This window comes from Gossypium raimondii, chromosome 13, assembly GCF_025698545.1.
Source record: "Gossypium raimondii isolate GPD5lz chromosome 13, ASM2569854v1, whole genome shotgun sequence".
In the NCBI taxonomy this organism is placed as follows: domain Eukaryota; kingdom Viridiplantae; phylum Streptophyta; class Magnoliopsida; order Malvales; family Malvaceae; genus Gossypium; species Gossypium raimondii.
In genome coordinates this window covers 37,739,238-37,808,433 of record NC_068577.1, presented here as the reverse complement: position 1 = coordinate 37,808,433, position 69,196 = coordinate 37,739,238, and the positions used below count along the sequence as shown (strand labels likewise).

Genomic DNA, 69,196 nt, shown 5'->3' with positions numbered 1-69,196 from the left:
CACTTGCACTTGATATTCTTAGGCATCATTAATTATTCGTCAAGAGAAGTGCTTCTTTGGCTAGTTTAAGGTAGAGTATTTGGGATACATGATATGAATAGTAGCTATAGACCCTTCAAAAATTGAGGCTATGGTTAATTGTTGGAAGCTTCCAACCTCCCATAAGTCTTTGTTTTTCTTTTTATTGAAATCTATTACAAACTGAAATAAAGTAATAATGTTACAACTTAAATATGACTTAATTATAGATGATATGAAAATATATTATATTTTATGCTTTTTAGATACAATCAACTTGTGCATCGCATGATTATGCAAATTGATTTGTATTATATAAAATATATAATATGTTAGCTTTGATATACCAAACTTTTGATATAACAACATTTAAGATTTTTATTTTATTTCTCAAGTTGTTTAGTGATCAAAACATTTTCATAAACTTGTAAAATGCTAAAAAACACTAACTTCTAATCTCTCAAGTAAATCACATGTGATTTATTGGTTTGTAAGGCAAAGTTCAAGACTTGTCTAGCAAGTATTGATACATTGCTTAAAAGTCTCGAGACTTGCTAGTCAATAGTCTCAAAACTCTTCTGGAAGGCAAAGCATCGAGACTTGCTTAGCAAGTATCAATACTTGGCCTCCATGTCTCAAGATTTGACATATAAGTCTCAAGAATTACCCATGTAATGGATATAAATGACTATTTTTTAACTAGTTATTGATACCCCCTTGAAAAGTATCAAGACTTGGATTGCAATTTCACTTTTTCAGCTCGAAATTAATGCTTTCAATGACTTCAAATCATCCCCAACGATCATAAATGTCCACAAACTTATTCCTTGGTATAAATACAAGTCAAATACATTTCAAGACTCAAGAAAGATATATCCAAGCATTGAAAGCAAGATAATTTACTTCAAATATTATTTCTCATATTCTCCGGTACACAGTCTCTTAGGTGCTTATTGTAATATCTTTCTTCATTCACATTTAAATTTTTTTAGAGAGTTATCACTTGTAAACATAAACATTTGAGATGTCTTTATTGTTTACATATTTTCTCTTTGTAATTAATGAGTGAGCTTGAGGTTTTATAGTAGAAAACCTTAAGGGGATTTAAAGGGTTGCTAGTTGAGCCTTGTAAAACCTAAAGAGTTCTAGTTTAACCATAAAAACTAGGGAAAATGTTCTATCTTAACCTTTATAAAAAGTTAATGATTGTAAATTGTAACACCCCTTACCAGACCTGATTACTAGGTCCGAGTTATGGAATGCTACAGTTAGTATCAGAACAATTACAACATTTAATAATCGATTTATACCATAAATGTCACATCTCAAAAACTGGGATAGTAGAAATTGGGTTAATGAACTGAGAGAGTGGTCGCCCAAAATTTATTTATTATTTATTTATTTTAGATGATCTTTTGATATTAATAAATATTAAGTATAGTGGTTGAGTAGTGGTGGAGTTGTCCATAATGACTTGTGTTCAAATCCCTTCTCTTACACTATTTTCTATGTGGTGCAATTTTGCCTCAAATTGTAGCAAATGTCACACTATGTTTTTAAAATAAATGTGGTAGGAATTAAAATAAAAAAGTGAAGTGGTCAAGTGGTTAAGTGCTCTTAATCTTTCTTAGAGGTATTAAGTTCAAGATTTTTTGTTCTCATATTTTCATTTAATTTTTTAACACAATTTCCTTGTGCTTGCTGTCTACCCCATTGTTACCATGTTTAGGAGGACTTCTTTCCCTCTTTATGAGTCAAACTTACCATCTGTTGAGGTAACATAATCCCCTTTTTTACTTCATATCTCCTTCCCTTGCCAAAACTTCATATCTTGCTTTTTTTTTTGTGGTTCATTGAACCTAGTCATAGTTGACCAAGCTTTCACCACCCTTTGTCGTCCCTACCTCCCTATTGCTCCCATTGTTTCACTTTTTCATTTATTTTCTCTTCTATTTTCTCTCTTTTCGCAAAATAACCACCACTATTTTCTTTTAGTCTTTGCTTTTCCTCCACCACAACCGACCATATCACCACCAACGTCACACCTTTTAGCCACCTTAGCACTGCCTTTTCGCTCATCTTTCTTTTTCTACCACCACCATCGCCGTCGTGACCACCGCCACAAGCCACCGCGGATTCCTCTCCTCCTCAATTTCTTCTCTATCATTCTTATTTATTTTTCTTACTCATCCCCTCTTGCGCCAAAACCTCCTTTGGTATTGTTTTTCATTCATCGTCAAAGCACCCCATCGTAGCCAAACCATCGCCAGGCCACCGTCACCACCACTGCCAATGACCAAAATTCTTCTTTTCCCTGCCTCATCCATTTGTCGTTTCTTATATTGTTTAACTTACATATTCTCTTTGCTCTATCAATTCTTTTAGATCGCTCAACTCATTGATCTTGTTCCTTTCTCGATTCAATGTCCATTCTGGCTTAATTAAGTGGTAAGTGTGGGTTATTTGAATCGTAAAATATTTCTCTTGGTGATTTCATATCATGGCCGAATGGTATAGTGGCCATAGGGACAACATAATATTTTATTATTCATTTATTATCGTACTAATACGATTTCATATAGACTTTGAAGGGCCAAATGATGTAGGGGAGATCCCTAACTTCGCAATTGGAAATCCTCCTTTTGAGAGTCTTAAATCGTGTGGTAAGTGTTGATGAGATTCTTAATAATCAATTTTTTAAGTGATGAAAATAAGGATCCTAATTAATAAATGTTACTTATGTGTTAGGTTGTTTTGCGAGATAGATCGAGTGAAATCGTTAAAAAAGATTGTGGCAATCAGATCTACAATATAAGGTGTGGGATTTAAACATTTAATTTGTGCGTAATATGTTCACTTTCATTTTAATGATATGATATTAAATAATTAATTGAGAGTGCATTAAGTACTCAAAGACGAGTTGAAACACTCATCAAGAAGAAACCCAAATAAGTGATCCTAACCCATTAGTTTCATAAAAGGCATTTTTTGTGATGTGTTGATGTATGTGATGATGACATGTGTGCAAATCTCATCTTTACATTATGTGATACATGGCTTATCTAGTATGTTGATGATTTAAATGTGTGATATATGTGTATGTGATGAGATCCATGATTTAATATGAAAAAGTATATTAAAGTATGCTTAAGTGAATAAAAGCGAATATTATGTGATATATGAAAATGTGGATATGTTTACATACATATGTGTAAAATTGAGAAATATGTGTTATATGAGATTATGAGCATTATTCTGTGAAAATGTGAAAAGTGAATTATATGTGTTAAATTTGACAAGTGGTCATATCACATGCATGGGATGGGTTTTGTGAAAGGTAGAAGTTACGTGGAAATTTATCTACAATTATGTGGCCGTTTATTGACAACTATGTGGTGGCTTGTCCACAAATGGTGTGTTATTGGATGGACGAGTTCTGGGGAACTCGATATTGGTGTGTAGCAGAGATGGGTAGGAAATCGTTTTAAAATATGCATCGACATGTTCATGCATAAATATCAATGATAGAACTTGTGATTATTATGATGATTGATATGTTGAGATTGATATTTTGATATGTATGTGATTATATTTGTGTTGATCTCACACTAGGCTTTTTAAAGCTCACCCACATTACTTATGTGTTTCAGATAATTCTCGCGGTTAGGACTCGGATGCGGTCATCAGTGAGGCTCTCGTGAATGGTTTTATATAAATATGGATTTCTATTATGTTTCAGAATTTTGTGGATTGTATTAATATTTGGGAAATTATTTTATTTTAAACTATAGAACTCTGGCATGAGAATTTTTAACTTTGGACATCGTACAATTTGCATGGACTTTTATTATGGACTAAATAATTTGGTATTTTCTTAAGAAAACCGTTTTTCGCAAACTTAATTTATCGAATTTGAATTTAAAGATCATCAAGTTGTTTTACAAATATTAAACAAGGTTTATTTTAATATTTTATTAAAAATATCGTATTTAAGATAATACTAGCACGTGTTTTTCAAAGATTAAACCAGCGTACTTCAACTCAAGTTTTCACCATAACTATGGCTCATGTAATCGCTTAGATTAGGCCGTAACGTCTAGGTCTGGTTTAAGGGGTTACAATAAAACACGCATTCATAATTATAACATTTCATAAAAATGTCATACGATGTTTTTCGAAACTTGATCGAGCTTACAAAAGCTCATTTGCTAACATGAAATATGACCAAATTGTAAAGTTTTCAAAGTTTTCAAAGTTTCCAAACCAAGTATCAATACTTCTGTAAAGGTAACGATGCCATTTTTAACTTCGATGTTTTAGGAAAATAGATCAAAATCAATAGTACCGATACCTAAATTATGGTATCAATACTTCATTTAAAAAGTACCGATACCAATTTGCGATTTTGTTTCTTTTGTAAAAATAAAACAAAGATCAATTGTATCGATATCCTTGTAAAGTATCAATACTCTGATATAAGTATCGATACTTTAGTTCGGTATAGATACCATTTTAGAACTCGATGTTTGAAAAATTGATTGAAAAATACTAAGTACCAATACCTTCATCTATGGTATCGATATCTCTGTGCCAAATATGTCAAAACCTTCTATTTTGGTCTATTTTCATGCCTAAACTTTCACAACTCAAATGGTGTATAATACACCTCAAAACCTATATCAAAACCATACTAAAACATACCAATTCATATACCAAAACATAGAATCAACCAATTTCCAAACAACTAAACTAATGTACCTTAATTTGACACTCAAATTATTTTCAACTACTTAATCAATTCCTACCAAATAAACTATGCATATAAACATTGTATACCATCATGACCTCATACTATTTCAAGTTCAAATGTATCTTTAGGAAGCCATTCAAAATCACAACATTTTTCCAAGTTAAACAGATATACACGTGAGTATAATTCTTCCTAAAATCAAACATTAGGTAATATTTCAACTAAGTTAATATTTCAAACCACTATATGTAAATGCCTATGTACATGTCATATAACCAGACTAAAAAATGATTAAAAAACTACCAAATAGATAACTAGATAGTGTGAGCTTTAGGGTGATTCAACCGACATGTTTTACAACCCGGCAACTACAAAGAAAAGAAATAACAATAAGCATAATGAATGCTTAGTAAGTTCATATGAAGTTAACTTAACTTACCTTGACATTACAACTAGTTTAAATAATTGAAACACAAATGTACTTGACATGACATTCCTTTGGCATCCTTATACATACTTATACAACTTCACAGAATAACCAGTAAGTTAGTTCATTAACATAACAAGATCATAGTATTCAATTCATATACAAGTACTATCATATCACTTTATCATGCTATTCCATTTTGCTCATTTTGTAAACTCAACTATTAATTTCATAATCAATCTTTTCAACCTTTTCATTTTCATTTAATTACCATTTTCATATTTGGGATACTTAAATGAGCTTCAAATCAGGGTTACTATACAAGCTTTACCTGGTGCTGCTCACATATGCTTAAAAGAATTCACAACATGTGTCGAATCTCAAGCCATCGATAATGTATAAATCGATGATGCTCACACAATTTTCAAAGAATCTGCAACATGTGCTGGATATCAAGCCATCGATAATCAATGATTCGATGCTACTCATGCAAGCTTCAGAGAATCTGCAACTCATGTTGGATCTCAAGCCATCGATCATGAAATCCCTAATCAAACACCCGATTCTTTTTGGGGCCTTAAAATATTTACTGAGTTTCCATAATTATCGTTACCATTTCAAACTTTATAACATCATCATATATGTGTCATTAAATTAAACAACCATTCATATCCACTCGTTTCCATATACCTATTTGTATTTTTCATACATTTAATATTTTACGATTTAGTCCATTATATGCTAAAATTATCAAAATTACCATAAACCTAAACTACTAAACATTAAATATATTTCAAACATAGTATAAAATAACATAGTAAGTTCCATATGAACTTACCTGGCAAAAATAACAAAAAAATAAGGTGTCGGGGACTAATTTGCAATTTTTCCTTTTCTGTGATTATCATCCAATTGATTCAAATCTCGATCTACACAATAACTCATTTTAATTTATCAATTCCAAATACTTTGTAACCTCCTATCAAATGCATATGGCAATTCAATTTTCACTTTTATTTATTTTAGAAAAAAGGAACAAACTTAAATTATCCCAAGTTATTTATTTTAGAAAAAAGGAACAAACTTAATTTGTAAACACCTATCGATGAATTGAAAGAGCGCTTTACCGAATTCCTAAAGTAGAATTGGTATGGATACCAAATGGTTTATTATAACTAGGTTTGTCTAAATATTGGGTTACTTGCTCAGATTGAATTACTTTTTCAAATATTGTCAAATTTAGGCTAATTCAACATTACTCAAATTATTGGTTATTAATAAAAATACATTATTTTCCTTTTAAAAATAGAAATACATTATTTTATTTAAATTTAATAATAAAATTAAATTAACACTAATAAAATTATTAATTATTTCGTTTGAGACCTTTGATATCTAGTAGACACAAGAATCTTAACTAAATAAAAATTCAAGTCGGTGGGATTCCATTTCAAAACCAAGTTCATGCAATATTATCTTTTCTTCATAAAACTAAAATACGAGATTTTACTTAAAGGATATCCATGTTATTGTTATTCAATTTAACTTGGTTTGATATTATTATATAAATAATGAAATGGTGACTTAAAGCCTATCTAAATATTTACCGTCGTAACAAGCGATTTGAAAAATTTTTGAGATAGGAGAAATAAAAAGATTAATATCATAATTGACTTTTAAACTTTCATCTAATATGTAATGTGGTATTTATAGAAAGAAAATGTCTAATTTAGTAATTGTAACATTCTGCCATATATTAATATAAGCTCAAAGCTTTAACATGGTTCGATTTACACACTTATTTGACAACAACAAATAGATGAATGTATGTGTTGTTATATGTTTGTTTTTGGGTTTTGAATAGGTTGATTAAATTATTTGATATTTTCCTTTCATTTATATTTTTAAGAAGGGTAAGTTACACCAACAATCACTCAACTTTAAGGTAGTTGACAAAACAGTCACCTAGGTTTCATTTCAGTCACTCAACTTTGGAAAAGTTACAAAACAGTCACTAACGTTATAAAAAGTGACAAAATAATCATTGTTTAATAGTTTCCGTTACTGTGTTAACGGGACTGCAGATGTGGCAAGTTAACTAGATGATATGGAAAGTTAACTTATGACGTTGGTGAAGCATCTGATGGGTCTTGGTTTGGGGTGAGGTTAGGGAAAAAAATTGAAGGGTTATGTTGGTTTAGGGTAAAAAATTAGAAGTTGGTTCTGATTAAGGGGATTTGGGGAAAAAATCGATTTGGGAAAAAATAGTTGTGATTTGTATTGGTTTGGGTTCGAATTTGATTCGGGAATCGATTAAGAAGGTTGGTTTAGGGTTAGAAATTGATTTGATAATCGATTAATAGGGTTTAGGGTTAGAAAATGATTAATCTTTTTTATTTGGGGAGAAAAGAAGATGAAACCAGAAACCTATCAATGTTTTTGATTCTCAGCGACAATGGTCAATAGAAGAGAAACTGCCAATGTTGTTACATCCATTGTAACAGGTAAGTTTCTGCATTTAGTTTTGTATTTTTTAGATTTAGGGTTATTTTGATTTAGGGTTATTTAGGGTTATTTCAATTTTTATTTTGACTTCGATTTCGATTTAAGGTTATTTCAATTTTGGGTTTTATTTGTTATTAATGTGCATGACATATTAGGGTTTGGTTATTAAAGTGAATGACAGATAATGTGTATGGTATGCCATGTGTATGATGTTTATTGTTTGTATTAAACTGATGTTTATTATTTGTATCTGCCATTGTTTGTATCCTAGCTGCTATATTGTATATGGTAATATCAAATTTGTTATTTACCTTCTATATTGTACTGGTTATTATCTGTCATTGCCTAAGTGTAGGGTTAAAGTGTTTGGCTATTGTCTACAATGTGCATGACAGAAATGATTGTGTTTGTATTAAATTATTTTTGTATTGGTTATTGTCTGCCATGTGCATGACTTAAATTGTTGTGTTTGTATTAAATTATTTTTGTATTGGTTATTGACTGACAGAAATGATTAAAGTGTTTGCCTATGTTTTTTGCCTTTATTGAGGAGTAATTTGTTTGGCAGGTTTAATTGATGGCAATTTTAATGAGAATTAAGAAGAAATGTCTGGTAGTGAAGTGTGTGGTAGTGATGCATTTGAAAGTGATCTGTCTAATAGGATAAGAGCTAATTTAGATGGTTTAAACATGGATGGTATAGAAGTAGATGAACTATGTGATAGTGATGATTTTGGGAGGTTAGATAGTGCACATGAATCTGACTCAGATGGCCAAAATTGGCCTGAATTCAACCTAGAGAATGACATAAGTAATTTTAGACTTAAGGTTGGAATGTTATTTAAGTCTAAAGACAGTCTAAAAGAAGCTACCAAGCAGTATGGTAGGTTGAATAGTTATTTTATTAAGTTTCCCAAAAATGATCTAAAAAGGTTAAAGGCAATTTGCAGTGAAAAATGTTCTTGGTTCATATAGGACTCTAGACTAAACCCTAATGACCCTACTGACTAGACTTGGCAAATTAGGAGTTCAAACCCTAACTGTACTTATTCTAAAGTCCATAAAAATAAGAATGTAACCTCAGCTTGGATAGGTGAACATTATAAAGAAAAATTCATTGTTGATCCTGATTATTTTCTGAAATCATTACAACAAGATGTCAAAAGAGATTTATGTTGCATAGTCTCACTATCAAATGTAGGAGGGCTAAACTTAGGGCATTGGAATTAATTGAAGGAGCTCATAAGGCTTAATATGAGAAGATTTATGAGAATTTGTTGGAGGTAAGGACCCAAAATGAGGGAATAACAACGATATGTTATCTAGACAACAAGTTGTTTCAAAGGATGTATGTCTGTCTGCAGGCATGCAAAGATGGCTATAGGGCTGGTTGTAAGAAGACAATAGGTTTAGATGGATGCTTTTTGAAGGGCTACTATGGTGGCTACTTACTTGCAGCTGTTGGGATAGATGCAAATAATGTCATCTATCCTATTGCATATGTTGCTGCCAGAAGTGAAAACCAAGCATCATGGCTTTGGTTCTTGGAGTTGCTCGCAATAGACTTGGAAATTGTGAGCTCATACCAGATATCTTTCATGTCTGACAAACAAAAGGTAAAACTCCATTTATTTATTTTTTATGTTGTTTTCAATTTAGGGTTTAGAGTTTGTCAAATAATTAAATTGTATTTGTTTTAATTGCAGAGACTTTTAGAAGCAATATGTATGTTGTTTCCTAATGCAGAAACAAGACACTGTGTTAGACACCTACATGCCAATTTCAAGAAGGCTGGTTTTTGAACAAATGAATTGAAAGATTTGCTTTGGAAAGCTACCAAAGCAAGCACTACAAGGGATTTTGAGGATGCTATGGATGAACTGAAGAAAACCAATCAGCATGCTTATGATTGGTTGAAGGAAAAGAACCCTACTCACTGGTCAAGGTCTCACTTCTCAATTAGGAGCTATCCTGACATGTTGGTGAATAATCTTTCTGAATCCTTTAACAAGGTAAACCCCAATGGTTTATGTTTCTTACTAATAATTAGCAGTTCACTCATCCTTTATATTGTTTACTGGTAGATGATATTGGAAGCAAGAGGAAAACCTATTCTGACCATGATGGAAACAGTAAGGACCAAGATTATGTTGCTTATTGTTAATAAGAAAGAAGAAACTGAAAAATGGAAAGGAATGTTGTGTCCAAAGATCAGGAAAAAGCTAGATGTCAATATCAAATATTCATTAAGGTAAAGTTACCATTTTTAATCTTTTTGATGCATTTATCCTGACTTTATGTTGCTGGTCACATGCTGTTTTAGTGAGTTTTTTTAAATATGCATGCATTGTTTTTTAATTTGTTTGCTTATGATTGTTGGTGTGTATAACTATTTAATATGTATGCAGTGACTTTTTTTAGGTGTGTGTGTGACTTTTTTTTATTATGCATGTAATGATTGTTGGTGGGGATGGTCACATGCTGTGTGTGTGTGTGTGTGTGTGATATTGCCTCCTACACTAAGAAAGCCACCTGGCAGACCTACTAAGGTGAGAAAGAAAGAACCTGATGGTGGTCATGAGGTGCAGTAAATGCAAAAGAATAGGCCACAATAAGAGGAGTTGGAAAGGGGAAGTTGGCCAAAACATTCTAGTAAGTCATTTGCCTTAAGTTAAGTTATATTACTTCTATTTATGAATTTGTTTGATAGATTTCACTTGTTCTTGTAGGTCAAAAGACATAAAGTTGGTGTTCACAACCAAGTGGTTGCCCCCACTCAGCAACAGGCTACCCCAAATCAGCAAGAGAGTACCCCAACTCAACAGGCTGCCCTAACTCAGTTACAAGCTGCCCCAACTCATCAACAAGCTGCCCCAACTCACCAAAAAGATGTTGCTCAAAGAGAAAAGCTCCCATTCAAGAGGAAACCAACCACTGTTAGATGGACGCCTCCTACTCAAGAATCATCTATGACAGACCAATGATGACATTGAACAGACTTTATTTTGTTAACTTTTTTAAATTGTGTAAATTTGCCTACTACAGATTTATTAACTTAGGCAGATTAATTTTTGTAAATTTGCCTAAGATTGCTACTGTTGATAAACTTAGGCATATAGTCATTGAATTTTCTTTGTAAATTTGCCTACAATTCACATCTATTCAATTGTGTTGAATTGTAGGAAAATTTGGCAATAATTTGCCCCTCATTCCTTTTGTAAATAGTTTGACGTTTTGGCCTTAATATATGAGCATTGATCCATGCAATTTGTGTTATCTCTTCTAACATATGAGTATTGAGAAAACAAATGTGTGAGAATTGAGAAATACAAATGTTTCTTTTTTTTTTTCATCTGTGTTATCTTTTCTGATATATGAGCATTGAGAAATACAAATGAAATGACAATTAAACATTCTTTCAAGTCGTCAACTTTGAAATGAAATCAAATATTACAAAACAACTTTCTAACTGTTGTAAGCAATAACAATATTACAAAACAATTTGTAAGCAACAACCACATATTATCCCATTTCAAGTCTTTCAATTTTGTAAGCAACAACATAAGCTAGTTAGCCATGTATACTAACATCCATGTATAACAACATAAGCAACAATATACCAGCAACAATATTACAAAACATAAGCTAGCTTTCAGTGCTAACAACAACAACATAAGCTGACTTAGAGTTCAAAAAACAACAACACAGTTACAAATATAAGCACCAAAAACCATGTTTTTCTCTCCCTTCTCTTTGCATCCTCCAATGTCCTCACTTTTTTTGAAGACCCAACAACACAATTCGTGAATGGAACGTCAATGGTGGATCAAACCAAGTGAAAAATCGACATGGTTTTCGAAATCCACTGCCAATTTTCTTACACCCAAAAAACCTCCTACCTAGGTTCTCATTGGGCCAAGACGTGTTTAATTTGGCTGGGTTTCCACAATAGCACACCAGAATCACTTCAGGCATCTTTATTTTTCCTCTTCCTCTTCTTCCTCTTCTTCTCCTCATCATCATCTTCTCCTCCTCATCATCTTCTTCTTCTCTAACCCTAAATTAGTGCTGGTAGGGCTGTTAAATTGAGAGTAATTAGCCATCTAGAGGGTTTTTTGACACCAAGGACGCCGTCATCTGCCATGACAAAAAACGGCAAAATAGGACTGTTTTGTCACTTTTCCAAAGTTGAGTGAATGAAATGAAACTTAGGTGATTGTTTTGTCAGCTACCTCAAAATTGATTGACTGTTGGTTTGATTGACTGTTGGTGTAATTTACCATTTTAAGAAAATAAACAAAATTAAGCCCGAAAAAAAAAAACCATTTGCAGACCCGGTCGAAAAGGTGTGGACCGGCGACCCTTGCATAACAGCAGTGAGTGAGTTCAAAGCTACTACAGACGCGGTTGAAGAAGTACAATGTATATAGTATTGCCTCCACTCCTGTTTTGTAGTGTTTAGAAGTTAGAACCCGCCATGGAAATAGAACCCGCCGAAGAAGTTAAAGAGCCACCCAGGATCCACCGCCTGGACGAGTCTGTGGTCAACCGAATCGCTGCCGGAGAGGTAATCCAACGCCCTGTTTCCGCCGTCAAAGAGCTAGTCGAGAATAGTTTAGACGCTTCCTCCACTTCCATAAGCGTCCTCGTCAAGGACGGTGGTCTTAAACTCATTCAAGTCTCCGACGACGGCCATGGCATTCGAGTAATCAACTTCCCTTTTTCTATTTTACATTTCTTTTTGAAATGGAAATAAACATTTGTTGTTATTTTAATCTAAATATGTCCCGTTCGTAGTATGAGGACTTGCCTATATTGTGCGAGAGGCATACGACGTCGAAGTTGTCGAAATACGAGGATTTGCAGTCAATAAAGTCGATGGGGTTTAGAGGAGAGGCGTTGGCTAGCATGACATATGTTGGTCACGTTACCGTCACTACCATTACCCGGGGCCAATTGCATGGATACAGGTTCTTGGGCCTCACCTCTTCCACCAAACCTTCACATTCTTCTTCTTCATTGTATAAAACCCCTGCTTTGTTGTTGATTTTATGGTTTTGCAGGGTGTCTTATAGAGATGGTGTGATGGAGAATGAACCTAAGGCATGTGCTGCTGTGAAAGGAACCCAAATAGTGGTATCGACTACATTTTTTCTTTCTCTTATTAATTTAGTTTCTTTATGAAACTGAGAAAACTATGAATCGTTATTTTTTAACTAGATTATTTTCTGTTTTGCATAGAAACTTAAAAAAAATAAAAAATTCAAGTGTATGGTTCTTGGGAAATGCTAGTAGAGGAATACATGGCAATGGGAAACTTAAGTAGTCTCAACTGGTAGTGATTTTATTTATGTTCTTGTTCGGAGTGTTTGCTGCATGGTTTTTCAGCTTGAACTTAAATGGATTAAGGAACTTAGCCTTATTTGAGAACTTGAACAATTGGATTGGTGCTCTAGCCTAAGCATTTCATAAAGTTGATTTATTCACTGAAACTGCTTTTCACATAATATACACTGAAAACTTCTGATCTATAGTTTCTAACCTATTTCAAACAACTTATGCATAAACATCATCCACAAAAAAAGTTAAGGTAATTAAAACTACTCCAGCGGAAAAGGTGAAAAGATCTTCTATATAACATAGTGAGATTTGTTCATGAGTCATAACTTTATAATAAGCTTTCTTCACCAACAATTTGCATGCTCAATTGACAAGCTACTTCTGACTTTTGTTTGTGGACATAAATGTTTGAAGCACCTTTCCATCAAACTCCACTCATTTATTAGACATGCTTAGGTTTCTGTGTTTTGATAAAAGATTGGTTTGTCCTGAGTAGCTTGTGAGTGGGTCATGAGCTACTTTTTTCCTGTTAGCTCTTTTACCTATTTGACATCTTTTATCTTGGTTGTGTATTTCAGATTGAGAATTTGTTCTATAACATGATTGCTAGGAGGAAGACACTGCAAAATTCTGCTGATGATTATACTAAAATTGTAGACTTGCTAAGCCGCTTTGCCATTCATCATATAGATGTGAGCTTTTCTTGTAGAAAGGTAAGCCTCTCCGCCAGTATATCATATCTTTATAATTAACTGTCTCATTTACATGACTGATGCTTGTATAGTATGAGTTTGTAAAGCCTTAAATTGTATGTTATCAGCATGGAGCTGCTAGAGCAGATGTTCACTCGGTTGCAACACCATCAAGGCTTAATGCTATCAGATCTGTTTATGGGCTTTTGGTTGCTCAGAATCTGATAAAAATTGAAGCTTCAGATAATGATCCTTCTAGCTCGGTCTTTGAGATGGATGGCTTCATCTCCAACTCAAACTATGTTGCAAAGAAAACCACAATGGTGCTATTTATCAATGGTATCTTTTTACTCTTGTATTTTTGAATATCAATACTATTTGAAGATGGAACAATTCTTTTACATGAAAATCGAAATTCAGTCATAAAATACTCTAAAGAAAATGAAAGAGATTAAAATAAACAAGTTATAGGCTGATTTAAAGGCCCCTATCAACTTAATCTTCCTGCTGGACAAAATTGTCTGTGATGAGGACGAACTTCAAACGCTCAGTTTTTTCCTGCTGTATTTAACTCTTGCTGGTTGAGTAAAACTGACTCTGATGACATACACTGCACATAACTTGTGTAAATATTAGATCTAAACATTTTTTTTTTTGATATCGGAAATCCTTTTGATACCCGAAATGAGTACCTAGCTATCCTTTAGGGAAGGAGTAGAGGTTTCTAGAAGAGGTGAAGGGAGGGGAAGAGTGGCATTTGCACTCTTAATGTCTCCTCCTCTCCTGGAACATTCGAATTGAAGGAGGGCCATATAATCAATGTAATCTCTCGAATTAGCTGCCCTTTTCATTTAGGAATGACAATAATCCATCCATTTTTATTAAAAAATTCCTGCTGCCTCAATTTCGGATCATTCATACTTGGAACTTTTGATCAATATGTTGATCATCGATATTCATCTCTTTCAGTACCTTATAATCACCTCTTTATTTTCCCTTTTATCTCACTTTTTGTCCTCAAACCTTTCCTTGTTTATTTCAGAAATACTTTAGGTTTCCTTTTTGGTTGTTCATTACAGCATATGGTTTGGGAATTCATCCTGGTCCTGCCTTTGCTGCTGCAACTATTTTTCTAGCTGTTGGCTAACTATTCTAGAAAGGTCATTACCTATATTTAGTTAACCTAGAAAATTATATATATTTAAATCTATCAATATCCTCCATTGTGCTAATCTTATGGCCTTTTTACTTTAGCTTATTGTTAATGGTGTGCGTAAGTGGTATATGGGTTCTCATTTGATCTTTTATCTCACATTCTTTTGTTTTTCTTTTTTTGTCAATTACCTCAGATAGATTGGTTGAATGCACTGCTTTAAAGAGAGCTCTTGAAGTTGTTTATGTTGCAACCTTACCAAAAGCTTCAAAACCTTTCATTTATATGTCAATTACATTGCCACCTGAGCATGTTGATGTGAACGTGCACCCTACAAAGAGAGAGGTACACATATGGAAGATTTCTTTCTCCGTCTTCATGCAATAACTGCCCTTTTAACTCTGAACTTAGAGGTGAAGCATTACGAATAATATGGCAGCAGTGGAAGAAGTCATCCACTAATAAATCTCTTAATGATGTAACCAAAAAGCAGATGGACAATCCATTATGCATTTGGGACCAGTGTCCAAACAATTAACCAAACTGTAGAGAAAAATGAAGGGATCAAAATCTGTAGTACTTACCAAAGCAACAATAGCTGCTGCTTTTTTTCCCTCTTGATATATGAGTTTGCAAATATAAGGAAATAGTTGTGTTATGCATTTGAAAAGAACTCAAACAAATGCATGAATCTGTTTGCTTTAGCATAAGGAACATTATAACTTAAATTTTTTAAAATAAGACGGAAATGGTGGTTATAAAAGTAGGTGCTCCAAGTTTGACCCCCCTAAAGCACAACATTATTACATCCAAAAACTAGTTGAAAAGCTCTATCTGCTAAAAAGTTGTGAGAAACGAGACCTGAAGAACATGAGTAGTAATGGTTGCTCATTTTAGTCTTTACTTTGCGTGAGTTACTCTTATGGAAGGTTACTTCTTGTGCTTCTCACTCCTTTCGCTTTTTGGTTTTTTATACCTCACTTCCCCTCTTTTCACACACATTTTTGTGCAGGTAAGCCTTTTAAATCAGGAAGTTATTGTTGAGAAGATGCAGTCTGTGGTTGAATCGGTGTTGAGAAACTCGAATGAGTCAAGGACATTTCAAGAACAGGTAAATGTTGTTCTGTCTGTAATGTGGTGTCGTATCTAATGCTTTCCACACCGTGGAGATCTTAGATTGTATACCTGCCTTTAAAAGCGTAATGACAAATAAAGAATCTCGTTCTCTCTTTTTCTTATCCCATCATGAAAATTTTGAGAATGTTGTAACCAGTTACTATATTCAAGTTAATAGCTTGTTCACTTTACATGTCTTTATGCAGTGATAATATGTTACTGTATCATCTAGACATTTTGTACCGATTTTGAAGCATGATGAGGTGGATATTTCTGATGCTTTCTGTGACATTTTACTTCTACATCTAGAAGTTTTTATCTGTATTCTTATTTTCCACCTTTTTTTTTTATCCTTTTTCTTTTCTTTGAGAAGTGTAAAGATTGTTTTGGTAAACTTTTGAGCTAACGTTAGCAAATCATTTCTCTCCCATTTGGGGGCGAGGGGATGGTTAATTTCTTTTCATATAATCTCCCTTTTAATATCAAAGTCTATGACTATTAAAATTGTCATCTCTCTCTCTCTCTCTATATATATATATATATTTGTGGAGGTGATTGCTCTTGTCTACACATTGGTAAAGTGTTGATTTCCTTTATGGGAATATAATAACCAATTTAACTTTGGTAAATATTTTCTATCAATTGATGTTCAGTTCTCTCTTATTGCATCCATTTTTTCATCCTTAATTTAGTGGTATTACTATTGTTGAAAATCTTTATCATTAAACACTATGGTGTGCATGATGTCATGGTCCTAGAGAGGAGCTCTGAATTCCACATTGACTATGTACTAATGTTGGTTTTGGGATATAAGTGTGCCCAAACCATTTTCCAGCCTATGAAACTCCTTTTGTGGACAAAACCATGAGGCCCAATGGACGAAGCAAATAATACCTTGCAAGTTGGTACAACTTGTGACATTTTGTATTAGAGCTAGCTCTCGTGGTACTAGCAATTAGAGGTGCTCATGGGTCGGGTTCGGGCCAGGCCTAAGCATGATATTAACATACTTTATGCTTGCCTAAGCTCAGCCCGGCCCGAAATATGGGCCTAAAATTTTGTTCAAACTCGCTCATATTTGCAAAAGACTAACCCAATCCCATTTTAGGCCTACCCATATTAATTTTTAAAATTTTTTAAAGAAAAATAGTTATATTATATTATTTTAATATTCAATAATTTTATACATTTTTTATTTATTGAAAATTTTTATATAGTCTATCTTAACATTATTTTAATGTTTACATTAGAGTAGTATTATATATTTAGTATAGGTTTAATTTTTTAATGTGTTCTAAATTACATAATATATAAAAATAACATAATATAAAGTATTATAAACTTAAAAATGGATTGGGCTGGGCTTGGGCCTTGAATGTTCAAGCTCAATCCCGACCCATATTTTAAATGGGCCTAATTTTTTTGCCCAGACCCATTTTTTGGGACTAATATTTTTGCCCAAACCCTCAAATTTTGGGCGGGTCTTCGGGCCTGGGCGGGTAGCTTGGCCCATAAACAGGTCTACTAGCAATGTTCCACTAAGGTGAGTAGGCCTCTTTTTGGAGGGGGTTAGGATGTTATAGTCTTAGAAAAGAGCCATGAATCCAATATCGACTGTGTGCTGAAGTTGGTCTTTTGCGAGGGGTGTCTTTTGCAGACAAAACTGAGGTCCAATGTGCCGAAGCAGATAATTTTGTGTGGGTTAGTGTGAACCATAACGTGTGACATCTTACATGAAGAAAATATAGTTTCTAATGACTATATTTGGGAAAGGGAAAATGAAACAGAAAGAAAAAATGAAAAGGTCTAGGGAGTCATGCCTGCTTGGTACTACAACAAATTTTCAGTATAAATTAGATGAAATCAATGATTTATCAAAAAGATGAATATAACACTAGCGGTAACAGATGATTGAAAATAGATATAGGTATTGAATTTACTGGCACTAGTTGTAAAGCAAGAATTTTATGAGCATAGGTGATGCGCTTGTCTTTTTGCATTATTATTTTGTTACTCTACATGGCAGTGTGTTAGGATAGAAACAGGTACATAACTATAACGCAGATGCTTGCGCAATTGAAAACTTTTGTAGGTTATCTTTCTTTTGAAAGACTAAGCTAAATTATCCATACTCTTTCCTCTGTAAACTAGGAGTGGGGCTCAACAAGATAATCTTGGAATCTGATAGGAAAGTTTTCGAATAGTTGTAGAAACATTTGTGGCCTCTGGTCTGGGCAATTTACCATCTAGATTACAAAATGCTTAAAGAACTACTTACTGGCATATTTCTAGCTATTTCCTGTCTTAGAGTACAAGAAAACCGTTGGATTTGTATTTTGTGCTCCAGCTATTTTTTGGGTTCATGTAATTCTAAATGGATATTGCTGTCTCACTTATACACTTTTCTCTTGCCATCTATTGCTTATGACAGACGGTTGAAGCCACTCCATCTGTTCCCTCAGTTACAAACAATGATTTACACCTTAGTCCCTCACCCTCTGGTAATATTATGGAAAACCTTCTAACTATATCAAGCAGTTGGATTTCCCACACTGAACATGTTTGTTCAATAATATTTATGCATCGTCTAGTGTGTATTTTTTAACTCTCAGGATCGAAGTCACAGAGAGTTCCAGTGAACAAAATAGTGAGAACAGATTCATCAGATCCAGCTGGACGGATGCATGCCTACTTATATAAGAATCCCCAGAAATACCTTGGAAGAGATTCTAGCTTGACAACTGTGAGGTAGGACCTCTAGTTCATGCTTATAAAAGTGTAAACTGCTTTTTTTTTTTTTTTTTCTTTTTCTGGTTGCTGTACTGTTTAGACTTATCAGAAAGAGATGACAGGGCATGTTCTTACCTTGTACCTAGCCTCTGTGTTACAGTCCATTTCCTATTATGTTTTAGTAATATGTTTTCCAGCCACCGTAAAAAGAAGTTTTTCTCATTTTTAAAAAAAAAATTATTTCATTCACTAACCTTTGTAAAGGTTTTCTGTAAAACACAAATGTATAAGAATGCTAAGGCTTTACGAGTTCTCAATGCTCATTTTTTCTACATAAAATAAATTACTTCTGACAGATTTATCGATTTCTAATATCCACACAGGTCATCTGTTAGACAAAGAAGAAACCTGAAGGAAACAGCAGATCTTACTAGCATTCAGGAGCTTATTAATGATATTGATAGCAAATGTCACTCTGGTAATTTCATAATAATTATTATACTAGAGAACTTGATTGGGTGGACTTGTACAGTACTTCTTACCAAAATATGCTATGTAGATCTGCTGGACATTGTGAGACAAAGCACTTATGTTGGAATGGCTGATGATGTTTTTGCATTGCTTCAGCATAATACTCATCTCTATCTTGCTAATGTGGTGAACTTAAGGTAATATTTCCACATCCATGAAATCTTACATGCTTTTATGATTGCTCATGCCTGTATGTTCCCATGTGCAACAATAGGTAAACCTTATGCTTTTTTCCCCCTTTTAGTATTGTGAATAAAGATGGGGTAAATATCAGCTCATCGGATTACCAGACATTAAAGCAACCAAATTGGATTTAAATTAAGACTCATGAATGAACCCACCACCAAGACTGTAAAAATAAAAGCAATAGTTATATCACTGAACTGTAACCTTTTTACACAGTCAACAGAACTTCATCATCTTATTCATTTAGCTCATTAGACGTACTAAATCGCAATAATGAAGGAAAAAACTTGAGACTTAAGACAGAAACAATTTAAATCTTCATAACAAAATGATCTTGCAAATTGCAGCAATCCAGATGCAGAGCACAACTTAAATGAAAATCATAAACTAGCAGCTGCATGAACATGAACAGCACTTAAAATTAAAAGGAAAAGATTAATATACAGTTGGATTGTACGTTTTCTGTAATATGTAAATGGGTTGAGAAGAGTAGTAATGATTATTGAAACTGCATCTTTGGAACAGCATTGTAAAATGATGAATTTATTTGGATTATGTGGATTATGGTAGGGGACTAACTTTTTTCTTCAGAGTTTGCAATAGTTTGAAACAAAGATTACAAAATGTGAATTTACTTGGATTTTATGGAGTATTTGGTTGGAAACAAGAGTAAACTTTTGCCTTTGAGAGCTTGAAATCATTACAAAGATTACAGTTAAAATATTAGATTATGCAATAGTTTGGAAAAAAAACAATTACAAATCTAAGTGCAACAATATGCTTGCTAACACAACTTGTCTAGAAGTTAAAAGAAACACTGTTGGGAAACAAACTAAGCAACTGATGGTGCCAATTTAGATAATTGTGACCTACAATCTCAAACAAAATGAGAAAGGCAAATCTTTCAAATGATTCGTGTAATAACCTCATGGAAATTATAAGGGTAGTAACACCAACTGCTTAAAGTCGAACAAATTGCTCTAACTGTTTCACAGAACAAATCATAGAATTGAAAACTGTATTTTTGAAGAACCATTTTGGAGAAAAAAGAGAGAAATAAAGTGGAAAGAATAGTACACAATTACAACCAGGCAACTTACAATTTGCATGGAAGGCAAAATGAAACTTGACATATTATAATAATAAAATTTTTAGGGCAGGGTGACTTATTATAATAATGTGATTTTAGGGCAGGGGTGAAGAAGGCATCCGTTGAAACCCACTCCAAAATTCACCTCCTTGGTATCTTCTGCAGGTTCTACCACAATTAATTAAATAGGTTGATCAATCTAATATCACTTTGTTTGTCTCAAGTTGCAAAAGGGAATAGTGTTAAGTGGTTTAAAATATCAATAAACTAAACAAATAGGAGATCTAGATGTAACCTTTCGACATATACTATCACTTTAACTTGTGCACACCATTCATGCACGCTCATATAAAAGCTGCAGGTATGGAGTTCTTTTATCAGTCTGTTAGCCTGTGCCATGAAGTCCTGTAACCTTATAAAAAAAGAACTAGTGGAATTTATCATGTATGTACAAAGATCCTAGGGTGTGTTTTCTTTTTCATCAAAATGCTTTCTCTACGTTTGATGCACCCTTTTTCCCTTAAAAAAATGGAAGAAATAACCATAAATAAACATAATGCCTTGCATCTGGCCCAATAATAATAATAAAAAAAACATAATGCCTTGCAAAAAAATAGTTACTTTTTTTGGTTTTGTTTTGGCTGACTGTGTGAACATTTTTATTCATTGTGATAGCAAAGACCAATGTCTTTACAAGGTTGGCTTTTCTATTAAAAGTTTTCGTCAGAATTGGACTGATAGTGGAATCAGTGTATTCATAAAGAACCAAGTACAAGTTTGGGATAAAATAGACATTGAAATCTTGTATACTTGAGTCTGACTTATGCCTTGCTTCCGTTTAGAATGTTCTCCCTAAAAGTAGTAGATATTTATTATTTAAAATTTCCTTTTTTCTGCATTTGCAGCAAAGAACTTATGTATCAGCAAGTTCTTTGTCGGTTTGCTCATTTTAATGCTATACAACTAAGTGAGCCAGCTCCTTTGCAAGAGTTAATCATGTTGGCCCTGAAGGAGGAGGACTTGGACCTAGAAAGCAATGAAAATGATGAGCTCAAAAAGAAGATTGCAGAAGTAATGTTCTTTCTGTGGGCATAATTTATTGAAATTTATGTCTGTATAATTTCTATCATGATTGAGATTGCCATAAATATTAGCTAATAATAGATATACACGTATTAGGGTCTTATTGTGTGTTTTAATATTGAATGCTTTTCCTGAACATGATGGTATATCTTTTGTCTAAGTAGAGGTAGCAATTGAGTTGTTCGGTCTGGGTTAGGATTGGGTTCTTTTGGGTTAATGCATGATGTTTCTGGTTTGAGCTTTCCTTTTTCTTTTGGGTGGAGGAGGGGGGAGGGGGGGTTCAAGCCTCTATGGCAGTGGACCAAACTCGGGTTTTGGCAAGTTAGGTTGTGTTTAGATTTTATGAAAGATGTATCCGTTTTAACATCTTTTGTAGTCAGATTTTGTGTTTTGTTCATTTCAGGTTTGGTTTTTCCTGGATTTGGGTCATTTAGGGTTCAAATCCTTGACCTTTTTTTGTCAAATATAGTTTGAACACTTAGGTTTGATCTATTTTGAGTGGGTTTTGGGTTTTGATCATTTTGCTGCCTCTAGTTTAAAGGGCTGTACACCATATAAATTGCTGAGCAGGTACAGTTCCCCTTATGTCACTTGTTTGTTTTATCATTTTATAAACCATACCATGTCAAGCCTGGTTTGGTTCGTTAGTGTCATGCACATTTCAGTCAGGTGGACCATCCCAAGGGGAAACCAGTTCAATCTGAGGCCCATCTTATGCAGTTTGGTGAACCACTTGAACTTGTCTGATTTATAGAGTTAAGAAGCAAACAAATTTCACATTACTATTTTGAAAATTCTTGCAAAATGCCTCTTCTTTCTCCACCTTTAGCAGAGAAGAGAAAGGTCCTAGCAAAAAGAAAAGAAAAAGGAAAAAGGGAGAAAAATGCTGTAGGACATAATCTCTTTCCTTTGTTGTTGCTTTTCTTTGCCTTCACTCTTTTAATAAATTGGTGCAACTGGTTCTCATTCTTCATATATGTATTAGTTGCTTTCATAAAAGTTTAGAATTTACTTCTGAGTACGTAATAAGTTTCTTTTACTGCTGCTACATGTGTGCCTTTCTACCAACTATCTTCCACTTATGCAGATGTTTGTTCTTCTGCAGATGAATACACAGCTGCTTAAGCAAAAGTCTGAAATGTTGGAGGAGTATTTCTGCATTTTTATTGATTCAGATGGGAATTTATCTAGACTGCCAATTCTACTTGACCAGTACACTCCAGACATGGATCGTGTTCCTGAATTTGTGCTATGTTTGGGCAATGATGTAGGTAGCATTGTTTGATTATGGTATTATTGATTTTAGTGCTATGGTTTCAGGTAGCTGTTAGAAATAGTGTGTTACGGGCTTAAAAATGTTTAAGTTAGCTTCCCTTAGGTGAAATCTCACTCTATGTTCAAGGTTCTGCAAATGGAGTGGCATGGCCCATAATTCAAAGAGTAAGACTAATGGGGTGAGCATTTGTTCATATATTCTTTTAACACATAAAAATCTTTCATATGACAACATTAGCAACGGGAAATTTTGCGTGCAAATTGATCTTTGTTCTTTCTACTCTCTTCTTCTTTGTCTATGTCTTTTTTCGTAACATACCTTTCTATGTTTTTTCTCTCTTAGACGTCCATGTGAACAGATCAAGTCCCTTATTGTTGCTTTCATCTTCAGTTAATTTCAGTCATTGGTCCCCAACATCTGTTTGTAAGTTTTTGGTGACATTGGGAGCTCTACTCTCCTTTTCTCCTCCCCTTCCTTCACTCCTTTCTAAACTTCTCCTCTTCTCTAGTGTATTCGCTGCCTCCCTTCAGTCCCCTTCTCACCTTTCTTTTTCCGGGTTTGTCTTATATCTGTTATTTGTGGGGGTGATAACGGTTAGGTGTGAGTGGTTTCGGACAAAAAACTGCAGCTAAACTATAAAAGAAGGTAACTTTTTACATTTCTTTTTTCTTTTTAAATGTAATTAAGCATTATTAAAAATAGCTTGGTTCATATAATTGTGTTTTCAACTTGTGATCTGAAAACCAAACTAAATAGCCTTGCTAGCTGAACCAAAAAGCAAAACAAATTCAATAGAACACATTTGAAACAAACTGAACACTATTTTTTGATTTAGTTTTTAGTTTATTTTTGGGCTCAGCCCTACTTATTTCCTCAAGTAAAAATTTTCTTCATCTTTATTACATTTCTTTCTTTCATGGTAAAGGTACCAAGTCGTGGTTATAATTATGTGATCTTGAATGGTAGTTTCCTCTTATTTGGCAGTGGTTGGGGGCCTTTTATTTGGACATTTTGAGTCAACTACTCAGATTTAAAAAGTTATACTAGGAGAGGGAAGGTTCAAATGTGTGATCTCATATTATCTTCTATTAGGCTTTGGACAAGTGCTGCAACTAAAGCAATTCCTCAAGCTCAGTTAAAAGTGCTTTTTATTTGCAGTCCTTGTGATAGCCTAAGCTGTTCTACTTTTATTCCCTTTTTCTTTTTGGCTATTGTTTATGGAGTTGTCTGCCATGTATCATATTGGTAGAGTAGCATATCATGTGTGAAGTGCTTGAGGAATCACTATATGCATGGATTAAGAAAATAAGTGGGAAATATATTTTTTGGTAGTTTCCATTGTTCTAGAATGTGTTCCTTCTACTGTACTAAGACTTACCTTGCTTACGTTACATTAGTGGTGATAGCTGATACTACTTGCATAGTAGTGTCAAAACTTTGCAAATATATTGTTGTATCCCTTGATACCTGTTTCTCTAATTGTAATTTCTCCTATTTATTGTAGGTTGAGTGGGAAGAAGAAAAAAATTGCTTCCAATCACTTGCAGCTGCTCTTGGGAATTTTTATGCTATGCATCCGCCTATGTTGCCAAATCCATCAGGCAAAGGATTGGAATTTTACAGAAAGAGGAAACATGGGAAGCATACTCAAGACAAAGGAAATTATTCTTGTCATGTGGGTAAGTGTGAATCTCATTGTGTATGTTTCTCTTGAAAACAGGGCCCTTGTCTTCTAGTCTAGTAGGAAGCATGAGAATGGGGATATTGGTTGCAGTAATTACTAAATCACAGTTTTACTAATGCAGTACAAACCTTTGTCACTTGGAGTTTGGTGTGAGTCTCAGTATGTGTCCCATATGGGCATGGTTAGGTTTTTTTAGAAGTCTTTCAATGTATTTGGAGGATCTTTGGAGGCACATCTCCATACTCATGTCGGATATGAGTGTTGGACATGGGTGCTTCAAGAAAAGTGAAGAATCAAAGTAACATAGTAGCTGCTCTCCTAAAGGCCTGTTTTTAAGTTGCAACAAAGATAGAAAATCACTACATTGAAGATGGACTATCTCTAAATATTAGACTTGTCGATTGTCCTTGGTCTACTAATTTGGAAAACTCGTACTTATTGACAATGGGGATGTGGAGTGGTCATACTATTTAAGAAGATTCATAATGCAGAAATCAATACTATCTTTTGTTGATTACTCTTTTATCTTATTGTTTTCTAGTTTTGTTGTGTGTTTTTGCTTCAAAGTCTGCTGAAAGAGGTAGAGGGAGGGGTAATGAAACATTTTCTGCTTTTGCTCAAATTAATCACCATTCATTTGCATAGAAATAGGTTTTCCAGCTTGTGGTTTTCCGTCATATATGCACTATTTTACATGAACTTTTCACTTTCCTTGAATGTACCAGTCTCTGCTATTTCTTTGACACACTAATTTTGTGTCATCCGATGCTTGTATCCTTAAAATTAGTGTAAAACATTAACAAAATGACATAACCCGGTCTATGTTTTGACTTCTGATCCTAGTCCGTATAACATAGCATATTAACAGCCTATCAGGCATTATGCTATGTTGTTGTAAATGCTGCTTAATAATCAGCCATGGCAGACTTTATTTATATGTTCGACTATAATCAGCCTTGTTGCTCTTTGGTGTTTACAGGAGATGGTACAGCAGAAAAGGATGAATTCGAGCATGAACTACTGTCAGAGGCTGAGACTGCATGGGCCCAGCGTGAATGGTCAATCCAACATGTCTTGTTTCCATCCATGAGGCTATTTCTAAAACCTCCAAATTCAATGGCCTCTAATGGAACATTTGTCAGGGTAGGCAGATTTTCCTCCTAACAAAGTTTTATTAGTGGCAGATTTGTTCTTAATGGCTCTCCAGCCATGGGGTTCTTAATTTCTAACTGTCAACAATGTCCGTCTGGGACCTGTATGTATTTGTGTCTGACCCAACAAAGTTTCTCACGTCTTTTTATCCCAGTATGGAGGCCCATTGGTTTACACAATGAAGGGTCGGGACATTCACTTAGGCTCGACTTAGACCAGGATTGGACATAAGATTTTAGGCCTAAGACCAACTTGAGAAAATTACTATTAATACATATATTTAATTTTAAAGTACTTTTTATATGTTTTAGCCCTGGCCCATGGATATATATTCTCCCATCCTATAGACATGAGAGTTCAAACTTGAAGGTTGGAGGTTTAAATAGTGGAACATCTGTTGGAGATAATGATAGACTTCATTCTCAATGCAATATTCGACTGTAACATGGTATTACCTTTTGAATTTGGATTACATGCATGGTAGACCCGAAAGACGGTGAATATTTATGGATTAGTAGCACAGTTATTGAACTTTGGTTTAGAAACTTGTTTTCATTTTATTGTCATAGTTCAAGGGACAACTCTTCTCTGTAAATAGTTAAAAGTACACTAATGAGTAATCCGTGCCTCTCCTTTTTTTGACCTTATTTTCAGGTGGCTTCACTGGAGAAGCTCTACAAGACTTTCGAGCGATGCTAGTCAAAGGGGCTGCCTTTGGATTTTTTAAGATGTTGAGAAAACTCAAAGATGACTACCATTAGCTGAAGGTCGCAAACATGCAGTAAGTGTGATGTATAGTGCTCAAGGACCAGAACAGGTATGACTACTATTTGCATGAAGGGTAATCTGTATAGCGTAGATGTCATCTATACAATTTTCTTCTCCAATCCAAAACTTGAAGTTTGGGTTGTTCTTCCCTTTTTTCTTTTCGCTTCTGTTATTTGAACATGGAAATGATGAATCCGGATTTACAAAGGTCTGAAGACAAAACTGTTTGTTGGCGATTAAGGTTTAATACATTCCAGAAGCTGTTGTGTTTGAAGAATAGTTATCTTTTTGGGTAAAATATACAATTTAGTCAACCAATTATTAGCGTGTTTTTGTTTTGATGACCAAACTATAGAAATTTTCATTTTCGTCACTAATGCTATCATTTGTTTCTGTTTTGGTCACTCTGACCTTTTCTAAATTGGTTTAATTACATATTTATTCGTTAAACACCAACATATTCTATCAATTTAATCTTAATTCTAAATAATTTAACAAATTTAACCCCCCACATTTATAATTTAAATTAGTTTGGTCATATTCTCTCTCACCATACCTTGTGCTATTAGTCAATTTCAGTTATTATCTCTTATCTTTTTTTGTTGTGTAATTAGACTAGTTTAGAAAGAAGATTGTGTTGATGATGATAAATCCAAGGCTTGTCTCTTAAAAAACATTCGCAGTAGCTGCCTGAGAGCTTTTGCCCAAGTATTCTAATTATTGTAGAAGCTTACAAATTAGAAAATATAGTTCATAATATTAATTTCAAGTTCTTATGAGAAAAACAAAGACCGTAAAGCAAAACCAAATCATAAAATTATAATAGTTTGAAAAATTTAAGTTATTTTGGCATAATATAAATTGAGGAATCACAAAATTGATATGATAAGATCATAACATAATAACAAAGTATATTTTGTTAAATATTAAGTTTTTATTTACGTTTGAAATCATTTTAACTGATCCCACAATTTTTAATCAATCTAATTCTTTTTTAATTTTGAAATAATAGATATCAGTCTAATCTGATTAATTATTGTATTTAAAAAATAATAATTTAAAACCATCCATCCGGCTTGGACATGTCAGGTGAAGGAAGAGGGGAACATCAAGAATTAGGATTTGAACAAGCCTTTGGATTTATCAGCATCGATACAATCTTCTTTCCAAACTAGCTCAATTACAAAGACCCAACAGAAATAGAGAGAATAAAAGAAATTGACTAATAGTAAAAGGTGTGGAGAGAAAAGGACCAAACTGATAAAAATGTAAATGTGGAGGGTTAAATTACTCATAATTAGAATTAAAATTGATAGAATGTGTAAGCATTGAGAACTAAACGTGTAATTAAATCAATTAAAAATGGTCATGTCATTGAGAAAAATGAAAATTTCTATAGTTGGATGATCAAACTAGAAATACACTAATAGTTGGATGACAAATTATGTAGTTTATCTTATTGTTTTTTCCTAAGCAATTATTATTATTATATAAAAAGGAATTGTTGATCCTATGGTGTCAATTAGGATTTAATTTTAACAAAAGAATGAAATTGATTATGTAGGTAATTTGTGTTTTGAGGGAGTCCGAGATGGTTGTATTTATATATTTAAAGAAAAGGAGAAGGTATGGATTGTGGAAAGTTGAGTTGTTGACTTTGGAGTTGAAGCTTGAATAATAGGTTATGGAGGTTGTGGTTCAAACTCTAAGAATCATTTACCCCAAAGTTCTTTCTTCAACAAAATGCTTGCCTTTTTTCTACATCAATTAAATTTGAATTAATGGGACTCTTCGAGTTTCATGTTTAAATTTCATTTCGTCTGTATTTAGGTTTACTTAATCTTTTTTATAAATGTAATGATTCATGTTTAAAATATTGTTAGTATATAAATTTATTATTATCATATGTAATTCTTGCAATTTAATTTCATCACATAATATATCATTAACATTTTTCATTGATAGATCAACTTTGGGGTTGATATATATATATATATATATATGCATAGTAGGAAAAATATTTGGTACATTATTACAAGAGTTTTAGATTTTATAAGTAGCGTAAAGGTGTTATAAATGTCCTATAGAAGTATACTAAAATATTAAAGAAAAGAGAGACATATGAGAATTTTTTAAAGCTACTTGTAGAATAAAAAAAATATAATTCACCAAATACTAACCCCTATATATTATAAAAAATGCAAACCCTTCAAAACTTAAAAACTAAATTAGTTAACATAAAATTCAATTTTGACAAATAGGAGAAGCAACATTCTTTTTTCTCTTAGGGTGAATTTGGATAGACAGTGCGTTTACTTGCAGTTAGTGTAAAAATAGTGGTGGCGGTAAAATTAGATACTATAACGATACTGTAACGTGAGACAAAAAATAAGCTAAACGCATCACACCGTATCCAATCTCCCATCCAAACTCACCGTTACTAAACTCAATTTTCTCTCTCACCTTTAAGCGCCGCTCAAAACTTCCTTTACCTGTGTTCGCCTTTAGATGACCAACCACTTGTCGTCAATGGTTGGTCGTCCCTCACCTAATTCTTTTTTTTTCTTTTTTTCCGTTTTGATGTCCTCCTCTCGGTTTAATAACCCCTTTGGAGGCCTCGTTTGAGTTTTTGTGGCTCATCTCTATCTCCTGAGCGGTGTTAAAAAGAGATAGGTGTGGTCTTCTGACGCCTGTGATGTTCCCTGCTTCTGGTGAAAGCTTTTGCTGTAACTATGGATGGTAGATGGTTGGCGGCACCAAAAGCCTCAAGATGTTGCTTTGTTGTTTTGTTTCGACAGATTCCAAGATCTCTATCGCTTCAATCGTTGTATGGTTACAAATCCAGGTTTGGTGTCGCTGGTGGTTGATTTCAGTTTGTCTGAGGTGGCTCCATGCCTTCGTTCTTTCCGGTGTCTTTGGCTTTTCGATTGTTGATGTTTGGCTCTATCTTGTGCTTCACTGTTTTTCTCCCTCTCTTGTTAGCAAGGTCTTCAATGGAAAAGGAGGCAGCTCGATAATGAGGATTATACGCACTAATGTTCTACATTAGTGGCTGACGCCCAAGTGATTGGTGATGATTCCTCCTCCTTTTCTACTTTTGGAGGGGTTGACCACTTATGTTTGAAATCTTGATTGCTGGGAACCATTTTCTTTGGCTAAATGCCATTGTTGCTCTGTCTGTAATGACTATTGTTCTATGAAATGAAAATCTTTTTGTCCAAAAAAACAAAACTTTACTTTTCACTTTTCCTTACACTCTAAATTTGATTAAGAAAAAGAAGGGTTAAAAATATTTTAAATAACTTGAAACTTATTATTTTATTTATTATGCTTAAGCTTTTAACGATGTGAGTCTCGGGCCAAAGATGTGATGGACTTTCTTTAACTCAATGCCCCAATAATAATGTCAAAAATGCTAAGCAAATCAAACTCTAAGATTTTGTTACAAAGGCTTCAGAAGCGCATACAAAAGAAAGAAAATCAAGAGTCACCTTCTTGTTTTCAAAAAAATCAAGAAATTAAATTTTAGTCTAATTTTTTTATTTCAAGTGATTTCAAGAATCAAGAAAATCAAGATTTTAACTCTTGAAATGCTTGGTCCAAGAAACCGAATCCTAGTTTATTTTCAATTACATCCTTCTACAGCCCTCTAAATTATATAATTATAGAAATTTCAAGTCGAATCCAACTATTTTTATTTTAGTCCCTAAACTCAAAACTAACAAACCTCACTTTACAATTTATTCCTTAATCATTTCTAAGCCTACAACCAAGCCATTTAACATAAAAAAAAAAAACATAAAAAACCATCAATGACAACATTTCAAAATTTTAACAGTTTTGTGATTTAGTACCCGAGTTAACTAGATCAAATTATAACGATCTCAAAAATATAAAATTTATGAAAAAGAGCTTTGAAAACACTTACATGCAAGGGCCGAATGTTTAAGAATGCTTGAAACTTTTCTTTCTACAATGGTGGTATTTCGGTGGTGGAGAAGAAAAATGGATGAAGATCACCTTAGTTTATGTTTTAATGTTTTTATTATTATTAAATTTTACTTAATTAACACAAACTACGTCAAGAACATGTGCAATAACTGCCCTACCTATTAAAAAGTAGCTAATTGCTACATAAAACCTCAAACAATCACCTTTTAAACTTTTTTAACTAATAAAAATCAATAGAAATTAACTTCTACGGTTTTTATGATTTAGTCAATGTATCCTAATTAACCATTCAATCAACAAAATTACCGGATCAAAATTCAATATAACCTTATAATAGACTCGTAAATATTAATAAATAATATTTATTGACTTGATCATTAGAAAACGGGGTTCCAAAATCATCATTTTCGATACCACTAAAAAATGGGCTATTGCAACTCTCCCCCATAAGAAAATTTTGTCTTCAAAATTTATTACTTGAAAATAGGTTCGGGTATTGAGATTTCATCGGTTCTTTCGTTTCACACATAGCTTCTTCTATAACATGTCAGTGCCACTATACTTTCACTACAATACTCGTTTATTTCGTAGCTCTTTAACTTTCCTAGCCAAGATTTTCACCGATTCCTCATTGTACGAAAAATCAGGTTGAAATTTAATTTCATCGGGAGTAATCACGTGGGAAGGATCTGATCTACACCGACGTTGCATCAAAACATGAAAAATTGTGAATTTCTCAAGTTCTGGGGGTAATGTCTGACCAATTCTCTCTCGATAATTTCATACGGCCCAAGAAATCTAATAATAAATTTCTCCAATATGCAATCCCTTGGGTATGATCTTCGGAATACTTATCGATGTTTTATTATAACACAAATTTATATTACAATTTGACCTGTTCACTTGCAGATACTGCACTAATTTTAAATATAGTTATTTGTATGATTTCAACTCCAAATGTTTGCACATTTAGAGGCAGTCAAGTTGTTAAGTTTGATCTGCCACGGTTCGTTATGGCAAATTAGACTATTTTCGGCACGTAATAAGCTTGATTTCAATTCATTTTATGGTAGTTTGTTTCGTTTTCTGTTTTAGTAGCTTAGAAGTAATTATTAGCAAAAGAAGCATTTTTACGCATTTTTTAGTGTTTCGATAACCTGTTAGGCCAACTCGGGCCTCGGGAATGACTAACGGGTTATTTGAGTGTGTAGGGTGCCATTTTAGGCCCCAAAACATAAAGGACGAAAACCATATCGAGACACTGAAGATCGAAGCAAAAAAAAAAAACAAAATCTTGGAACAAAATAGGCATCGATGTTGCAACATCGGAACCTAGTGTCGCGACACTGCCTCTTGTGTTGTAACACCGAATCCCAGTGTTTCAACACAACCTAGACGACATCATGACATAGTGCTAACGTTAACAACCATATTTTGGGTAGATTTTCTTAGATTTTATTTCTTACTTGCACTCAAAGTATCAAGGGTATTTTAGGCACCTAAAACCATAATATTTGCCTATATAAACGCCCTTATAACTCCATTAGAGGGGGAGTCGACTTGTAGAGACAATTTTACTTAGTTTTTCAGTTTTAGTTTATTTTTATGTTCGTGTAATCAGAATTCTTCCTGTTCCGCTGTGAAGATGATTGCGAGCGGAGATTGCTCCAGAACCACACTTATATTTATTCATGAGCTTTTTCCTATCTCTTATTCTTTTACTTATATTTTTCTTAACTTGATCAATTAGAGTTTTTATGAATAATTGAATAAACTATTATGCTTTACTTATATCTAGCATGTTTCGGTTATGGAACTGTTTAATTAATTAAGTAGTTTAATGCGTGGATGTGTGAGTAGTTAGGAAATTAACGAGGGTTTCTCATGAATTTATTGGTATAAATTCATGTGTGCTTAAACCCTAGGATTGACGACCCTAAGAAATAATATAGGCAAGTGGATCGAGAGATAAGCTTACCGAGTATATCGTGGATTTATCCCGGTCAGGAAAGTGAGGCTAAGAGGTAAGCGTGTACCGGTCGATTAGTTAGGCAGTAAAGGCCGAGAGGTAATACCGTCTAGTTAATAATTGATTCGTCATTGGGAATTCTACTTGGAGTTTGGAAACTTTTTGTTGGAGGAGACCAATGTCTTTCTACAAATGGGTGGTAATCCTATCACTGGTCATTGAGGATCGCAAGGCTTTGATACCTTTGTTACGGATTGTTTCGGAAAGAGGAAAGAGATCTAAAAAGGAATGAGAGAAAAAGAAGAAAAGAACACTAAAGAGGAAGAGAATTTCAATCAAACTATTCCCTAATTGCCTACCGTCTCCAACAATTCTAAAATGGAAAGAATTGATAGTTACAAGGAAATCAGTTAGGAAGTTGTTACATGACAGTGGTTAATCCCTAGCCCAAAACTCATTGTTTTATTAAAAGGTGAAGTGCACCATTTAACAAAACGCAACACCCATTAACCCTTCTCTGAAACGCACCGTTTCACTAACAATTTTCTTTTTGCTTAAAACGCATATCTGAATTAACTACCTTTAACGACCCATTTACTGTTAATTTTTTACCATAACATCCAAGCATCTGGGTTTCCATTGTTCTTGTTTGGGCGAATTTTATTTTTACCTTTTCTTTTGATTTCATTTGATTTTAATCGTTGTTCTTTCAAATATGTTTTAACCGATTGCTTTCCCTTAATTGCTAGCTTGGAATTGTTCCAAATCCATCAAGAACAGGTCTTTGCATTTTTTAAATCAAGGCCTAATAACAAGATCAAAAGCAAAGCATGTCAAGGAAAGATTGAATGGGACTATCCAAGACTTTGCTACAAAGGCCTTAGGAGCACATACGAGGAGAAAAGAAAATCAAGATTCACTTTCTTATTTTCAAGAAAATCAAGAAATCAAATCTTAGTCCAATTTTGATATTTTAGGTGATTTCAAGAACCAAGAAAACGAAGATTTCAATATTGGAATTCTTGGCCCAAGAAACCAAAACTTGAAGCTAATGCTAGGGGTGAGTATTCGATCGAATCGAATCGAATCGAAAATTTTTGAGTTAATCGAGTTTTGAATCTCATTTTATCATCCTAACTTTATTTGAAGTTTTCTCGAATCGAGTCGAGTATTCAGATATAAGGCAGTGAACAGAGCGCCTGACCGGCGATTCATATAAACTACCTGCTTGGCAAAGAGGTATGCTCCGATACAGAGCTCCTTGGTTAGGTTAGACCATCAGTGACTACAAAAATCAACTTATATTGACTTTAGTAGCCGAAGATCTTCTAAGATCTTCCACCATTTGATGAGTCTAACTATAGATATCCTATCAAAAAGGTATTCCAGATGGAAGCCATTTATCTAAATAAGCTTCCTACGCAGGTTTGGTTACCTGCATGAGGCCGCTTGATATCATATCTTACCAGCCCCACCCGGGTGGCTTCCGCGTCACCCCCAGTTGCTCCATTCTGGATCCCTGAGTGATAGAATAGCTATAAGCTAGCCCACCAAACCTCACCTTGATGAGTTTCACTAAGAAACCCATTGGGGGTTGCCTATGTGACTAACATAGGGCTCTGCCTTACCAAGCAGAGTGAGGTTAGAAACTCAAATTTTGTGAGAGGACTGACCCTGGTGAGAACCAGCCTATCACGCCACCGAGGTTCCGCCTCGTTGGCCTTAGTCTTGCGATCTAAGGGTGAAGGAGTCATCCAGCCACCGGGATTGGTTACCCGGTTGACCCCTATCCGTATCTACATCTACGTCCTGATTGAGTTACATAGAAACTAAGAGAACTTGAAAGCAAGAGATCCAACAGGAATGAAATGAATATATATTTTAAAATCTAGTTAAAAATCCCCCGAACCTCTGATCCGATAGCAGCTAGAATATGCATCTACGACTAGCTACAGGAACTATATGAAAACTTCTACAACAGGGAAGAATGCATTCTGACATCGAGTCCTCAATCAATGTAGATGATTCAACAAGGTAGACCGAAGCAACTCGTCGATCAGCTATCACCACATCGTTGCCGAGAATGGCATAGCGATCAAACTAGTGACTGTCTACGGCTTATGCCTTCACTCGGGGGAGAGCACCCATCCAAAAAAAAAGCAGAAAAGTGAAGAAGTGACGTCCAAACCCTCGGATGGACCTAAACTAGACTCAGTCCGAGCTCCTGCAAGAGGGTCCAAAGTAGAGTGGCATGGAATCGGCCGGAAAAGACAGATCTGAGAATTGCGTATATTGAGTGAGATGCCGCTTCAAAGATGCTGCTTACCTAGGATGGTGTGCTTTTCGCTCCTTTGGCTTTCTTTCTCCCGGAGACCATGCCATTCCTCGACACCGACCTTCAAAGTCAGATGAGGAGCTGGCTTCCCTCAAAGTAGCTCTGGCTGACTTGCCCGTTCCGCTTCTCTCCCGCTTTTGGGCGGTTCTTCCTCCAGCAGCCTATTCTTTCACAGCTTCTATGCCAAGGGCTTCTTTATTATATAATTATCTTATGCATGCAAGATGTATTGGGGTCACATAAAATTTATTATTATTATGTTTTTATTATGAAAATAAAAAGCGCTCTTAGTTCAGTTCGGTAGAACGCGGGTCTCCAAAACCCGATGTCGTAGGTTCAAATCCTACAGAGCGTGATTCCATTCTTGTTAGATCGAGAATGACAATGAAATAATTGAACAGCAGTCTAAAGTCTGAATTTGACCTCCAGTTTGTTTTTTAGGGTTAATACAAAGAAATAGGAGGTCAATAAACAAAAGAGATGTTAATTAATCAAAGGTCCAAAAGCGGAGGCAGTTCCAGTCCTTGTCGCAGCGCAGTAGTGAGTAGGTGATCCAACACCAGAGATAAAAGACGCAGCAGATTCATATACTGACCTTAGTTATATAGATCGTTTACCTAGGTACAGAATGAGACCCGCTAGTGAGGTCCATATCGGTAATAGAAAGACCTGCCACCAAAAGCATTCCGATGGAGCAGAAGTAGACCCTTCCCCCGCCATAATAGCACCACCTAGCTTCGCTGCATCGGGATAGTAGTAGCACATATCTTTTTCTAGTGATCGAAATAGGGATAATTAAACCAATGATAGAGTTGACCTAGCCTAGCGACATCCATCCCTTGTCTCCGACCGGGAGATAGAGACTACTTCATGCGCAACTTCAACATCTCCTGCCAAGGGGTAGGCCTTTTTTTTTCAAGACCCCCTTTCGGAAAACGCATTGGCTTTCACTCAAGTTCGAGATCCATTAAATAAAGCAAAAAATGCACGTTACAGACGAAAGGTAGATGTTCATTGGCGAATAAAGAGAATGCAAGCTATGCAAAAACGGATTTCACTCATTTTCTTAGCCGGAATGTGCCCTCAATCTCTTTCTGACACAGGGCTGAGCGCTCTAGAAGCGAAATAATTACCCTCGCGGGGTTGATGAACCTGCCTTTTTGGTTGGCGTGGGGTGAAAGACCTCGCAGCGGAAACGAAAGAAGGACCTGTACTGCTTAGAGGGAGTTCACTTGCTTTCTTAATGCGTTCGTGTCCCTCATCCTAGCAGCTGAATTGCCGACTAGACCTAGCAGCGGAAAGGCCGCTATTCCTGCTGACTAGCTTATCGCGAACTATGCTACGCTCCGTTCGCTTGCTTGCTACTCACTGTAATTCACATTCACTGGCTTAAGAGCTAATGAATGCGGAGTTACAGTTGGTCCTTACTATAACAAGTAAGTAAACCACCTTTGAATGCTCGTGCATTCAAAGAAGAGAAGAGAAATCAGTAAATCAGGACAGGAACAGTATCCGGCAGTCAGGTACAAGCAAGTAAGAGAAGAAGGAATGGCGGGGCGAAAGAGCTACCTGGAAGCTAGTTACGGTTGTGCAAAGAATATGAAGGAAAGTGGTACCCTATTAGTTCAGTCAGTCAGTTACAAGTGAGAAGAAGGATATCAGGTTCCAAAGACTCATCACAAATATCGTAGGTGATATCCGAAAGCGCTGATGTTAGGATTAAGGAAGTAGACTAGAATCTCGGAACCAAGCTCAACGCGGCATGTTCCGGTACTGCCAATACAATCTTGTCCAGAAATTATGAATTAGGACTGTAAGTAAGTGATCAGTAAGGAGAAGCTATCCTAAAGAAAGAAAAAGAAAAAAAGCTTTCTGTTGCTTGTAGTTTTATTTTCCTTTTTATTGGGTTGGTGTTCAGTGTACCGTGGGTACAAGATCGAAAAGAATGCATTGGATGGATGCCCGGGCATTGAGAAGGAAGGACGCTTTCAGAGGCGAAAGGCCATGGACTGAGACCGTCCTACTAGGAAAAAGATTCTATATCCCATACGTGTTAACAAGCGTACTACTGGCTTTGAACCGGATTGCTACTCCTTCGCTTGGAAGACCTAATGAATTCCTACTGGCTGAATGGCATTCCTACTATCACTAACGGACTAAAAGCATAACTTCTTAGCTGGCTTACTACTTTATGGCGTACTTCCGGGACTATCGCACATGACAGGAGCTGGTTTGCTAGCTTATTATTGGACTTATTTCCGGGTAAACAAGTCCGGGCTTGCAATAGAGCTGGCTATACTTGTTATGAAATGGGAAGGAGGGAACTAGGCCTACTTACTAAACTCTACCTCCACTACGGTATAGCTTCAACTGGATTCCCCACTATACACTACAAGAAGGGTATTGGCCTTTCCCGAAACAAAGGCACTTGCTGGCATGAAAACTTCCGCTCGTACATACTTTTATTCTCGTTTCAACTTCAACCGCTATCTATAACATCTAAAAAAGCTGCTAAAGCCCTACTCGCATAAGCAATCTTCCTAGCTTTACGGGTCAAAAAAAAAAACCATTAATTAAGGGCTATGGAAAGAGACGCTTCCTTGCTTCAGGGACTCTCGAAAACGAATTGGGACTGAGACTTTTTTCGAACATCAATAGCGCTCGTGGGCTGGCTTGGTTGGTCTTCTCTCGTTCGCGACCATACTATCGCTGGGACAGACGTTGAAGGATACACAAGGACGGGCTTTGAAGCGAGAGGCTTGATTGATTAGAAATGTTAAGCAATGAATAGGATAAAACTCTATTTTGATCGAGCCCACTTCTTTCAATTCCCTACTTTTGCTTACTTGAGATGAGAGCTTGAATCAACAATAACTAGAACTGGGAAAGGATGAATCTAAGAAGATTTCATCGAACCTTACAAATGGAATAAGCTACTAGAACTTTGTCTGTCAAAGGAAAATAAAATAGAATCATACCTTAGTTCAGAATATCCCTACTCGTATGTAGGAGGAGCTACTGCCTTCCTTCCAATCGGTTCTAAGAGCAAAGGAAACGATAAAGGTGAACTTTCATTGGTGCTTCCCCTACACGTATACTGGAGCGAGAGCGGGCGCTAGATTTCGAACAGGATTGACTGACTCACTCGCTGGGACTGAAACTGGTCTAGAATAGTTTGGAGGGGGGGGGGAGGTTACTTTTCTTTTCAGGCTAAAGCTTTAAGGGGCTTTTTATAGGGATTCAAGCTTGCGAAATGCCTTATCATTCTTACTCTTGAGTAAAACTGGCTTTGGACACAGGTGCGAAGCAAGTCTATGCAGAAAGGATAGGAAAAAGCTCTATACGATACACGAGTAGTTGGTGGAATACGAGTAAGGACTTTGTTTGCCCAAGTCCCTTGCTTGAAGGACTATCGCACTTTTAGTGGTACTGAGACTGTCCCTACCACTACCTTTTATCAAGCGGGTTTACAAGAGTTCTGGCTTTCCCAACTGGACAACTTCTGGGGAATCTAATTTCTTTCGCACCCCCTATTATATGCGGTCCTAACTTTGCTACTCTTACTTCCACTAGAAAGAGAACTTCTGCTCGTAACATACCTTCCCTTATGATATGATCTTACTTCTTGAAGCGAGCTACTTTAACTGCCAAAGGGGCGGAGCAACTCGAGTTAGACGAGAGGCGGGGATGTTTATTTCAAGCTGGATGAAAGTGGACCACTGATAGAAAGGTCTTATAAAACGTCTGAACCGCCTTATTAAATTAATTATTAATTAGTAGGGTTTTAGTATCCGCCCTTACTCTATCTTTGAAGTGGCTATCGAACCTTTCCGTAGGGAACAGGGGCTTTCTGCCTGGCCGCTGATGCTTGTAAATACTTTCTTCCGACTTTGGGAAGAGGCTATCGGCACTGGCGTTACACGCGTACAAAGAACTCGTTGAAACCTCGCTACTGGATTGAGGAAGAGGCAAGAAACTTGAGCTATACCTCCTTTCTTGTCCTTCCTTCCGACTGGTTTTTCTTCCTTTTTCCATACTTCAGGAGGAAGAGATCGCCGGGTTCAACTTCCACTGGTGATGGCGATTCCTTCTTGAAAACAGTATATTCAGTTGAATCTTCATATTATAATAATAACATCGAATCAATTCCTATTCGAAAAGAAGATTTCATCATACCTGGCTTTCCTAACCTTACAACTGGCACTGAGACTAAACTTTATCAAGCTGGAAATAGGGAACTCCTTTTTGGAACTGCCTTTGATCTTAGGCTCGCAGCTAGTAGGTGCGTACCCTTGAACCTAGCATTCTTTTGGGGCACAGGCATTGAAAGACGGCTTTCGGAATAGGCTTTTTGGTACTAGCTTGAGGAAGAGAAGGTATTTACTATAAAAGTAATTTAGTTAAGTAATGGCTTGTGCTAAAGGAACTGAGGGATGCCACGATCTTTAGTATTTCTGCTATCCCAAAGAGCGGGGAAGCCTAGAAGGAAGGGATTGAGCTTGAAGGCTTTCACGGATTGATGCCGAGACTAGATTCGAAACTAGACTTGGGCTTGGGTAAGGCCAGGTATTCAGTGTCTGGTTCGATAGGACCAGGAAGAAGAAGGTTTGGCAAGTGAAGGGGAATTCCGCTATAAGAGAAAGAGTGCCTCGAGAATAGGCTTTGAGCGAGAATCCGATTCAACTCGTTCTTTTTGGGTTTGGTACTTCGGCCACAGGATCTCATCTCGTCTTTTTTTAAGAAATATAGGCCTTGTAAGTAGTAAACTCCTTAAGCCGAAGAGTCGTTAAGCCGAGAAAGCTAACAAATTTCTTGCCTTTTCATCTCAGATCAGGAAGGTAGTTTGATTAAAACCTTCAAGGAGGAATCGATTGAATCATCCCTGTACTTCTACTCGATAGAGTGATCGAATCGGACGCTGTGCCATTGATTTCATTTCGCTAATCGACCGCTATTAGATAGATAGATTCGCCTCGAGGGTTGTGCGATAACGCTTGTTCTCTCTTTCTTTTCCCACTCCGCGCTAACTCGAAATTTCATAGAATAGACAGATCGGATCGTAACCAGGCGAAAGAAAGTTCTACTTCTTCACCCGTTGAAGAAGCCGTGATTGCTTGAGGTGAATCAGTTGAGTTTGGTCCTAACGTATATAAGAGAGAGGCTGCTTTTAGGTATGAAAAAGGTAGATGATCTTAACTATCAATTTCATAAGAGAAGCAAGAGAGGTAGATGAAAGGTATGCCAGTTTCATTCTTGCTTTTGCTTATCGGGGGTTTTGGCAGAATTGGGTTCGACTCCCATAGCCCTTTTGTGGTGAAGCCCCAATGGGGCAATCAAAATGGAAAATTTTTTGAGGATTACGTTTATATTTCAAGGACTTCGAGTGTCTAATTATTGGGTCAGAATTTCGATAGTTTTGTTCTTGCTGGCTGTGTGCTACTGTCTCATTCAACTCAACTTTGATTTGAATATCCTGTTAGTGAGGGTGAAAGCATTCCTATTGGGAAAATCTTTCCACTTCCTCTTTAGTCGGCTCGGGTGGTGGACCGGAGGTCTCTTTTTGGCCACGCTTTTTTTTCTTTTTGATAGCGAGACCGGAAGCTGGGGTACCACAATGGCTCCGTCAGGCGCTTCGGGCGCGTCAAGCTCGTCCGCGCGGGACGAGGATTCTTTCGGGATTCGGGTCCTATTGGAGCCCTTTTCCGAAACCGAACCCGAGAGCACATCGGTGAATCAGCCAGAAGAAAGGCCTGCGCCCCCCGCTAATCCAGTCGCTTCCCCGGGGGAGGAAGCTGGTCCATCTAATCGGACCCCCCAGTAGTCCCCTATCCGTATCAAGAAGATGAAATTATAGGGGGGATTGCGTTCTATCCATCCAACGTCGCCTTTTGGCGAACAACTCTTCTCCCTCTGCCGAGGTCATACAAATGGCTCGTATTCAAGCCGAAGATCTTTTCGAGGTCAAGGTTGAGATTATCCAACAAATGGCAGACCTTGATCCAACGGGAGATTGGATGGGGCGGGGAGCTCGGGCCCTCGAAAATCCGCATACCGCCACGGGGGAAGAGTCCTTGGAAAAGCTCTATGCTTAGACGATCTAAGAGGGGGCGGAGTACGATCCCAGGCCTTTTTGTCCTTGCAAAGCAAGGTCTCAAGGTAAGGTTTAGGACCGATATAGATACTGACTCTATAGCTTAGCGCTTACCGAGGTGCGGAGCCGGCCACCCAACCCCGCAGGTCAGGGTCGGGCCGGCCATAGGTTCGAATCCTGCCACCTTTCTTGTGGATCATCCTGTGGTTACCGGATGATGGGAATAACAAAGCAGAATTTTAGAAATAAGCACGAAATGCCAATATATGAATTGTTTCATTATTCGTTATTTCCGGGTCTTTTCGTTGCATTCACTTACAACAAGAAACAACCACCAGCGTTTGGTGCAGCACCTGCATTTTGGTGCATTCTTCTTTCTTTCCTTGGTCTTTCGTTCCGTCATATTCCTAATAACTTATCCAATTACAACGTATTAACCGCTAATGCACCTTTCTTTTATCAAATCTCAGGGACATGGTCTAATCATGAGGGTAGTATTTTATCATGGTGTCGGATCCCAAATTTTTATGGATTCCTTCTTTGTTACCGGGGTCGACCCCAAAGGCATAATGTCTCAAAACGAGGAGGCCATAGAGAAACTATTTTTTCTTTTTTTGTCTCGAACTTCGTGAAGAACTCCATTCTATCTCTCCCTCGTTACGAACAAAAAAGTGGGGCTGCACAAAAATTGTACACTCCCTTCGTTCTACGAACCTTTGTTGATTCTGAACTTTGTTCGCGAAGGAACCGGACTTTTGACGGACCAGCCCTTTTTTATGCGCCGCTTTACCCTGAAAGGAAAATGAGCTTTTCTCCTCTGGGCGCTAGGCGCTCCCGTGGTTCGCGAGAAGGAAAAAGGACTCATCCTTTGTTACATCTGGCACGAGATGATAAAGAGAGAGCTTCGTCTATTGATGAACAGCGGATTGACGGAGCTCTTGGCATTGCTTTGTTTTTCTCTCCTTTCCTATCAGTGAGTTCCGATCCTTTTGTTCGAAATTTCTTCGTTCGTACCGAACCGCTTGCGGAATCAAATCCTGTTCCACAAGATCCTATATCAGCTATACATCCTCCTTGCATTTATGCCGGAGACGTCGCCAGTGCTATGGGCTTTGGCTTATGTAGATCAAAAATGATGAATGGGATTGTGGCACTCCACTCGCCGCCAATGCGGAAGGATGCCGCCGAAAAGAATGGAACGCTGCTTTGCTCTGCTGGATGCGTCGGATCCCGTATAACAAGCGAGCTTTTTACCCTCAAATTCAAACATGTGGGCGCAAAATGCTATCCTGCTCTATTGTTACGTAGCAATAGAAGCCCGCTCATGCTGCTTCGGCGGCGCTTTTTCGCCTTCTCTTCGCTCTGCTGGACAGGAGCGCTAGTGGACACGTGGAGGGAGCAGGCGAAGCGTGTCGTTCGTAATGGAAAGAAAGATACCACTACTTCGCCTCTTTGTTGGACCGCCGCCGCGAACACAGTGGTATCTGACCAAGACCAGGAACCAATTCGAATTTGGATCTTGACATGTTGGTGGTTTTTAACCGTAGGCATCTTGCCAGGAAGTTGGTGGGCTTATCATGAATTAGGTCGGGGTGGCTGGTGGTTTCGGGATCCCGTAGAAAATGCTTCTTTTATGCCTCGGGTATTAGCCACAGCTCGTATTCATTCAGTAATTCTACCCCTTCTTCATTCTTGGACCTCGTTTCTTAATATTGTGACTTTTCCATGCTGTGTCTTAGGAACCTTTTCAATACGGTCCGGATTGCTAGCTCCCGTTCATAGTTTTGCTACAGATGATACACGAGGAATCTTTTTATGGCGGTTCTTCCTTCTAATGACCGGCATATCTATGATTCTTTTCTCCCAGATGAAGCAGCAGGCATCGGTCCGTATAACCTATAAAAAAGAGATGGTTGTGGCGCGAAGTACTCTTGTGCACCTACGTCACTCGGCTCGCGCGCAACCCCGCCCCGTTATGTTATGGAAGAATTGAACTTATTGCTGGGCTGGTTATTCAGAGCCAGCAATTGGCTGCCGGATTTCGTCCCGCAAATAGAAGAAGATCGCTTCGGGGGTCACTGTGGCGTGGCTGAATGTAGAGCAGTCCGCCCTACAAAATTGTATAAAAATAATTATGGTTTAGAATTTATATGTTTAAAATTATTAATGAGTATATAGAAACAAATGGGAACATCTTCCAAATCCCGCATTTAAGAGATAATTGATTTTAGTGAAGAAAGGTCAAAACTGCATGACAATGTAATGTGGATGACTTTAAGGAATAAATCAGACTTATTGGCTAAACCATAAATTCTGAAAATTTTATGGTAAGAATATATGTGAGTATAGTTTCAGAGAAATTTAGCGGATCTTAATTCGGAGTTTCGTATCTCAATATATAAATAATTTATTGACTATGACTCGCGTGGACAGCTTTGATATGAACATAAGTAAATAGTAGAATTATAGATAATATTACACATAAGCATGCTATATACATTAAGGGTGTGGAATGGAGAGGAGGAAAATATATGAATATTTTGCTAGCATGGGTTTGCATTAAAAATGGTTAATTTGCATGATTTGGACTCAGGGACTAAATTGAATAAAAGTAAAATTTTAGGGGCAATTTTGTAAAAATGACCAAATTGCATGAAATGAATTGTTTTATTATTTAAATTAGTAAATTGAATAAAATATTAATTTAGATCAAGATCGGGTGGAAAATCGAGGAAAATGAAAAATTACCAAAATACCCCTGTATCTTGGTATTCCTGCAATTTAGCCTGGTAAGTTTGTATGAACTATATTTTGTATAATTTTGATTAAATTGAATGCTATTTGGCGATGAATATTATATAAATATGTTTTTTATTGTTAGAATTGAATTATTATTGGAAATATATTATCGAATTTAATACTCAGTTTGGATTGAACGCAGGATTGAGTACAATCGTTTTGTGGCAAAGGATGAATTGACGAATAAGACCATAACTGGGTTATGGCACTTTGAACGTAAGACCATGGTTGAACCATGGCAGTGTTTATATGTAAGACCATAGCTGGGCTATGGCATTCTGATGATAAGACCATAACTGGGTTATGGCACTATGAACGTAAGACCATGGTTGGACCATGGCAGTGTTTATATGTAAGACCATAGCTGGGCTATGGTATTCTGATGATAAGACCATAACTGGGTTATGGCACTACGAATGTAAAGGACGAATTGACAGTAAATTACCCGAGTAAACCAAGGTTCAGCATTTGTTGCGAACTTTCGTGTTTACTACCTGTTTAGCTCTCATGAGCTTCTGTTCAGCCTTTGGGCTTCTGAAAATGATGTACTCATATCCGTAAGTCGTTCTTCGGAAGGTAAAATATCGGGAGTTGATTTGAATGATATATATATGAATATGAAGAAATGGTAAGAGAATGATATGCATTACGATATGTATTTAAATCAATATCTTGATATGTTGATATATGGAAAGTATGTAAGTGGAGACAAGTAAATAACTCAAGTGTGACATGTCAAGAAAATAAGTTTATCAAAGTTGAAATTATATGTAATATGTGCAAGTATGCTAACTAGTGTTGTTGTTTGATGCTTAGGCAAGTGTCAAGCTATTGGTTGAATGGTAATATGATTATTTATATGATGATATGAATTGGTAAGTATTTAAGTGAAAATATGCTAGTGCTCATGAAAAAGTGGTAAGGTTTAAATTAAGCAATTTCTTATGAAATGACTTATCATGTGATCAGTTTGGGAAAGGCTTTGGTTAAATGCACTAGCTTGTGACCATGGTTGAATGATATGTTTATGACTTGTGTGACATGCATATGGAATAAGCGTGGAAAGTAAAGAAATGCAAATGAAAATAAAGAAATTATGAAGAGTTAAAGTTATATAAAATCCTACTAAGCTTGGGATAATATGTTTAAGTGATATTGTGGATTTATTCACCTTGTGAGTTGATGAATATAGCTTCATGAGTATTGTGGTATCAATGTTGAGTTATCCTAGATATGTATAGATTTCATATTTTAAATGAACTAATATGATTAAAGACTACACGATCTTACTAAGCATTCATTGCTTACGTATTTGTTTTTATTTACCCTATAGATTATTGGAAGCTCGATTGGGTTGGAAGCTTGTCGGAGATATCTCACACTATCCATTGGTTCTATCGGAAATTTTGGATGATTTGATTCTGGTTATAATGGCATGTATAAGTTAATTTGGTCAACATTGGCTCATTAATGTTTTAATTTTGATTGGTTTCAAATATGAATGCTAGATGAAATGAAATGTCTGATAATTAATTTGTAAACTCTGGTAATGCTCCGTAACCTTACTCCGGCAACGGATTCGGGTTAAGAGTGTTACAGTAAAAGTGTTATAATATATATTTACCTATAAAAAATTAGGGCCAAGTATGGCCATACTTCATTTATGTGTATATATTATATATTATAAATATAATATACTTATTCATAAAAATAATGTTATAAATATTTTATCATAACTTATTTATAAAATTAACTTTCTAAAGTTATGACAAAAAATTATATTATTTATAAGAAGTGTTATGAAAGTTTTGGACAATTTATAAAATATTTTTATTGTAAAGGTTTTATGTTAAAAATTTTATTTATTTTTACTTAATTTATGTATTATAAAAGGGATATAACCTAGCATATGTTTTTCTCCAAATTAAGTTTATATAAGTTTTATAATTAAAGCTATAGACTATTTGGCTGCAAATTCAAATATATAATGTCGATGCTAGTTATGCAAATATAAAAGATTTTCTTGCAGCATATCATGGGGTATGATATTATTTGAGAGAAAAATGCTAGACATAAGAACCATAGACAAATCACAAACTTTTTAATGTGAAACATTTAAGGTTTTGAAATGTGTTTGAGAATACACTTATTGTTCTAAAATGATATTTCTCATACTAACAACATCACATTAATATAATATAGGCTTAATGATAAATTTGGCCACTAACATTTGCATGTTTTGTCAAAATGGTCCTAATTGTATTTTTGAGCTTTTTTTTGTCATCAACCTTTGTTCTTTTTTTCAATCTGCTTTTCTAATAGATTTAATGAATAAATTCAAGGTTTCAAATTTATTTTCTTTTAAAAGGTTTCAATCTTTCATACGTTTATTTATTGAGAAATTTTTCTACTTAGTTACTTTTTTTCGATAATTATGCTTATTTTCTTTAAATTAAGAGTTGTTTTTAATTTAATTTATTATTTTCACATGCTATTGTCTTATTGGGTTATTTAAGTAATAAATTATATCTCATTAAAATATTCCACATATGAAATTCCACATCATCCCCATTAACTTTTGTAACGGTATTTTCATTAAACGTGTTAGAAAAAAGTAAATTGAAAAAAAGAACAGAAGTTGATGGCAAAAAAAGGCTCAAAAAATACAATTAAGACTATTTTGACAAAACATGCAAACTTTAGTGGCCAAATTTGTCATTAAGCCTATAATATAAAAAAAAAGTTGGATTGAACTAGCATGTTGTATATTTTATAACTTTAATTATAGGTTGAATTGAGATGCACCATACTCTAAAGAGTGTATGAACAAAGAAGATCTTAATGACCTTAATGATGCGTAATCAAATTTAAATGATGATAAGGAGTATATATTAAACTTTAAAAGAGAATAACCCAACAAATATGAACTAGAACAATTAGATAAAATTGCATATATGATGTTTATTTTTCTTGTTATTTCTATTAGCAATCGTATTGTCAACTAATTTTTCAAACTAACATAATACATGTGATGATTTAATATTAATTTTTGTTACTTGTTTATAAATTATTTTTATCGACTAATATTTTTATAGTAATTAATATTTTTAAAATATAAATTATGTAAATGTGTAGTTATAATTTATACTACCAAACATGACACAGAGAATTATGATGTAATTATATTCATCACCAAACGTGTCTAAAAATTACAATTCTTTATAATTACAAAATAGTATAATTATTACCATAATAAGTATACTTTCATTATTATTTGCTCTCCAAATATACCCTTAGTGTTAAAATGCAATTTGCAATATAGTATAATGACTTCCATGATAATTTTATTTTTTACCACGTCAATTGTTGTAATTTTCTTTTATTTTAAAAAGGTTTGTTCTCTTAATAATACATAGTTTTGAGTGGGTAAAAAAACAAAAAAGAAAAAAATAATGCATGTCTGAAATCAATAAATAAGCATAGACAAATGTAGAATCTTTGGTGGCCTAACCAAACCTGCTACCAAATCAAGTTCCGAGTTCCCATTTTCCGAGTGTGCGCTGAGCATGAACCATTCATAAGTCATCAAATTTTGGCCACCACACAAGCATGAAGCAAGAGAGAGGCATGGAGTTTCCAAAGGTATACAGTAATAGCAGAGCTGTAGAATCATCAGAAAAAGGAGAGGCGTTTGGGGTAATACTGAGCAGAAGCCGTTCGGTTTCGAATGCGTCGACCGTAGCCCTCAGAACTGAGAAACAGAGCTCGGCACTTGAGACGGCGGTGAGAAGGGCATTCTCCATGAGGAGATCCAGATCCACCTCCTCCTCTTCTTGTGTTTCCAAGGGCAGGAGAGGATATTACAAAATATTCCATTATTTCGATGATCCTCACCCTTTTGCTCTCACTGAATTTCATAATGTTGCAATCCAACCCAGAAAAAGCAAGAAGTCTTCTTCCAGAATATTTGAAGCCTGCAAGCGACTAATCGGCTTTTAACTGAATCTCATCCATATTTCAGCCCACAGACCCGACCTGACTCTCAACTCTCGGACCCTGTAACTGTATCTGTAAGCCTTCCACTTCCTTCCTTGCCTGGCCGGATAGGCTAAGTCTTCTTTGGAACACACAACACGACCGAAATCTTTCTTTGCATTTTAATAATTACATCTGTTTACGAATGTATGTGATGCTTTTATGTTTTAAGTGCTAATTTATCTATTAAAATGCAAATAAAAACCTCCTATTATTAACAATACTAAATGTAGAGAAAGTATTGTAAGAAATTGTGATTTTATGTCGTCTCTATTTCTTTTTAATAGAAGAATGACAAATCAGATTTTTTTCATAATTTCTAACATTTTAAAACAGGAAATCAGGGGGAAAAATTTGACGTGAAATCCAAGTTACATACAATCTTTTCTCATTAATTGTAATCTTATAGCAACACAAACTAAGGAAGTGCGTAGTTGAAACACACCTTAGAATTTAAGGTTTAGTGAGGAGTTTATCTAATGGATTTTGTCAGCTGTCACATACAAAATCAATAAGGGGATTAGATAGAACGGGGTGAGACCAGGGCTTGATTTATCTACTTGCAGGGATTTCTACATTATTTTTTTAATTTAATGTTTTAGAATATATATTAAATATATATAATTCCATTATATATGATAAACTAATATACATTGGTAAGCATCAACTGAAATTTTAATATTTTAATAATTTAATTTTATTAAAAATAGTTTTGGTAATTTATAATAAAAACTATTTGATAGTACACATTATACTTGAGTAATTATACACATGAGACTTGAATAGTGGGTCATATGTATACATGAAACTTTAATTTCGATATAATTGTACAGATTAAAGAAATGAATACACATATTGGATTAATATAATGGTTTGTATAGGTAATATATCAACGTAAAATGACGTTAATTTGCTAATACTAGTGATTAGTGAAAATTGAATCAAATCAAATAAAAAATCAAAGTTCATGAATGACATTGCCCATTATATATACAATTTCAATGTTTATCCCTAAACAATAAACCGTATGGAATGTGATAGGATTAAAAATTAAATAGGTAAAAGATGGAAATATCCCAATCCATTCAAAAAGGGGCATGGAAGGCGAAGGGGGATGGTCTCACATGGGAGTGGGGTAGAACTGTAGGAGGCTTAATACATGATGCATGGGATGGAATTGAAGTGGAGTGGCCCAATTAAAGATGGATCAGTCGGTTCGAAGGAGACAACAATGTTTGGCACCCTATGCTCACTTGCTCATTCCATTCTTCCTTTTTGCCACACTATGAAACTACATTTAACCTCATACACTTTGATATTTGATATCAATATACGATAATGTTATCATTTCCAATACTACCTAAACCCTATGTAAATTACTAATTAATTTATCTAAATCTATTGGTAACGCTTTTATTTACAGTGATTAGAATCAAATAAGAAAAATAATTTTTATTTCTCTTGACGGAGAAAGCGTATTACCAAATGCGTTGCTGTGAAACAATGTTTGGGGTTAAAATCATTGTTCGCACTTCTACCCATCACTTTTTTTTTTTAAATTAGTGAAAATAAAATAAAAGAATTGGGCCCAGATAACTGCCGATGGTTTGATTCCCATAACCATGCAACCCCAATCACTAACATGAGGTGATGAGTACCTTAACACCCAATAATGTCACATATGCCTAATCATGCTACCCATGTTATTAGAATTAAAATTTCTAAATTTATTACCTTTGAATTTAACAAAGAAAAGGGAAGTAAGAGAATATATATATATATATATATATATTTGAATATATCTAATAACTATTCATCCACGCTTAAGTTTTAAAGTCGCTTCATATTTAAAGTAAAGATTAAATTCTAACCACTAGTTAATGTAGGAGAGAGCCTTCCAAATAATACTCTTTCTTTCTTTCTTTTTTTGCTTGAATAAGGTTATTATTATTATTATTATTATTATTACTATTATTATTATTATTATTATTATTATTATTATTTAAGAGAAAACAATAGGAGTTGAATATTCACCACTTCTCTTAAATTATTTAGTTTTTATTTACACCAATTTGAGGGAAAAGATAAATTAAAATAAATTTCTATTAAGATATGGAATATCGTTTTTATTATGCTAACCTTTTACCTAAAATATTTTATAAGAAGTATATAAATATTAGAAAAAGAATTTTATAAACAATAATTTCCTTTTAACTTTTCACAATTTAACTAAACAAAGTTTTTTATCTCCTTTACTAATTTTAACTATCCAAACAAAACAAAATATATCATTTCTTTTCCTTAACCTTTCTTTTTCTACTTTCCTTTCCTTTCCTTTCTTTTATAATTATTTACCCAAACGTAATGTAAAGTTATAAAATATTACAGATTTAAAAACATAATATTAAAAGTTTAATATATATTGAATTTTTAAAAAATTATATAGGAATTCAAAAAAGAAATTTAATTGTTTTGCTAAAAAAATATTAAGATTTTTTTTAGATTTTAAACTATAAAATAAATAGTAAAAGAAAGGAGGAGAGGTTGTGCTCAATTAAAGGTGCTCCTGGGTTAAGTCAAGTCAAATTTATGCATGTTAATAATATCATAAATATTTGGACAAGTTTGACTCGGTTCGAAATATGAACTTAAAATTTTGTCCAAACTTACTTATATTTATAAATAGTTAATTCAAGCTTGTTTAGACCTATTCTTTTTTATTTTTCTTTTAAAAATATATTACTTTAGTTAGTAATTTAATACTTTTTATTTTAATAGAATTTTTTAATAAAATACAACTTAACATTTTTTAATATATTCATTATAGTATTACATATTTAATTCTTATTACGTAGTATATAACAATAAAATAAAGTTAATATATTATATTATAAAGTTAGAAAATGGGTTGTGCTTGGGTATTGAATGTTGAAATCCAAGTTCAAACCATTTTCTAAATGGACATACTCTCTCTCTCTCCCTAAACTCGTTTTTCCAAATATTACCAAAAGTGTTTTTTTTCCTCTTCCTTTAAGTAGCCTAGTCATTAGACAAGTCTATAATCAACCATAGCCCAATTAGATAAGACAAACAAGTGGCAGTTCTGCTTTAGGACAACTAGATAGTAGATGGCTAAGCTCTTCCTCATCTTTTCTCCCTCTTCATCCCGTTTTTATTCTCTCTTTCTCTCATCTCCTCCCCTCTCTCCTGAATGCCCTCCTTTCTAATAATGGATTATCATGCTAGATAAAAGCCTACCAACATTCAGTCAGCTATTTCCTCAACCCTCGTCGCTCTTTTTCGTTTTTCCTTTCTTTTTTTTATTCACTTTCTCTCCTTTTCTTTTTTGTTATAAAAGGAGAGTTTTATTTAGTTATAAAAAGTATGGTATAAAGGTGTACCAACTAAGTTGGCATTCACAAGAGTACGCATAAAGTCTGGGATTTCAAAATACACAACATAAAAGTCATTAGAGGTATTAACATGAGACAAAAATGTTAGGATTAACATGAATTCCAGCTTTAGCCAAAGCATTAGTGCAACAAGTACCCTCCTTGTAGGTATGTTGAAGCTGACTACTTAGGAATATGCTTAACAGAGTCTTGCAACTATAAATAAGAGATCTAAGAAAAACATTATCATTTGAATGATGGATTATGAGATCAATAACAACTATGGCATCAAGTTTGATAATAACATTGTTAATATTCATTTTATGTGTAACACCTCTAACCTGTATCTGTCATCAGATTAGGGTTACAGAGCATTACCATACAATCTGAACAATAATTTCATTTAATGATAATTACATAAAACTCATTATAAACTTAGCAAAAATATACCTTTAGGCCTTAAACGAGCCTTCAAGGCCCTAAAAATAGTTCGGAAACAATTCGAGACTAATTTGAAACAAGTCAAAAAATTTGGGAAAAAGTTGAAAACTTTAAAAACAGGGGTTACACGGCCGTGTGGCCAAGCTGTGTGACATACCCCAAACCGTGTGGTGTTTGAACAAAGAGACACACGGTCGTGCCCCAGCTCATGTCTTAAATCGTGTAACTCCCTGATTTAGGTCACACAGTCGTATCGCAGGCCATGTGCCAGACCGTGTAACTTTCTAATTTGTGACACACAGTCGTGTCGCAGGCCGTGTGCTAGACTGTGTAACTCACTGAATTGAAATAATAAGTGACACACGATCGCGTAGCCAGGCTGTGTGACAACTCGTGTCCCAGGTAGTGTGCTCCATAATTTAACCCTAAACAAGCCATTTTAAGACCAAAATTTACCCAATCACCCACTCCATTTATGCATACATTCAATAGACCAAAACATCTTTCAAATACACATAAACATACCAATTCAATCAAACTATTTCACCTAACCAATATGCCATTCAAAAGCACCACATTTGTACAAAAACAACTTCAATCAAAACAAAGTTAATGCCACATCTCAAACACAAAAACATAGTCAAATAAGATACCTAATGACATCAATTGTCAAACCATTCACCTTTCATTAAAACATGCTAAAATGACCATAATCATATGGCTTTAATATATAAAAAACCAACCACACCATATCTTACAAAATACCTAAAACCTAACTCAAGGGTATAAACTTTGCTAAAACATTATAAGTCCACACAAACAAAGTAAATACATAAAAGATATACTCATACCAAAATTTTCATTAACATACTCAAAAACATTCATTATAAAAAGGTCCTATACATGCCATTTATAACCTTGTCCAAAATAACTTAAAAACTACCAAAGTGATTGTTAGATAGTGTGATAAATCTCTGAGAAGCTTCCAACCGATCGAGCTTCTGATAATCTATGAAACAAAGGAAAATAACTATGTAAACAACTAGTCCTTAGTAAGCTCGTATAAACTCAAACATAACTTACCATTCTTAAGCTCAATTTGTAAATTATACATAACATCATTACCATGTTCATAAGCTTAGTAAAATCCTATATAAGCACCACCAAATTCACAAGTTAGTAAGTTCATACATGATACATATAAGTTCAACCATATCATAAGTAGATTTTCATGTACACATCATTTATTACATTAACCTTTTCATAAGATTATGAACCATTATCCAATTGTATACATACCTTGCCATTATCCTTTGCTTACCCATTGAACCATCTAGAATTACATTGGATACTTGGGAATGCTCACACAGTGTGCCTTTCCATATAACCGTAACATTTCCTTTTCAATAGTACTCACACGAGCTGTGAAATGGGCCTGCTTACACGAGTTGTGGGTTAGAATGTTAGCTACACGATGCTGCTCACACGAGCTGTGGAGAATCCGCAACAAATGCAGGTCCTCAGCCATCAGTAGGACATTTAAGACCAGCACCTGAAACATGAAATCCCTAATGACATGTCATTCGTATCCTAAGAATTCTTAAGGTTCAAACGGTATTATTTATCCATCAATTACTCAAAACGTCAATCTATTTATATATTCAAGTCAATTTATAACCATCATAATATAGCATATAATCAATCAACTATCATTAATAAGATTATAGTTCATACGAACTTACCTCGATAACTATAGTCGCAAAAGTAGAGTTGGAGATTAATCTAAAGCTTTCGCCTTTCTTCAATTTAGGTCTGATTGTTGTTTATCCGAATCTAAATAGATAATTTAATTCAACTAAGTACTTCAATTAACCTCAAGTATTCAATTCAACCTATAAATCATATTAATCTAAAATTACAAAATTACCCCTAATATTTTAACTTTTATACAAATTAGTCCTTAAGCCCATAACTTGAAAATTCACCATTTTCCTAACCCAAAACATGTTATCTGATTCTTCCCTAAACTTATATCAACCCACATTTTTACTCATTTCACTCAAAATTCATAGAATTTACCATTTATGCTATTTAATCCCTAAATCCTAAATTCACTTAACAAATCATGTTAATTTAACAATAAAAATTAATAATCTATCAACTAACATAAAAAAATCAAATTCATTCATTGCAAGTTCCTCAACCTTTAACAGCTTTGCAAATTAACCCCTGGGCTAGGTAGATTAAGTTAAAACAAGCTTAAAAATATAAAAATTACTAAAAATGAATCACAAAATCTTACCATGAAATACTCCTATGTTAGCCGAACCTTAAAGCCTTAAAAATGGTGTTTTATTTCTTCAATTTCAGTGAAAGAGAAGAATTTTAGGAAGATGACACTATTTGCTTAATTTAGTTTAAGATTTGTTTATTAATTACTAATTTATCCTTAGTTTATTAGTTTACAAATTGACAAAAATAAACCCATAATCGTCCATTAACTTTTCATATGGTATAAATACCATCTAAGTCCTTTAATTTGAATTTCAAAAGCCATTTAATCCATTTACCTATTAAAGACCAACTTTTGCATCTTTCACAATTTGGTCCTTTTTACTTAATTAACCATTTAATCTTCAAAATTTCTTAACAAAAATTTAATAATACCTTAAACTAACCCTATAAACATTAAATATATATCAAAATAACAACTCACTTTTCGAAGTCGTGGTCTCGAAACCACCATTTTTGACACTACTGAAATTGAGCTGTTACATTATGAGCAAGCACAAGACCATCATCACTAAAAGCCCAAAGCTAAGCCATAATATTAGTAGTTATGGTCGGATAACAATGACAATCGACAATCCAATTACCATTATGATCACAAATAATGGCTCCTAGACCAACAGTTTCAGGATTTCCTAATGAGGAACCATCATAATTAACTTTAAACCATCCATTTAAAGGAAGGTTCCATTTGACGTGAAGTGAGGTAAAATATCTTCGAAATTTGCTTTTATGCAAAATAACAAAGTACTCCATAGCAAGAGTGATAACTTTAGATCGAATATCATTTTCACTTATGGGTTTGTCAAAGCTGATTGCATTTCTAGCAATCCAAAATCCATGAAGGAAGAAAGAAAACATGGTTGGCCAATGAATGCGATGATGGGGAAAGGAGGATTTAGATGTTAAATTAGCATTGAGCCAATCCATTAAAGGGAGGGAGACCATACCTATAGTTGAAGGGGATAAAGCAAAGGCTTTAGAGATGATAAGTGAATGAACAATCTCAAAGTACATGTTCAATTGTCCCGGGGTGAGAGTTGCAGAAAGCGTATTTAACAGAGATGTCAAGACCTTTGAAACAAAGGAAAGATAAAATTTGGAGAAGAAGGCCAACAATTTCCAAAATGAGAAAAGGAGAGTGTAATTGGAAGTTTGAGGTTCCAAACCTACAACTAGGGGTGAAGCCAGAAATATAGATAAGGGGGGAGGCGAAGTATTTATATAAAATAGACATGTTGAAAGTAAGCTTGGCCTATAAAACAATGTATTTTTAAATTCTAGATAATCTTGATCACCAAAATTAACATTTAGAAAAAAACAAATTAAGTTAATACTCAATTTGTATGAAATATTGTAATTATTTAAGTTTATTTTTTACCTAATTAATATTTAGATACTATTTTATGATTAGATATTGAAATTATCTGATTATTTTAGCAAATAAATATTTAGACACTATTTTGTATTAATTTATCAAATTAAACTAAAAGTGTTACTAAATTTATCATAAAAATTTATAGATTATATAAAATAAATCAAATTCAAAGAAACACTGAAAAACTTTGGGGGCCAAAATAATTTATATTATTTTAATTACTAATTATAAGGTCAAAATAAAAATTTTTAAAATTCAAAAGGACTCAATTTGTAGCGCCCCAAATCTTTAAGAATTTAATTGTGAGAAACTGTAGTAATTAAATTTTCGTATCTGTGGTTCAGTGCTTTGGTTCTGTGTTTAAGGTATGAAGTTCAAGTGGCATCGTCAAAAGTTTTGTTATAGTTTTTAAAACAACCTTCGTCCATGTGTTTCATAGTTAAGTCCAATTCTGGGTAAATCAGTATTAAGAATAAGCTTGCTGGTTCACTGGTTAAGCATCTGCCTATATTCTGTTTGCTTCCAAGTTTGGATCCTATCGTATGAGTTAGGAAATATTTTTTTGCAAATGCCAGAAGGTGGGATGGTGGTTAACTTAAAGTAGTCTGAAGAAATCCTTTCGTACCATCTTCTTTGTTTTTCAAAAGTTATTTTCTTTTCCGGTTCTCCTTCTATTCTTTTATTTTTCCTTTTCTGGTATTCAATTCTGCGTTAATTGAAAGTTCTTTGTTACTTGTAAGGTCGATTGTGCGAGTATTAAGTAAGTTTCATCGTTACTTTTCTTTCGTTTTGCGAGTTTCGTAATGTTAACAATATTCTATCGAAACGAGATTTTGCTCGATTACTTGAACGTTCTGTTTAATCATTCAACTGGTTACCTTTTTAAGCGAGGATATTGCAAGAGATATTATTCTACTGTGTTAGTCCGATTTCCTTTATTTCGTGCGAGGTGAGTATGTGAATTAAGTTGGGATTACGTCGAAACTTTCGACATAATCTTAGCGATATGTTGATTTTGATAAAATATTGAAATCGATGGTGTAATTGATTGTTGAGTGATTAATTAGGTTCCGGGTAGCCTCTATGTTGTTTCTCTGTCAAAGCGAAATCATTTGCGTATCGGAAACCTTAATTTTGCAAGTTTCAGGTCACAAAAAATGGTAGTTGTCGACGCCACACGGCCAGGCACAGGGGCGTATGCCTAGGCCGTGTGGCTGGTCGTGTAACTCACTGTTTATTCAATTTAGGGCCACACTGGTAAGGCACACCGTCATGTGTCTAGGCCGTGTGTGTGGACATATTAGTGCAAAGTTTACACATCCAAGGACACGTGCGTGTGCCTAGGCCGTGTAGCTCACTATTTGTGGTACAAGACCATACGGCTAGGGACACAAGCGTGTGCCCAGGCTGTGTAACTCACTGTTTGTGGTACAAGACAACAGGCCAGGGACACGAGCGTGTGCCCAAGCCATGTAACTTACTATTTAGGGTACAAAGCCACACAGGCGTATACCCAACCCGTATAAGTCACACGGGTAGGGACACAGGCGTGTGTCTAGAACGTGTAACTCACTGTTTATGCTACGGAACCATACGGGCAAGGCACATGGGCGTGTGACCTGGCCGTGTGGTATGTTATTGGGGCCCAAAATCTGTTTTTAAGGCCGAAAATGTTACTTAACACTTATAGTGGCCTCTTCGATGTACGAATGATTAAAATTGATTATATTAGAACTGTTTGGTACTCTGATATTGATTTGTGAGCAACTTAGTTATAAGTTCACTATAATGCTTATTCTGATGTTGAACTATCTTATTTGATTGTAAAATGAATTGGAATGACTGAATACATGGTATGGGTATTTGTGTTCTGCATTGGCATGGGTTGGGATATTGTAAGGGAGGAAGAAATCTGTTCTAAAATCATGGCTACACCACAATGAGTATAAATCTGATTCTGGCGCTTGTCCCTTACTGAATTAGCAGCTAAGCTGCGTTTCTGTAAAAGTGTGAATGAACAGTTTAAAGTGTCTAGGGTTGGCTGGGCATTGAATGTCCTTAATGGTGAGTTGAGATGCTTGAAGACGATGTGTAACGGGCGAGGATAAGAATATTGCATCTGAATCTGATATGTATCGTGTATGAACTAAAATTGTATATATGTACACTTGTAGCTGATCTGCACTGAACCTAAACTAAAATTACTTCTATATCGAAACGAATCTCTGAATTTGGAACTACTTTATAAATGAGCATTAATTGAATAAATTTCTTTTATGCACTGAATTCACAACTCATTTTGTTATTACTTTGATTTCAGGTGGTTCGCAGACTTGAATGGGCTGATACCGTGAGAGCTTGGTCGAACTATTAGCTTTCTTTAAAATATTTCGATAGCAGTTTTGTTAAACTATAATAGTATGGCTTCAGAAGATTATATATTTAACTAATCTTTGTGTTGAATTTTTTATGTGAATCATGGTTTGGTATTATTGTGGCTTGCATAGTATTTGAGTATTCATAATGTAACTCTCTAAACTTGGACTGGATGTCTAGGTCGGGTTTAGAGTGTTACATTTAGTGGTATCAGAGCCAGGTTTGTCAACACTCGGATTGTGTTTGGGCTCATAATGTGTGAGAAAAGTAGCTTAGTGATAATTTACTATCTGAACTAATATAGAAACACTGACACTTTAGTGAACGACCGAGCCTCCGACGCTGACCCTGTAAGTATTTATGTTCTGTTATAAAGATTATAATACTTAAACTGTTATGAGTAAAATGTTTTGATGTGAACTGGAGAAATCATACTGCTGGATATGTGAACTAATCTGTGTACTCTGATATTGTAGCTAGATTACCATAATGAGTTCGCGTGGTAGTAATGGACGTGGTATGATGGAGCGTTGAGGATTTCGAGGAGGAGCTCGAGTAAAGTCATCCTCTATGGGTAGTATGCCCAATCTGAAGACTAGCGAGATGGTTGGTACACCCACTACTGAAACAGAGTCCCAGACTCTAATGGCTGGGGATGACATACTGTCTCAGGCCATGATTCGAGCATTAGAGAGGGTTACAGGGACCCATTCGAGATCGGGAGGTCGAGGGTTGAAACTGAACGATTGCGATAGAATGGGGCTGAATTATTCAGGAGTGTCATATGAGTCGCTCCTACTATTACTGAATATTGGCTCGAGGCTATCGAGCGTATTATGATTGATCTCGACTTTACTCCCATTCAAAAATTAAGGGTGCTGTGTCTCTACTTCGGGAGGAAGCTTATCGGTGGTGGCTGACAGTTGAACAAGGTGCTCAGCCCGAACAGGTTAATTGGGATTATTTCAAGAATACCTTCCAGGGTAAGTATGTGGGGGCGAGTTATGTTGAAGCTCGCCAACGCAAGTTTATGAGCCTAGTTCAGGGCGACCGATCTGTGGCTAAATATGAAGCTGAGTTTCTATGACTGAATAGGTATATGCGGACTTTGGTAGCGTTTGACTATGACAAGTGTGTGCGATTTGAGGAGGGATTGAGATATGATCTGCAAGTTCCGGTAGCTTCTCAGAAGGAGTGGGTTTTTGCGGTCCTAGTTGACAAAGCAAAGGTAGTGGAAGAAGTGGAGCGCACTGAGCGCGAGGGACGTGATCATGAGAAGGATCATAATAAGATTAAGAGGGATTCAAACTTCTCTAGTTTGGGTCAATGCCCTAAGAAGCAGACGAGGTTTGATAGGCCTCTAAGAGCAAATACGCTAATTGTAGCAATTGAGATTCAGCTGTGTAGTGGTTATGGGAAGCGTCATCCGGGCGAGTGTTGGAGGAAGTTAGGAGCATGCCTCCTTTGTGGGTCAATGGAGCATCGAGTTAGGGATTACCCCTGATGACCAGATTCAGTGCCAGCTGCGGCACAGACTCCAGCTCTAAATTCTGTTCGGCCTCCGAGAGAGGTTCAACAACCATTCAGAGGTTGGGTACTGGTAGGGGTGGTAATGGATCTAGGAGAGGACAGAGAACACCTGGTAGAGGTGCAGGTCAGGCTGAGGCTCTTCAACCACTATTGGTTTATTCATTCTATTCCGTATTATGCTCTCATTGATATTAGCTCTACTCATTCATATATAGCTAGTGATGTTGCTTTAAATCTGGGTTTAACCGCTGAGAATACTGTTAAAGAGTTTTCTATGATTAGTCTTTTGGGTCAGTCAATTTGAGTTGATAGGGTATACAAACAGGTACCCCTAAAGCTCCAGTGTATGGTATTCTGAGCTGATTTAATGAAATTGCCCTTTAATGAGTTTGACTTGATTTTGGGAATAGATTGGCTCGTTGAGTATCGGGTCAGTCTAGATTGTGTAACCAAGAGAGTTACTTTGAGATCGAATGAGAATGACGAGGTGGTCATGGTTAGTGAGTGTTAAAATTACCTCTCTAATGTAATCTTCGCTCTTGTAGCAGACAAGTTAGTCTGGAAGGGGTGCGAGGCATACCTTGTTTACGTATCCGATTGTGTTCCCATGAAACTTTTAGTGGGAGATATCCGCACCGTAAGGGAGTTTTCAGACGTCTTTCCTGAGGAATTGCCTAGAGTACCTTCAGATAGAGAGGTGGAGTTTGGAATTGATATGTTACTAGGTATTGCTCTAGTGTCCATTGCGCCCTACCGCATGGCACCAAAAAAGCTGACCAAGTTAAAAGTACAGCTTCGGGAACTCCTTCATAGGGGATTTATTCGACCAAGTATGTTTCCATGGGAGCACCGGTATTGTTTGTTAAGAAGAAAGACGGGTCAATGGGGATGTGCATAGATTACTGGTTGTTAAACAAGTTAACAATCAAGAATAAGTACCTGCTACTGAGAATTTACTACTTGTTCAACCAGTTTCGAAGAGCATCTGTTTTTTCCAAAATGGATCTATTCTCTTATTATCATCAGCTCAAGGTCAAAGAGACTGATGTTTACAAAACTACCTTTAGGACTCGTTATAGACATTATGAGTTTCTAGTAGTGTCTTTTGGTTTAACGAATGCCCTGGTGGCGCTTATAGATTTAATGAATCTGGTGTTTCAACCGTACTTGAATCAATTCGTAGTGGTTTTTATTGATAATATTCTGATCTACTCTAAAACTAAAGCTAAGCATGATGATCATCTTCGCGTTGTACTTCAGATACTCCAAGAAAAATAATTATATGCCAAGTTCAGTAAGTGCGAGTTTCGGCTGCAGGAAGTCACTTTTTTGGGTCATGTAGTGACGGTAGAAGGGATCCGAGTTGATCCCAAGAAGTTAGAAGCTATTGTTAAGTGGAAAAACCAAAAAATGTATCTGAACTTCGTAGCTTCCTAAGTTTAGCCGGCTACTACTGAAGGTTCGTCGAAAGATTTTCTCTGATTGCATCACCTCTGACAAAATTATTGCGTGAGAATACTCTATTCATGTGGTCTGAAGCACAACAGCCTAGTTTCGGTAAACTCAAGTCCGTTTTGACACAAGCTTCTGTCTTAGTTCAACCGAATATCGACCTGAGAGTTTCTGGTGTATAGTGATGCTTTACATGTTGGGTTAGGGTGTGTGCTTATGCAAGATGGTAAAGTGGTCGCTTATGCATCGTAATAGCTTAAGGCACACAAGGGTAATTACCCTACGCACGATCTTGAACTAGCTGCAGTTGTATTTGCTCTGAAAATCTGGAGACACTATCTATATTGTGAAATGTGTATTATTTATACCAATCACAAGAGTCTTAAAAATTTGCTAACCCAAAAAGAATTAAATTTTCAGTAGCGCCGATGGGTTGAGTTACTTAAAGATTACGATTGCATGATAGAGTACCATCCAGGTAAGGCTAATGTGGTAGCTGATGCCCTAAGCCGTAGAGAGCTGACTGATCTGAGAGCAATGTTGGCTCGTCTGAGTTTGGTCGAGAATGGAGGGTTGTTGGCTAAATTACAGGTAAAATTGATTTGGTAGAGTAGATTAGAGTGAAACATTTGAGCGATGAGTTCTTAGTTCAGCGTCTACAAGATGTTGATTCGAACGAGACTTCCGATTTTAGCTTGAATAGCGATAACGTATTGTGCTTTAAAGGTCAGATTTGTGTACCTAATGACAGAGAGTTGAGGCGTTCGATCCTTCAGGAGGCGCATAGTAGTCCATATGCTTTGTATCTTGGTGGGAACAAAATGTATCAGGATCTCCAAGAATTCTACTAGTGGCCCGAACTGAAACGAGAGGTAGTCGCTTTTGTGTCCCACTGTCTGATGTGCCAAAAGGTTAAAGTGGAACATTAGTTGCCATCCGGGTTAGTTCTACCAGTCAAAATTCTCAGTGGAAGTGGGAACAAATAGTGATGGATTTTGTTAGTGGGTTGCCTTTAATCCCTACTAAGAAAGATTCGATTTGGGTCATGGTGGATCGATTGACCAAATCAGCTCACTTCATACCCATTCGGACAGATTACTCCTAACAGAAGTTAGTTAAACTGTATATCACCGAAATTGTGAGACTACAAGGAATTTCGGTCTTGCTCATCTCTAACAGAGATCCGCGATTTACGTCTCGGTTCTGGAAGAAACTTCATGAAGCCTTAGGCACTTGACTTAACTTCAGTATTACGTATCACCCTTAGACCGATGGATAGTGGGAGTGAGTTATTCAGATCATAGATGATATGTTTCGGGGTTATGTGATAGATTTCTGGAGTAGTTGGGAGGAGTACCTACCATTGGTGGAGTTTGCATATAATAACAGCTTTCAGTCTAGTATTCAGATGGCACCCTACGAGGCCTTATATGGTCGTAAGTGTCATACTCCGCTATGTTAGATAGAATTAAGTGAACGTCAGATATTGGGTCTTAAGCTGGTTTCTGAAACTGAGAACACTGTGAGAGTAATTCGGGACAGTCTGAAAGCCGCATCTGATCAGCAAAAGTCCTATGTTGATTTAAAAAGAAAAGACATCGAATTTTTTGTTGGTGATCAAGTCTTCTTGAGAGTATCACCGTGAAAAAAGGTCATCCGTTTCGGACACAAGGGTAAATTAAACCCGAGGTTCAATAGGCCTTACCGTATCTTAAAACGTGTCAGACCCGTTACATACCAGCTAGAATTATTGCCGAAGCTGGATTAAATTCACGATGTGTTTCATTTCTCGATACTGAGACGGTATCGGTCGGATCCATCACATATTGTTACTGTCGACGAGATTGAATTACGACCGAACTTAACATTCGAAGAGGAACCTGTCTAGATCTTGGAATGTGATGTTAAGATGCTAAGGAAGAAAACTATTCCTCTAGTGAAAGAATCAATCCGACGACTGTATCCGCATCCGACGACTGTATCCGCATCTGTTTGACTCACGTAAAATTTCGAGGCTGAAATTTCTTTTAGGGGGAGAGAGTTGTAATGCCCCAAATTTTTAAGAATTTAATTATGAGAAATTACAGTAATTAAATTTCCGTATCTGTGGTTCTGTGCTCTGCTTTTTTTTTAAGGTCTGAAGTTTCAATAGCATCGTTAAAAGTTTTGTTATTATTTTTAAAATAACCTTCATCCATGTGTTTCGTAGTTAAGTCCAATTCTGGGTAAACCGGTATCAAGAATGAGCCTGCTAGTTCACTGGTTAAGCATCTATCTATATTCTATTTGGTTCTGAGTTCGAAACCCATCATATGCATTAGGAAATATTTTTTGCAAATGCCAGAAGATGGGATGGTGGTTAACTTAAGATAGTCTAAAGAAATTCTATCGTACCTTCTTCTTTGTTTTTCAAAAGTTATTTTCTTTTCTGGTTCTTCTGTTCTTTTATTTTTCCTTTACGGTATTCAATTTTGCGTTAATTGGAAGTTCTTTGTTACTTGTAAGGTTGATTGTACGAGTATTAAGCAAGTTTCGTCGTTACTTTTCTCTAATTTTACGAGTTTCGTGGTGTTAACAATATTATGTTGAAATGAGATTTTGGTAGGTTGCTTGAACGTTCTGTTTAATCATTCGATTGGTTATCTTTTTAGGTGAGGATATTGCAAGAGACGTTATTCCACCGTGTTAGTCCGATTTCCTCTGTTTCGTACGAGGTGAGTATGCAAATTGAGTTGGGATTGCGTCGAAACTTTCGACATAATCTTGGAGGTAGGTTGATTTTGCTAAAATATTGAAATCGATGGTGTAATTGATTATTGAGTGCTTAATTAGGTTCTGGGTAGTCTTCGTGTTGTTTTTTCGTCAAAGCGAAATCAGGTGCGTACCAAAAACCTTTATTTTGTAAGGCACACGATCGTGTGTCTAGACCGTGTATGGCCATATTAGTGAAGAGTTCACACGGCCAGAGACACGAGCGTGTGCTTAAGCCGTGTAACTCACTGTTTGTGGTACAAGACCACACGGCCAGGGACACGGGCGTTTGCCCAGGCCGTGTAACTCACGATTTTTGGTACAAGACCACACAGCTAGGGACACGGGTGTGTGCCCAAGCCGTGTAATTTATTGTGTTAGGTATAAAGCCACACAGCCAGGGACACTGGTGTGTGTCCAGACCATATAACTCACTGTCTATGCTTCGGAGATACACGGGCAAGGCACATGGGCGTGCCACTTGGTCGTGTGGCATGTTATTGGGGCTCGAAATATATTTTCGAGGCCAAAAATGTTACTTATCACTGATACTGTCCTCTTCGATTTACGAATGATTGAAATTAATTATATTAGAACTGTCTGATACCCTGAGATTGATCTGTGAGCAACTTAGTTATAAGGACACTATAATGCTTATTTTGATGTTGAACTATCTTATTTGATTGTGAAATGAATTAGAATGACTGAATACATCATATGGGCATTTGTGTTCTGCACCGGCATGGGTTGGGATATTGTAAAGGAGGAAGAAATCTGTTCTAAAATCTTGGCTACGCCACAATAAGTATAAATCTGATTCTGGCGCTTGTCGCATATTGAATTAGTAGCTAATCTGCGTTTCTATAAAAGTGTCAACAAATAGTTTAAGGTGTGTAGGGTTGGCTGAGCATTGAATATCCTTAATGGTGTGTTGGGATGGCCAATGACGGTGTGTAGCGGGCGGGGATAAGAATATTGCATCTGAATCTGATTTGTATCGTGTATGACCTGTAATTGCATATATGTACATTTGTAGCTGATCTGCTCTGAATCTAAACTGAAATTACTTCTGTATCGAACTGAATCTCTGAATTTGGAACTACTTTATAAATGTGCATTAATTGAATAAATTTCTTTTACGCACTGATTTCACAACTCATTCTGTTATTACTTTGATTTCAGGTGGTTCGCAGACTTGAACGGGCCGGTGCCGTGGGAGCTTGGTCGAACTATTAACTTTCTTTAAAATATTTCGATAGCAGTTTCGTTAAACTATAATAGTATGGCTTCGGAAGATTATATATTTAACTAATCTTTGTGTTAAATTTTTATGTGAATCATGGTTTGGTATTATTGTGGCTTGCGTAGTATTTGAGTATTTATAATGTAACTCTCTAAACTTGGACTAGACGTCTAAGCCGGGTCTAGGGTGTTGCACAATTGAAATTTTACAAATTTAGGGGGGCGAGGCCCTTACCAGCCCACCTAAATTCGCCCCTGCCCATAACCAATTACTAGAATCAAGAAGAGCGTTGATAAGGTTGGAGGCAATATGATAAGCTAATTTCATGAAGAAGAGTATTTTAGAAGTGGCGTTCCAACACAAAACATCAAGACCATCTTTAAAAAAAAAGAAGAAGTGGGGTGCACAAGAATACAATCCTTGATGTTGTTTGAAATAGCAAAGGAAAAGTTATAAGAGCCAACATAAAAGTTTTTCACCAAGAAACAATCTTCCTTAGGTAGAAAGGGGACATGAATAAAAGAACGAATAAGACCCATGCTCGTCTAATTATCATGCCAGAAACTAATTCGGGAACCATATTTTATAATCCATTAGACACCTTTCTCAATAATGTGTTAAGAATTCTTGAAAGCTCTTTAAGTAACCGAAGAGTTGGATTAAAAGTTTGAATTATAGAGATATTTCAATAATTTTTACGTGAGCAAATTCTTCTAACTTTTTTGATCGATAAAGACATGACATCTCTTACCGTAAAGGTAGTTTCTCCTTTAAAGCAAAAACTATGGCTACAAGTTCCAATTTGTGAGTGTGATAATTCTTCTCGTGAAGTTTGAGTTGTTGAGAAACGTATGCAATTACTTTACCTTATTGCACCAATGCACATCCTTTATGAGACGCGTCATTGAACACTAGAAAATCCATCAAACTCTTATGATCGGCAACCATTATGAGACGCGTTACTGAATATTACAAAATCCTTTCTTAGTTCAGGTTATGTTTGTAGCAACCTAATTTCTAGTGGTGTTGGAAAATGCAATTTCAGAACCTCGTTATCGTAAATTGAGTTTGTAAATATAAAATAGTGATATTTATGAAGTTATTATATTGATGAATTGAAATTTGTTTAGGTAATTTAGCAAAAAAAAAATAATGAGGTTAATTAAAGCCTAGTGACTAAATTGTAAAATTTTAATCGTTATAGATTTTTATTAGGATAAGGCTTGAGGATTTAAATATTAATTATCCAAGAAAATAAAATGGCCAATAGACCTATTTTAAATGGATCATAGTGGGATGTGATGTTAAATTTCATTAACTTAAGTTAATTAAGGATTAAGGTTTAATTAATCATGATTAAGCAAATTAATTAAGTTTAACTAAAATTAATCATATTATATAAGTTAAATAAGTGGGAAAAAGATGATAAAGTTATCATCTTCTTTTCAAGAACCACCGTCCACCATTTTTGAAGAAGGAAGAAAGCTTAAAACCTAGCTTGATATTCGATCAATTTACAAGTAAGTCCCTAGTAATTTTTCTTTGATTTTTATAGATTTTTTTGTCATGGAAGCTTGACTAAGCTAACCCATGGACCACTTTGACCAATTGGTGAAATTTTGATAAGTTGCCATTGTTGAGAATTGAATAAATTAGGTGTGGAATTGTTAAAAATTAAGCTTAGATTAAGAAAATGACTAAATTGTAAAGTTTAATTATTAGTTTCGTACATTAAGGACCAAATTGAATAAAATGAAAAAATATTATGAAATTTCAGTAGGAATAGAAAGTAGGGGGTTCCTAATGAATGTATGTGAAATCGAATTTTAATTCGAAACTTTAGATTGAAAGTTATGCTTGTTTCAGTTGTAAGGACTAAATTGAATAAATGATAAAATATGCATAAATTGATATTTTGTTATGGATTGGCTGGAAATTGATAGTGTGTTATGTTTCATGACTATTCATAGCTAATGTTGACATAGAAACTTTGAGAGAGAAAGGGAAAGCGAGAGTAGTCGATGAGTGACGCGAGACAACAGTTTGTACTTTTATGATTTGAGATAGAAATATTTGCTTGCATATGCATGTTTGTTGATTGGTGAATCATTGAGGTGAGTATATGTTGATAGTATGACATGTTTTGATCAAGTTTGGTAGGGATTACCAGGATAGAGGACTAAAATGAATAAAATGGAAAATGAAATGAAAAACATGAATTATATTATGTGATATGGAAATTGAAATGAAATATGTTATATAATATGAAATGTATGGGTTTGATAATGATAATGATAATGATAATGATAATGATTTGGATTATGATTACGATTAAGGAATGTTATATGCTTTAAATCATAAAAATAGATTGAATGTTGGTACCCAATTAGTTGTTCGGGCTGTGTTGGATATAATTGGCTTGCCATGGGATTGGTAAGAAAATAATAGTACTATGAAACATGAATGCCATAATGTAAATTGCATATAGAGATATGTGACCACATAGTTGATAAGGATAGCTAGAAAGATATAAGCGATTTGTCAAATGGTATACATAGTTCATTTGCCATGCATATATTGATGAATGGATTGGTTACTTGGCATATCTATGTTCTTATTTGTATCAAATATGTGAATTATTTGGTTTGATAGATGAGACTTGAATACATTATGTAAATGTGTTATATATGAAAATTTGTGAATGTTTTTGTTATCTTGAATAATGAAAGTACCACTGAGCCCTATCGCTCAGCATACAATTTCTTTATTCTGTGTGCAAGTTCAAGTATTCTTGAAGCCCCAAGAAAGTGAAGTCTGCATTCACATGACACTAATCAACTCAACCTAAGTTTTTATAGCCCTTTTTCATTATGTTACTAACATGTACCTAAGGTTTTTTTATTATTATCAAATGTTAGAAATGGTCCAAAATACTTGTATAAAGGTTGTGATTTGTGATTTTGGTTATAGTCAAGCATGAATGTGATGTTAATAGATTGATAACCATATTTTGTACATGTTTTAATAGTATGAAATTAGGGCTTTGGTGCAAAATGATGTTAAACATGCTAGGTAGAAAACATTTGAAACAAGGACCTAATAGTCTACTTACAATGTTGCAACTTCACATCCTGAATGCCGCAACCTCAGGCCATCTCGTCATGACAGCTCTTGCTTGAGGTCGCGATGTCGACTCTGTTTTATTTTGAAAACTTTACAATTTGGTCTTCAAATTGGAAAGCTTGGCTATTGTCTTCAATGACGTGACACCAAGCTCTGGAAGTCACAACGCCCACTTGAAATATTTTAAAAGCTTTTTAGTTTGGTCCTAGTTCAACCTATGGATGGTGTTGAGCTTTCTTAAGCTCATATTTGACCCAAAAATGGTTAGTTTTCGTGTTTTATGTATGCAATTCCAGCATTTGGGCATTTAAGATTGAAATTTGCATGTGATTAATCATAATTGCTCCGGCAACGAATGTGGCATTCTGTAGTTCGGATATGATGATCGAGTTGGGTATGAGGTGTTATAGTGTTAATATTGGTGCCTTAGTTAACATTGTTTTCAACTTCTCAAAACATTTCTGACATTTCTTGGACCATTCAAAATTGATATTCTTCTGTAGTAACTTAGTCAATGGGAGAGCTATCATCGAGAATCCTTTAACAAATCGCCAGTAGTATCCCACTAGACCATTCAAAATTGATGTTGGTGTCATAGGGGAAGCTAATAGCTTTTTGCTTTGTTGGAGGAGGCAAAGTGGGATTAAGGATATTTATTGTTGGGTGAGTTTGAGATAGTTTTTCCCTTACCTTTCACTTTTTTATTCAAGATATTTTTCTTCACAATTGATCAATAGTTGTAAGCTTGAGATCAATTACTTTCGGCTTTGGCTTGTTTTTCCTTTGAATAATGAGCCACGGACCATAGCCATCAAAAGTAGAGGGACTAGTGGTATGAACATCCAAGTGCGATGGATCTAAATGGTTAATAGCATTAACAAATGGAGAAGTAGAAGCATGACATTTTTCGATAGAGTGGTTGATCTTCCAACAAGAGAGAATTCAAACCTTCATAAATAATAGCTTGTTTATATCCTTCGCTAGTAACAAAACGAGGAAGGGGTTTACGGAGATTTAGTTGAACGTATAAATGACCATATATATCCCTTTCTTTAGCAAGTGTGTGACTATCAACTCTTAGGAGAGATCTAATACCTCTACCAATTTTCTTAAAAATATCCATATCAAAGTATTGAACTGGTAATTCTGGTGATCTTAACTAGGGGTGAACAGTCGATCGAGTTGAGTCAATCGAGTCAAAAAATTTCTAGTTAGTCGAGTTAACGAATTTTATTTTAGCAATTGAACTCAATTTGAAATCTTCTCGAATCAAATCAAATCGAGTAAAAAAATTTCGAGTCAAGTCAAATAAAGTTAACGAATTCTATTATTTATACTCAATGTTGCATTTACATGGACCAGTTATTTAACTAGTAGACAAAGTACAATATTATTTAACTACATAAAAAATATAATGGTTTTGCTTTTAACTTAATAGGTAAACATTTATCAAAATGACGTAGTTTTGCCTTTTGACTTAATGGTTTTGACTTTTAACTTTAGAAAAGGTAAACATTTATCAAAACAACGTAGTTTTTCC

The 69,196-nt window shown here is 35.2% G+C and overlaps 4 protein-coding genes and 1 non-coding gene across 5 annotated transcripts; 4 read left to right on the top strand and 1 right to left on the bottom strand.

The window, feature by feature from the left end:
- Positions 1-12,050: 12,050 nt before the first annotated feature.
- On the top strand, positions 12,051-26,778 carry LOC105783473 (DNA mismatch repair protein MLH1). Its single transcript, XM_012608960.2, has 16 exons — positions 12,051-12,405; positions 12,498-12,670; positions 12,764-12,836; positions 13,619-13,753; positions 13,861-14,071; positions 15,082-15,230; positions 15,898-15,996; positions 18,433-18,502; positions 18,614-18,749; positions 19,115-19,209; positions 19,291-19,399; positions 21,444-21,609; positions 22,727-22,888; positions 24,402-24,576; positions 25,561-25,724; positions 26,388-26,778. The coding sequence occupies exons 1-16, from the start codon at positions 12,178-12,180 to the stop codon at positions 26,430-26,432; spliced, it is 2,190 nt and encodes a 729-aa protein (XP_012464414.1). The 5' UTR covers positions 12,051-12,177; the 3' UTR covers positions 26,433-26,778.
- An 8,259-nt stretch (positions 26,779-35,037) lies between these two features.
- TRNAW-CCA (transfer RNA tryptophan (anticodon CCA)) lies at positions 35,038-35,111 on the top strand. Its single transcript has one exon. It is a non-coding gene; the product is annotated as a tRNA-Trp (tRNA).
- Positions 35,112-35,319: 208 nt separating this feature from the next.
- Positions 35,320-41,058, top strand: LOC128036051 (uncharacterized). Its single transcript, XM_052626717.1, is given in 3 exon segments — positions 35,320-40,568; positions 40,571-40,607; positions 40,610-41,058. Coding segments are annotated over 3 exon segments (750 nt in total). The 5' UTR covers positions 35,320-40,094; the 3' UTR covers positions 40,849-41,058.
- Positions 41,059-41,708: 650 nt separating this feature from the next.
- LOC128036052 (uncharacterized) lies at positions 41,709-42,041 on the bottom strand. The gene has a single exon (XM_052626718.1). The coding sequence runs from the start codon at positions 41,925-41,927 to the stop codon at positions 41,709-41,711; it is 219 nt and encodes a 72-aa protein (XP_052482678.1). The 5' UTR covers positions 41,928-42,041.
- Positions 42,042-42,268: 227 nt separating this feature from the next.
- On the top strand, positions 42,269-42,853 carry LOC105796758 (probable cytochrome c biosynthesis protein). Its single transcript, XM_052626719.1, is given in 3 exon segments — positions 42,269-42,327; positions 42,434-42,467; positions 42,469-42,853. Coding segments are annotated over 3 exon segments (465 nt in total). The 3' UTR covers positions 42,841-42,853.
- The last annotated feature ends 26,343 nt before the right edge of the window (positions 42,854-69,196 follow it).

Bases quoted from the DNA above. Each gene is read 5' to 3' on its own strand.
- LOC105783473 (XM_012608960.2), top strand. From the start codon at position 12,178: ATGGAAATAGAACCCGCCGAAGAAGTTAAAGAGCCACCCAGGATCCAC. The intron at 12,837-13,618 runs GTATCGACTACA...TGTGTATTTCAG, and splicing joins TGAAAGGAACCCAAATAGTG to ATTGAGAATTTGTTCTATAA. The intron at 15,997-18,432 runs GTAAATGTTGTT...TGCTTATGACAG, and splicing joins CAAGGACATTTCAAGAACAG to ACGGTTGAAGCCACTCCATC.
- LOC128036052 (XM_052626718.1), bottom strand. From the start codon at position 41,927: ATGCAAGGAGGATGTATAGCTGATATAGGATCTTGTGGAACAGGATTT.